The sequence below is a fragment of the Gordionus sp. m RMFG-2023 genome, chromosome 4 (genome assembly GCF_954871325.1).
Source record: "Gordionus sp. m RMFG-2023 chromosome 4, tfGorSpeb1-WG-v2, whole genome shotgun sequence".
Taxonomy (NCBI): domain Eukaryota; kingdom Metazoa; phylum Nematomorpha; class Gordioida; order Chordodea; family Parachordodidae; genus Gordionus; species Gordionus sp. m RMFG-2023.
In genome coordinates this window covers 30,879,807-30,940,825 of record NC_088778.1, presented here as the reverse complement: position 1 = coordinate 30,940,825, position 61,019 = coordinate 30,879,807, and the positions used below count along the sequence as shown (strand labels likewise).

The 61,019-nt window shown below is 27.5% G+C and overlaps 2 protein-coding genes across 2 annotated transcripts; both read right to left on the bottom strand.

The window, feature by feature from the left end:
- Positions 1 to 18,001: 18,001 nt before the first annotated feature.
- On the bottom strand, positions 18,002 to 23,087 carry LOC135928188 (DNA-directed RNA polymerases I, II, and III subunit RPABC1-like). The gene is made up of 8 exons (XM_065464570.1): positions 22,960 to 23,087; positions 22,819 to 22,907; positions 22,651 to 22,712; positions 20,824 to 20,963; positions 20,615 to 20,695; positions 19,674 to 19,732; positions 19,361 to 19,439; positions 18,002 to 18,245 (listed from the first exon to the last, which is right to left on the bottom strand). Exons 1-8 carry the CDS (start codon positions 23,014 to 23,016, stop codon positions 18,180 to 18,182), a joined length of 633 nt encoding a protein of 210 aa, XP_065320642.1. The 5' UTR covers positions 23,017 to 23,087; the 3' UTR covers positions 18,002 to 18,179.
- A 5,168-nt stretch (positions 23,088 to 28,255) lies between these two features.
- LOC135928823 (sodium/calcium exchanger 3-like) lies at positions 28,256 to 45,480 on the bottom strand. The gene is made up of 14 exons (XM_065465287.1): positions 44,191 to 45,480; positions 42,717 to 42,981; positions 40,779 to 40,869; positions 39,428 to 39,739; positions 38,719 to 38,931; positions 37,790 to 37,832; positions 37,321 to 37,409; positions 34,470 to 34,570; positions 33,799 to 34,010; positions 33,536 to 33,635; positions 32,918 to 33,046; positions 29,926 to 30,084; positions 29,211 to 29,312; positions 28,256 to 28,527 (listed from the first exon to the last, which is right to left on the bottom strand). Exons 1-14 carry the CDS (start codon positions 45,478 to 45,480, stop codon positions 28,256 to 28,258), a joined length of 3,378 nt encoding a protein of 1,125 aa, XP_065321359.1.
- Between the last annotated feature and the right edge of the window lie 15,539 nt (positions 45,481 to 61,019).

Genomic DNA, 61,019 nt, shown 5'->3' with positions numbered 1-61,019 from the left:
ACAAGATGGAGATAGAATGTTTGATAGTCTTAGTAGTTTATTAAAATTTAAAGGCAAACTTCCTTAATTATGTCAAAAATTAGAATTTCCCAAAATTAAGAGATATTGAAATTCAATATTTAGAAGAATATAGCAATATAATGTCCCCATTGACTATAGCGATTGACAAAATACAAAGTGAAATCAACTGCTATTATGAATCAGGCTCCAATATTAAATGTCGTTAAAAAAAATTACAAATTTAATTCAAACTGTGCAAATCATTAGCTATTGCCGTAGAAAATTCTTTAAATAAAAGATTTAAAAATATATATGATTTTGATAATAACTTTAAAAGCGCATTTTTGTCAACTATTTCTCATCCCTATTTTAAAAATCGTTGGATTGATGGTGAAAAAGAAAAAAAATACCTTCAGGATTTGTTAATACATAAAACTTTAAAATTATTTTTAAAAATAATATTGAAATTAATACGTCAACAATATCTTCACTTGATGAAGATGATGATTACTTTTGTTTTAAAAGTACCATATCCAATTCTAATAATTCAATATTGATATTAAATTAGAGGTCCTAAATTATATGAAGATGACAGGCGCAGTATAAATATGTTAAATAGTTATAAATATATAAAAGAAATATTTATTAAATATAACACAATATTACCCTCCTCTGCCCCCGTTGAACGATTATTTAGCTTTGCTAATATGTTTAATAGACCAAATCGTCAAAGATTGAACCATAAATTATTTGAAAAAGTAATAATATTAAAAAATAATGTTGATTTATGATGCTGATTTATTATTATTTACTAATTATATAATTATTAAAAAAAATATCGCATTATATTATATAATATATTTGTTATTTTCTACAATTTATTTTAAATTTATTTTAAATTTATTTTATAAATTTATATATAGATAAGAATATAAAGCTTTATACATTTTGATTTTGACTATTTAAAGTTTTTTAAAAAACTATCCTGTATCTTAGATACTTTTTTTTAAAAAGATACAAGTATCTTGTATCTTATACCTTATTGAAATTTTTCTAAAGTATCTTGTATCTTAAATACAAAATTTTATAAAATATCTGTATCCGAATACAATTTTCTGAAAATTTGCCCAACCCTGGAAATAAGTATAGCATTTAATATATGGTATCACCTCAGTTGGGTGCCCGAAAACTTGGCGCAAATTGAGTGCAGCATTGCGACGCAGTTCTAAAAGCTGTGATTTATTTAAAATGCATGAGTTTATTAAATATAAAAACAAATGAGTAGCACATAACATTTAGAAAATTAAAAGTGTTGATGGTTGGGCCTTAGAACGTTGGTCCTATTAAATTATTGCATGTTAATACTTTATTTTGTAAAATTCTTTCCATGATTTCCTAATTTATAAACTCCCTCTTATTATCAATTAATTTGATGGCAAATGTCATACTAATGATGTCAATATAGCGCTTCATCCTTTACATTGCAATCGTAATCCCGGTCGGAAAACCCGGCACTCGAGGTGCAATCAAATCATATCTCTTGCACTTAGATCAGCTGGTTTTCTTACGTCATTGGAGCTTCATGATGGAGTTACACAAATTCCATGGTCTCAAGGAAAGTTACTAAGGGATTTTTCTTGTTTAAACACAAAGTCCCCTTCCAATTTTAACCAGGATAATCTGAACAGAGCTCAAAATTTTAAGATCAAATACCGAGGTGATTCTTCTAATTACATATTCGTATGCTCCACTTAAACAACACATGGTGATTTGACTAAAAAGTTTATCAAAGACATTGGCCGCCCAATCAGGAAAAATTTTGGAGAACCTCTCGAAGGCTATTACTTAAGGTAGAGGATAGCAATAGCTATTCATAAGGCTAATAATGTTTGTTTCATCAACTCGATCTCTCCCGATGATTAGAGGAAGAGGATTTTGAATAATTGTGATGGTTTCGCTTTTATTTATTTTATATTTTACATTATTTATATTATTTCTGCTCAATACTGTTTTAATGTTATTATGATTTTTTTTTTCTAATTCGTAATCGTTTACTAACCATTTAATTCATTATTATAATCAAAAAGATTTTGTATATTATATAAAATTTATACTAGACATATGATTATTATTTTTAATTTTAGAAATTTTTTATTTTTTTTAAAAAATAATTTATTTTTGATCATATGATAGATATTAACAATGAAAATTGTTATTCCATTAATTTAATTTATTTTAATTAATAAACTATATATATGCTTTTGGGTGGTCACAATTATCATTCCTAATGACTTCCTTCTAAATATTATATTTTTAATCTTTGCCCACTAAATATACTCTTATCTATTATATAAATGATGCGTGCACAAATTTATAAATTTTAAGAAAAATTTTGTTTAAAATTTATTTATATTATTTTTTGAAAACAGGATAAATTTTTTGTAAATCAAACGGACGAATAATGGTTCAGAACACATTTTTTTTTCTTTAAAATTTAATTGTTTAAAATTAGGTGAGGTCATTCATGGTGTAGTTATGTACCAAAGTTTTAAACTTCTATAAAAAGAAAGAAAGAAAAAAAGAAAGAAAGAAAGAAAGAAAGAAAGAAAGAAAGAAAGAAAGAAAGAAAGAAAGAAAGAAAGAAAGAAAGAAAGAAAGAAAGAAAGAAAGAAAGAAAGAAAGAAAGAAAGAAAGAAAGAAAGAAAGAAAGAAAGAAAGAAAGAAAGAAAGAAAGAAAGAAAGAAAGAAAGAAAGAAGAAAGAAATAGTTAATCATTTATTTTGCATCGTGATTTATCTATGAAATGTATTTTTAAATGATCTTCAAAAGTATGATTAATAAACTCAATTTTATAAGAGTTATCAATGTTGCTAAAATGCCCGATTCGGGTCGATTTTAGATTATAACCTGGATAACATTATTTAAGCCTTAAGATTATAGTTGGCAGAAATGCTTGGACATCTATTTGTCAAAGTTCGATGCTAACATAATATTATCGGGCCGTATCGACCCAAAATTGGCCTTATAATAACACTAATCATAAGAGGTAGTTTTTTTAAAAAAATTGAAAAATCGCAATTTTTTAAAATTATTTTATGTTATAATAAATATTATAAAACTAAAATAAATATTAATATTTAGTATTAGGATATATCTCTAACCATTTAGAGTTAGGGGTAGGGGTAGGTACTTAGTTAGTCTACATCACCCTTCTTAAGAAAAGAATGAGCTTAGGATAGAAAATACTATGAGGTTGGAAAATAGGGATTTAAGGGTTACTACTTATATATTTTATCTTGAGAGATAAACCAATTATTTATGGGTGCCAGCCCTGCTTTCATTATTGTTTACCAAAATGGATAGTTTTGTCGTTACATTTCCAAAAAATTAATCAAATTTAAAAATAATACTATACTATTTACTCGCTCTTTTATATTTTTCAATCATAACACAACCCTAAAATTTTGGCATAAAAATACTATTTCTAACTAAATATTGTTCTATTTTTAAACTTGATATCTATACTAAATTACAAAAAAATTTAAGAAAAAATATATTAAAGGAAGATATCATATTACACAAATAGATTTCAATGCGATATATTCCAATTATTCCACAATTTTGGAAAGGTGTATAAAATTTTAGCTAAAGGTATAAAAAGGCTTAGAAATGATAATTATTTTTACAATAAACTTTTATTTTAATCATTAAATTTCCTTTATATAATGCCTTCAAGTATATTGGTAATATAATTCATGATTATGTTTGAGGGTAAAAATGTTATTTTTTTAATCTAGGGAATTCTTATTTTATTGACTTTTGTGACCAGCTATGGACTAGGATTCAATGGTAATATTCTCTCTTTTTTTTTGTTTTAAATTTACAAAATTTATATTCACTCAAATATTTTATAATTTTAGTTTTATTTTTTATATGAAAAACTTAAAGGAGATCAGATTAAAATAACCTTTTAGTTATCAATTTATCCTTTTTTCCCCGTAATTTTTGAATTTGATTCATTAGGCTGGGCTGGGGTTTTATAGAATTTTTTTTTTTAAAAAAAGGAGGATAACAGATTAGAATTAACGCCCTAATCAAAAAATTATACATCTCTTTTTTTTAGTTTATGAAAAAGCATAAATAATTAATGTATTAATACTTATTCGAAGGAATAATAATTCAATATTATTATAATAAAAGTACTATTTGAATTTATTTGACCAATTTACCATTAAAAGTTTATGACCGATATCGAAAAAAATATAGGTGCTCCCACTTTAGGTCGTAAACTTTTACAAGCATGCTTATTATCGGGTGGATCGAGTACTGTATTTTTACCTATAGGAATATCCGTAGCTGCACCACAATTATTCTCGGGAAGTAAAATAAAAATAATCAAAATATTTTATATCATGTTTTATAAAAAAAAAAATTTTTTAAATGTTCACATGATCCAGATAAATGTCAACGGGAAAAGGAAATTCAATGGGGAGGGGGGCGGGAGGAGTAATAATATTGTCCAATAAAAAACGGGGATATTTTTTTTTGATCTTTTGAAATCTGCGTTGATTTGATTTAATAATATTATTATATATCATAAATTTTAATTAATATTTTATAATAATAAATGCATAAAATAAAAAATCGCTGAAGAAATTGATACGGGCATCGAATTTTTGGTGGTCAGCAAGCCTTCTACGATATTTGTGTGTAATTTTGAATTGTTATTTTATTTATCGACGTCATATGTGATAGGTAAAAAATTTACTCATTATAATAATATACAGTGTAAATATATTTCGAAGGTGCATTCGTTAATAACATAGTGGTAGCTCGTACCGACAATCCAGAAATGGAATACAATATGAATGGAATAAGGGTGGCTATACGTCGAGAATTTCCTGACATTGGACATTATGGATTGTTTAAATTTTATGTTAGAAATTCAGGGACATCGGAAGTTCTTAAAGTAGCATTTCAGGTTCATTATTTGCCTATTAAAACATGTATATCGCAATCAATTTTTTTTTTAAAAAAAATAACAAAAGGAATAGACTTTATATTTTTTTTTTGGTGATAAATGTAGCTACTATGTAAAATAAAAATAAAATTATTTGTGAATTTTAACCTTAAATTTTTCTTGAAAAATTCAATTATTTATTAGTTCTTAAATTTATAAATATAAAATATTGTTATTTTATAAATATTTATTCAGTTTCTTGTTTTTTTTATAATACTTTTTTGTCATTAATTAATTCCTTTATATCATATTCAATGCAAATTTATATTATTAAGCGTTAGGTTTAAATGCTCTAATCCTGATGAGCTTTTCCCCTAAAATTTAATTTTTAATTCCCGCTAAATCATTACCCAAAACATTATAACCAAGTTGTGTGTCTTTCTATACTATTATTATTTTTAAAAAAATATATTTATAAATACTTGAAAATATTTTAAACCCCCATAAAACCTTTTAATTTTTTTTCTTCTAAAATTGTCAAAACCGGAATCTTCTTAAATATGAGTAACTGAACTTTCATCGAGCCGTAAAGTTTATAGATTTCTCCCTAAACCATAACTGACCAGCAAACCTTATAAATAAAGGTTCTGAGTTATAAATATTTACTTAGAGTGACGTATTGGGTTGGGACCATATTTTGTTTTAAGGAATACATATTTCTATCATATTCTTTGCTATCTTTTTCATCTTATTTTTTTCAATTTTTTTATCAAGGTTATTGCTTTTGCAGGGCTGTGAACTCTCCTTCTGATTCGGGTTTAAGGGTTCCCGATCCAGAAAAATTTAGACTCATAAAATTTAGTAAAAAATTAGAAACATCAGTTTTTTTCTAAACTTAATTTTTTATTTATAGAATATAAGCGAATTATCATGATATCTTCCAAAATCGAGAATGTTAAAATTAAAATATAGATTTTTTTTATGCCTAATTTTGACAGTGCATTGCAACTTATTAAGTTATATTACCTAGATTACGTTTTTTTTCTCTTTGGTCTTACTTTTAATTAATAATCCAACAAACAAAAATAAATTTCCTAAAATATATTTTATTATATTGTACAGTATCTATAATTAAAATAAAAAGTTACAAAATATGCTGGTAAAAATTTAAAATTTTTACATAAAATGGAGTACTCTAAAATATAATAAAAAGGATTCAACGCTTACATATTTTATTGGAGTAGACATCTAAGGAAGGGGGAGCGGGTTGGGGGGGGGGCATCTGAAAATGTAAGCGGATAAATGTGGGGGGGGGGGGGGGGTGTTAGGAGGGAAATTATATTTTTAGATGAAAGGGTAAAATATATTGCTGTAAAAATTTATTTGAGACTTTAATTATAGATAAAAATAAAATATATTATAAAAATTGCTAAATAAACATCGAATAAATCTATATATTACATGTGATACAATCACAGTCATTGAGTAATTTTACAAAATAATACATTTCTCTACAATTTCTTGCCATATTTTCAAATATAATTTAAAATGAGGTAGGCATGAAGTTTGTAAGTGAGTATTCATGATCTAGGATATAATTTGTAAAATATATAAAAGAATTACAAATATAATTAAAAACTCGTAGTATATATGTTATCGCCGCTGAATGCTTTTAAAGAGGGGTTTAATGCCAAAATGTTTTTGTCATCTCGACACTGCTCTTCCCTAGAAATCTGGTCTTACCTTTAGTATTAAATAATAAATTTGTTACTTAAAATGGCCTTATACATCTAAGGCGAGATTAAAATAAATCAAAGTCCAATTAAAATTTTCTTATAATTCAAGTTTAAAAAGAATATTTAGACAAAACGTTTATATAAATTTATTTATGTTACAACGATAATAAATTTAAGTAAAGTTCTCAATTTCTTATTATTTTCATATTCATAGACCATAACTGGTTGTTCTACATGTTCCATTCTAGCTACAATTTCTTTTGTAGGCGAACCGATACCAAATGGTGGCAACCCCGTTACAGATAGTACTACTTCTACCTCAGAGACAACTCCTGTTACTATTGCTAATGCAACCTCAGCGACAAATAATGTTACTTCTACTGCCACCATAACTCCAACGATAAGAAATACTACTGCCACCACCTATTTTACGATAAGTATTAAAACACCGAGTAGAACTATAACCACAACAACTACTAGAACCCCAAGAACCACTAGAACCTTTAGGCGAACACCGGATACTGAAACTAAAAGTACTAGACGAACACCTAAAACTAACAGAACCCCAAGAACTCCTAAAAAATGCAGAAAATCGAAGCCAAAAACTAGAAAAAAATACAAAACTACTAGAACTCACAAAACACCTAAGACTACAAGATTCCCTAAAAATACAAAAAAATCTAATACTAGAACCCCCAAAACTACTAGAACCCCCAAAACTACTAGAACCCCCAAAACTACTAGAACCCCCAAAACTACTAGAACCCCCAAAACTACTAGAACCCCCAAAACTACTAGAACCCCCAAAACCACTAGAGCCTTGAAAACTACTAGAAAACGAAAATACCAGTCCCTTCACAACTACTACCAACGACTGAGAATACCAAAAATTACTGGACAACTATATTTAAACAAAACTGTAATATGAAAGGAAATTTAATAATATTTTATATATAATTTTTAATTGTATTATTATTAGCTTAATAGTTTCGCTTATCTTATAATTAGTTATGCATTTTTAATTGCTTATTGAAGTGTTTTATTAAATAATTAAAATAGGTAAAGTAAGTAAAAGTATATTTAATACAAAATATCACGTATATATATATCATGAATTCAATCCTTTTTTCAAGAGTTGTATTCTCATGTTCTGCCTTTTCCACTTCTTCGGTCAACGTAACGGGTATTTCCTTCTCTTGTGTATGTGCATCCCTCAATTGATCTGCATGCTTGTTTTTAACAATCCCCTCTGATTCCACATCGTACAATATTGCGCTTTTTCGTTGTAACACTTTTCCTTCATGCCACCCTGCTCTCCTTTCGTTTGCTATCCAAACTTTTTGCTGCTCTACAAACTCCCGAGGTTCAACACTTCTATCTTTGTAGTACTTTTGTTTCCATAGAGCGTTTTCCGTCCTTTCTCTCGTTGATAATTTCCACTGATCCAATGTCGTCCTAAGCGACCTTCCAAACATCATCTCGGCAGGAGATTTACCAGTAGTTGCATTGGGAGTATTACGGTGAGTAATTAAAAAATTTGCTAAATTTAACTGGTCCGGAGTCCCACATCTCCTTCCAGCATAGAAACGCGTCTTTATCGTCCGTATATATCGTTCAGCCAAACCATTCGATTTGGGGCTATAAGGGGCCGATCTAAAATGTTTTATATTGTTTTTAAAAAGAAACGTTTTGAATTCAGATCCAGTAAACTGAGTACCGTTATCTGAGACAATGTAGCGAGGTAACCCAAATCTAGCGAAATAATTACGCAGATTATTTATTACACTCGCCGAATTAATATGTGTTAAAATTGCAAATTCAGCCCATTTGGTAAAAGCGTCTACGCAAATTAACCAATATTTTCCAGATACGGGGCCTGTCAAATCAATGTGTAATCGTTCCCCAAGGTCGGGTAGGAATGTTCCAATTGTATAATGGCACTTCTTTAGCTCCCGGCCTTTCTTCTTGACAACTCTTAGAACATTTAACAAAGTCTTCAACATCAGTATCGAGATTTGTCCAAAACACGTAATATCTACACAATGATTTCATCCCCACTATCCCAGGATGTCCTCGATGAATCACATATAAAACCTCCTTTTTTTAAATATCTGGAATAATAATTCTATCATTATAAAATAATAATCCTTCTTCGAACGAATATTATCTTTAATCGAAATATATTTTTACAATCTCCGAATAATTATTTATATTATCAATATACCAATGATTTTTTATTTTAATAATCTCTTTTAATTGCTCGTTTCACTTACGACTTTACTGCGTGTGAAAGATAAATCCTCTATTAAATTAATTTTTAATCCTCTGATTTCTTCTTCGAATTTTTTTGTAACTTCATTGGTTTTTGATTTCTCTACCCCCAAACGGGACAGAGCATCGGCACATTTATTTTGATTACCTGGTCTATATATTATCTCATAATCATAATTTAATAGTTTCGTCGCCCACCGTATTAAACGGTTATTTTTTATTTTGTTAAGATCTCTTTTATCACCTAAAATATATTGTAATGGTTTATGATCAGTAACCAAGATAAAATGTCTTCCAAAAATATATTGATGAAACTTCTCGATAGCTAACATGATCGCCGAAGCCTCCCGATCAATTGTGGCATAATTCTTTTCAGCCGCCGAAAGTGTCCTCGATGCGTAAGCAATCGGTTTCTCCTGGCCAGTAAGAAATCGGTGTGCAATAACAGCTCCTAGACCATCTTCGGAAGCGTCACAAGAAATCACGACAGGGATATCGGCTGAATAAGGAATTATTGTATCTTCTTTTGACAATATATTATTAACTTTAGTAAATATTTTATTTTCTTTAGCTGACCAATATCAACCAACATTTTTACTCGTTAGTCTGTGTAAAGGTGCACAAATAGAATGCAAATTTTTAATAAATGTCTCATGATAATTCACTATTCCAAGAAATGAACGTAGTTCTTTAACATTGGAAGGTGTTTTAAAATTTTTTATAGCGCTAATCTTATCTTCTGTAGGGAGAATTCCGAAACTGTCAATAAAATGACCTAAATAAGTGACTGACTTTTCTCCGATTTTAATTTTATCGGTCGTCGTGGTCAGTCCAGCCTTCTCAAATCTTCTTAATACTTCTTCCAAATTAACTATATGATCGGAATTATTCTCACCTGCAATAATTATGTCGTCTAAAAATACACTAACCATAGGAATTCCCTTTAATAGGTTTTTCATAAAGTGTTGGAATATTATCGGAGCGCTAGTCAAACCAAATGGAATTCTTTGGTATCGGTAATAACCGACATGTGTCGAAATTACTAAAAGGTCCCTACATTCTGGACTAACTCCGAATTGTAAAAATGCATCTCTTAAATCTATTGTTGAAAATATTTTACCACCCGCGATCTTATTTGTTAGGTCGACGAAAGTTGGTAGTAAATCGTTATCGATCGCTAGATATTTGTTGATTGTTAAACGAAAATCTCCGCATATCCGTACGGCACCGGATTTCTTTAAGATATTAACCGATGGCGTAGCCCAAGTGATTGGAGTTATTGTTGGATCCACCTTCTCGATAACGCCTTCGTCTAAAAGTCTGTCCAACTCAGCTTCAATGGTTCGACGCAACGGAAAAGGAACTCTTCTTGCTGGTAATGCAATCGGTAACGTGTTCGGTTCTATTCTGATGACTGCCTTTTGCAGTTTGATTTCACCTAATTTTTTTTTAAAAACTTGAGGGAATTTTGAAACAATCGTATTTAAAGAGGGAATATTCATATTTATTTTATTAATACGAACTTCTTCCGGTAGTTTTATATCAAATTCTCTAATGAAAGGCATCCCAAAAATAATGGAATTCTCCCCTTTAACTACCCAAATAATTAAAAATCTCGAAATATTTTTTACTTTGACTTCTACGGTACATTTACCTAGTACTTCGATTTGGATGATTATATCCCACTAATTTATAAGCCGGTGATAGTTGTGGTCTGCCAATACGATTCCAGGTGACCTCATCAATCACACTACGCGGCGCCGGTATCAAACTCCATAGCTAGCTGCAACCCATTTATCTTCGCATCGATGGTTGCTTTATTTGAAAATGACAGGCGAGGTGTCCGTGTCAAAATCATTTGTATGGCATGGGTTCTACAATCTTTCGCTATGTGGTTTGCCTTACCGCAACGAAAGCATATCACTTTCTTTTGAATAGCGTTAGGTTTGATACTAGGTCTATAATTATTATTAGGAATATAATTGTTACTAAAGTGTTTATTATTATTGAATCTATTGACGTTTGTATAATTATTATTTCTAAAATAATTATTTTTTCGAACCATGTGTTGGCTTATTTTTAATTATTTTATTAACTTCAGTCTGGGTTTCATTTTCCAACGAAGACAGCGCGATCGCTAAACGCACGGTCTCTTCAAAAGTAATATTGCCTTCGATATACTTTGACCGAAGTTCTTTGTCCAACTCAGGTAAGCCTACTCCTAAGATAAATATATCTCTAAAAGTTCATCAAAAGGCAGTTTAAAATTACAAAGAGAACAGACAGTTTTAACCCTAATTGAAAAGTCAATAATCGTCTCATTACTCTTTTTAGCGTAAAAAAAATTTTCCTATTTACGAAAATGCTCGAACTATCCTTGAACACCAAATTTAAGCTTTTTATTAAAGTATCATAATTTATCATCTCTAAATTTATTGGAAAGTGAAAGTTCTTAATTTTGATAAGATTGTCTGTTCCGATATAGGCTAAAAGCAGGTCTTTTTTTGTATTCAAATCTATAATATTTCTTACTTTATAAATTAACTCCAAGTTAAATAAGTAGTCCTGAATATTTACTTTTTCTTTGACGAATTCTGGAATATGGAATTTAATAGGAACTACTTTTATTGAGTCTTTAACTTTAATAGGGACTACTTCCATTGAATCTTCAACTTTAATAGGAGCTACTTCCATTGAGTCTTTTACTTTAAATTTAATAAATCAAATAAATCTTCTCTAAAAATATCGTCGCCAATGAAGTGTTTTATTAAATAAGTAAAATAAGTAAAGTAAGTAAAAGTATATTTAATACAAAATATCACGTATATATATATCATGAATTCAATCCTTCAGGTTATATAATTTACAAACGAAAAGTTAATATTATATTCAATTTAAATTCAATTTATATTACACTTATATATATATTAATTTAATAGCATAACCGTTTTTTCTTTCATTATCAATAATATAATTTTTATAAATATATTTATATATGTAATACTAAATATAAAAATAAAATCATAAATTCAATACTAATTAATGAATAAAATTTAAATATAAATTGTAAGTATATATATTTATTAAATTAATATATTTAAATAGGTAAAGGAAATGAATTTCAAAAAGATATGTAGTTATATTTCAAGTTGAATGTTTTATTTTAGACAGGGGCGTCGCTAGCCTTCACAATCTCAATGGGCTGAATTAAAAATATTATATTATGAATATAAAATAAACTGGCATATAAAAAATCACATGATGCAATAATATAATTCTTAGCAACTTACATTGACAAAAGGTTATCAAACTAGTATAATTCTCTGTAACCATTTTAGACAATGTTTTATAGAATGGACTAATAAGGAAAAATTTATAGGCCTACACCAAATCAACAATTTTTGTAGGGGAGAGTATACGACCAATCCAAATCATAAAACTATATGGTGGTTAGAGCTTCTTCTTAGATGACATTATGGAAGCTAGAAAAGTAATCAAGAAAATGATTGTGAGATTTCTAAAAGATTATCTTCCATTTTAAATGATATATAAACGACTACACAGTTGTCCATTATCTAAAATATGCAATTATATGCTCCTAGCCTTTAAAGTAATAATCTTAAATTACATAGCAACACAAATAATAGATGCTGGTTAATTTGCAGTAATAGCCATGACACTTAAGATGTAAACTAATATCAGAATTTATTATGTTGGATAAATTGATAAAATAAAAACACTAAAAATCTTTGGAAACATTTTCTAACTATAGAATAAGGACCAGAATGATATGATGAAAAAATTAAGATTTCATATATTGTCGCAACACCTGTATATTATATCTTAAAATAATAGTAGTTTTTAATAATATCAAAAATATACTTGTATTAAAAATTTAACTCATAACTGTTTTTCGAAAAAGAAAAAAATAGAAACACGTAAAAAAAGAGAAGAAAAGATATCAATTTTTTACATCTATTGCAGGATGAATAGTAAAATGTTTAATTTTAATTATTTATAACTAAATAGAAGGCGTTAAATACATGAATGCAATTTGTTATTATATTTATTATCAAAACCATTTATTAGTAAAATTTATTATAATATTAACTGTAATATATTATAATTGTCAAATACCTCTATAAAAGTGGCATTATATCTAATATTTTATAAACAACTGTATTTAGTAGAGGATTATAAACTATATGTCTACTTACTTTTTATAAAGAAATCTCTTATACTTATTTGGACTTGAAAATATTTTTAAGGTATGATAATAAAATTTTAAAATAAATTTACAGTTGATTAGTCATTTTGAACTCGGCTAATTACAATATTAAATTTGTTAATTTTCAAATAATATATGATTATATTTATTTAATTAGGGTTAAATAATAATTTAAATAATAAAAGTCAATTAAACTTCAACTGTTAAAGCTAAATTAAATTTAGTGAGTTATTGATATTATATTTATAAAACAGAATTTGATTACAAGCTGACATAGTGAAAATATAATTTATATGTATTAATCTAATCTAATAATTAAAATAATATTCATTTAATAAAAATTTAAATAGTGTTATTAATTTCTAAATAATAAAATTATATCTATATATTACTTAATGGAATTATAAAAGAAATCATTCAGTGAGCAATCAAAATAATTTATTTTTAGTTCAAGGAGATATTAAGGAGGCATTTAAAAAAAAAATTTTGCTTCAGGGGGCTATTCAAATTTTTCAGGGGGCTCGGGCATCTGCGCCCCCTAGCGACGCCACTGGTTTTAGATGTAAAATATGATTTGAGTCATATACCAGGATTATTAGTTTATGATCTATAGATTAAAAGGCATTCATGTTTTGTATTATAAATGAAAGTTGAAAATAAGGATTTGATGAAAATTCTGAATATTTATTTTAAGTTTCTTGATTGAGTTGAAAAATCCGATTAACGGGAAACCTATAATCACGCCAAATAACAAAATTTTTACATTTAGAATGTATCGATAATAAATATTAGCAAATTATTTTCACAGTCCTGGTTGGTCTTATCTTAACTTATTTCTTTTGTTTAGGTCAGTCTATTCAGAAAATGAACGAGGGCAGCCTATTTTGGTTTATTTTAACTTATATACTAGCTGGTATACATAATAAACATAGAAATCTGCTTTTTTTCAAGTGAACCCTAGATGTTCTTAAATTTTGTTTTGAATCTAAATAGACAAATAGAGTGAAAATTGGGATATATGGCATATTTTTTAAAGAATCAAAATGTTGTTTTGTTTAAAAATAAGTTATAATATAAGGTATCATCTCAGTTTCCCGCCAAAAACTTGGCGCACGACAATTGAGCGCAGCAGCAGCGGCGCGGTTTTAATTAAGCTGTTTTATTTAAAAATCATGATTTTTTTCACATATAAAAACAAATGAGTAGCACATGACTTCGCAGAACGTTGGTCCTATTAAATTATTGCATGTTTGTACTTTATTTTGATTATTCTTTACGAGAATTCTTGATTTACTAATTCTGTATTATTAACAATAAATTTGATACAGTATGATAAATATTACAATAATTTATATTCATATAATTTACGGAATTCATATAAAATTTATATAAGCTTTCGGTTATACTGTAACAAAAATTAAGAATTAAAATAAGTAACAAAAAAATTATGAAATGCTTAAATTATAATTTTGAATATAAATAAGAACTCCACAAGAAAAATTTAGGCTAATTTCAAAATTCAAATTTTAGCAATTGAATCATAAATTATGCCCAGCCAACATATATTCATAATAAAAATGTATATAGATACATTTGATTAGTTTAACCACTCTGATAAAATCAATTGAAAAGATATCAACCACAACCCCCTAATGACTTTGTTCTAAATATTTTATTTTCTATCTTAGCAAGCCATATTTTTTTTTATTTAGGTTGTGTCCAACACTAGTTTTAAAAATTTTAAGGAAGACTAACAATAAAATTATAATAAGTTTAATTTTAAAAGAAACTCTTTTGACGTTTTGGGAAATGATTAAAAATATTACGGAAACTTTGAAACACCAAAATACTTTTGTAATTTATTTAACCGTTACCCTTCATAATTTCTTGCACATGTAACCGAATCTTACTATTATATCCTAGATTACAAATTTTTATAATAGTCATAATTATTTATTCTTGAAAAATATAGCATTTCTAAATTAATTTTTAGTTACAATTAAAATGGCGCCCTCGAATAACTTAAGATATCTAAAAAGCTACATAAATTTTAATCTAATAGTGGATAATCTGATTCGCATTTATATATTTACTTAATTTAGATTAACCAAAAAAAAGGAGAAATATGAGTGTTAGAGTTTTGTAAATGCTCTATTTTTAAACGGTTTATAGTTCTTAGACGGAAACTATTTCCTCAGTCACAGAATTTGTTTTTCTTCTTCTAAAGACATAGCTTAAATTTCCAGAAAAAATAGAAATAAAATTGATGAGCCCCTCAACACTTAGCGAATTTCGTCTGTCGCGAACGTAAGATTAATTTAACCCTAGGCCTTACCCAAATCACAAAATCGTTATTATATATATAATTTAAATATGTACGCTTACATTATTTTACAAAAGTAACATATATAATCATACTCCGATCTGAGCCAAAACTACTCATTATATTAAAAAATTAATCAAAATATCAAAGGACACGTTCTAAAATAGATATTTAGTAATTTATTCATAAATGATATATAGAAAAAATTATATGAGGTGGAGTTAATCAATACAATTGTTATAAATTGTTGGCTCCCCCCTATGGTTTTTTTCAATACCAAAAAAAAATTAAATAAAGTTTAATTTTTCCCTTTGGCCCTTCTTTTATTGTGTCGCAAATACATAAAAATTAAATTAAGTTTTTCTTTTGACCTTCTTTTGTCTTATTGTAAATACATAAAAATAAAATAAAGTTTTCTTTTGTTTTGATTTAAATACTTTTAAGGTAAACATATGGTTTTTGTGTTTTCTTTTCACTTAGGGGTTTTACTTATGGAGTCTTCTTCTTATCTTATTTAGCACGTTGGTCATAGACTTTCCCAAAATGAGCGAACGTGAATTTTATGAAGGCCCATCCTTCATAAAATTATGCCGATTTTTTTTCTCAAGGATGCCAACAAACCTTGTTGCAGTTGTAGTTTAACTAAATGAGTGGAACTTACTCTTTCCGATATTGTAATAGTAATTTAAATTATTATTATAAAGAAATATAAATCTTATCTGTTTTTTAGTCTTGAATAACCATATTCATGATAAAGAGTGAGTTAAGAATATTTGAATCCATAGACATCAAAATTCCATTTCATTTGTTAAGTCATATTCTTCCAAAAAATGAACCGGAAAATCTTCGCCATTTGGGATGGATAGATGATTTCTAAATAAAATAATTATTCTAAATGTTGCCAAAATGGCGAGTCTAGCTGATCTGCTATTTTAATGAATGAACAAATAGAAAGGGTGTTCGGCAAATAAGTTAGATATTTTGGTCCGGGAGATCGCCCTGCATCCAGTGGTATAATTAGAGTTTTGGAAAGTATAGGGGGTAGGTTTTATCCCTAATTATGTAAGATAAAACTAACACACACAACTCTGTTTTGCAAAAACGTTCTTTTTTTCACTTTGCGCCAATTTTATTTAATAATTGCGCGTTTTATTTTCCCTATATAAGGGACAAATTTTTATATAATAGATATAGTTATTTTTTTGTTTTGGTTTTAAAATTAAATAAAATTATTGAAATCTTAAATTGTAGTTGCTTTTATTAACCTAAAATGACCGAGATGTGCTACCAACCATTTTACCCATAGAGGAAGTTCCTACGCTTCAACTATGAAAATAAAAAAAAACAATTACGTTTATTATTAATTACATAAAAAATATCACAATATTTACATTTAATAAATGGTAATTTATTGCAAGTATTGAGTCTGCAATTAGACCTGGTCTTTTGATCTACTATTATCTGTAAATGATGAATCTTTTCTTTCCTACAACGCAGGTTAGAATTGCAACTACTGCTCTCCTTTTAGGATTTACTCTAGTCAACACTCTCTGAACTTGAAGATTCATCTAATATTATCATGAATTAAATATTCCGTCAATATTTAAACTGATATATCATTTTTAAGATGGTCTAAATATTTTTCCATGTTTTTGTTCTACTTTAAATTGAGTAATTTTAAATTACTCTATCTAAATTATCAACTCCAGCCATATTTCAAGATACAATATGATGGACCATAATATAAATTTTGTTTTGATCCTCGCCGACAAAATCAATTGATTTCGATCGATAAATATTAGAGGTCACGTATATTGGGCTATTATCAAACCTTTCGTAATGCAGCTGTCACTGCCTGACATTGCATCAATTGAACCGCGTCCCTGCTTGCTCAGAGATAGGCTAGTTTAGAATACTGTTTTCTTAAGTAGATTTATCTTTAACAGGCCAGGTCCTGGCGTTTTATTAGGCATTTTATTAATTGTGAACTATAAAAATATCTATCGAAATATATAAGTATTCAATGGAAGCGTATCACATAATATTAAAACTATTCTACTTCCAACATCGATTTTATCAGGAGTTTGGTATATAATAGATTCAGCAGAACTCAATAAAATCTAAATTAATTGCTTCCGCTTGTCGCATTTAAAGTTTCGAATATTGCTTAGTTTGATAAATTAGTTCGCTAAAATATTCTAATGACAAGCTTTGGAATATACTTAAAATTATCGCTCTCTGACATATCCGTGTATCTAGAAATAAAATATATTCTATTAATCTTATAATAAAATTGTACCGAAAATTTATCTCTTGCTTAAAAAATTTACTTACCTCGCAAATATTAAATATAACATAAAATGTATACGTAAAGACCTGAAGTATCATATTGAATACTTTAAAGAAAACGATTTAAATATTTTTTTATTATTTATTTATATATATATTTATTTTAAAGATTTTGACTCGCATATAATTTTGCGAAATATTGGTATAATAAATTTTTATTAAAAACGCGCTTTTTGGTGAGTGTTTATAAAATCCGATATATATAAAAATTCACATATTTTTATGATACATTGGTATTTATTTTAATATACAATTTTTAAATTATTAAAGTATCATAGGTGATACACCAGGAGTGAATATGATATTGAAGGTTTAGCAGACTAATCTATAAGTCACGTATTTTCCGGCAGTTTCACTGGGTCTAATAATTCTAACCACCTGTTTAAATTTAAATAAAATAATTATATTTATATATATTATGTATTGTCAGTCACACCTGCAAAACTTCATAAATTAGTTGCTGTTTTTTTTAAAATGACCAACCCGTTATTTTCGCCAAATATTAAACAAACCTGGGGTTTTACTCAGTGATAGATGAATAGTTTGGAAATCTATTAACGAAATCTCGAAGTTTACGTTTTTTTTAAATTGTTCAAGGAGATAATTTAAAAAAATAAAAACTTTTATACATTTAATGCGCATATGCCTCCTAATTTTTTTTCTTTAAAAAATATATTTTCTTATTCTTGAAATATAGAGATGGCCATATATATTCCAATTTAATAAAAACATGTTTCTTTCTTCGAAGAACTTGGTTCCATCCGTAAATTTATTGATGAACTACAGGAGAATTCTATATCAGACAAATCACAATAACAGATTTTTAAAAACGGCTAACTCAATATTTTAGCAAATAAAAATATATTCCTGCAAGTCATTAGATTTTGATCACGGCAAGATCTCGAGGCTTAGGTAACATTTTTTATGGGTAAAATATCGATTATGCTATTTTTAAAAATCGAGTCAAAGTTTAACAACACTACTTCACAATAGCCATATACAAATTGTCACTTTTGGATGATAAACATTTTATAGTATATTGTATCGCCCATATATATTTATATATATATATATAAATTAATTAATTATCAATAAGATTCACATTTTTAGGTTATATGACAGAGGGCCTCTAAATAAACATATTTCTGCAAAAAAAAGTTTCACTTACGAAGTTTTATCGTGTGACCGACAATATATAGAATCATGCAAGTGAATATTAAATTTTATTTAAAATTGATTAGTGTTTGTCAAAAATTTCGATTTCAAGATACTAGCCAAAAAGTATTTTCTCTGCTTCGATATTTGGCACACAAATCACAAAAAAAGGTTTGCATTTCTTTTTAAACCAAATCTCGGGGTTATGGTAATTAGTTTTATGCTTAAAATCCTAATTTAACCATTTTTTTAAAAAAAAATCAGCAAAATCGAGGTTTTCAGCAACTAGATTTTAATATCTATAGCAAATTTTATAAGTTAATATGAGTAAATTTTACCTGTCCTCTTTTAAGTCCCAAATACCTGGCTATTGGATCCCCTTGTTGAATTCTTGGCAGTTGATTCTCTTTCAATTTGCTAATTTGCATGGTTTAAAGATTATTTTTGATCATAAAAAAAATTATTATAAGTGAACCGACTATAAAATTAGTTAAATTGATAAATAAGGTTCTGAAAAAGTGCTTTAATATAATACCCACAAATCAACTATGGAGGGCAAATTTTTTATAGAAACTTCTAGAAAAAAATCTTAATCATCTCGGAAATCATGAGTCCAAATCATTTATATATTGAATTATTAATTTATTTTACTATCTAATCAAAAGTTCTTCCTTTTCTTGGGGAGTCATCACTATGTGTTCTGGGACAAGCTAATGGAAAACAAAAATTAATTTATAAAAAATTGTATTTAAATTTTAAAAAAATAAAATTACATTTTCAAGATTCCAAAATTAATATATATATATAATAATAATATTTATCTGATTCCCTCATTTAATCTTATCTAGCCAATTGGAAAGCCAAAGGTGAGAAACTATTGATTATTATTATTTGAGATCAGTGTTTAGAAAAAAATTTGATCAACAATCTTTTTTCTTTAGGCTGTGTCCTAAATATATTGAAAAAAAACCTCAAAATTTATAAATTTTTGCAGATTAATAAAATTACCAAACATGTCCAAAATCTTCCATTAATTTTTTTTTTAAAGTTTTGTAAAAATTATAAAAAAGAAAGCCATAACTAAATAATAAATATGAAAATAATGCCACCATAACAACTTTAAAGATATATGTTAATATGCAATCATAAATCTTCAATATTACAAAGTTGTTTGCCTTATATTTTGAATTAATATTTTATAATCATTTTAACTTTGCCATATGATTACCTAAAATTTAAAGGGTAATTGGCACATGTACTTGCAGCCTTGCCCAGAATATTTTTAAATTTTGCTATTTTAATTCCATTTGGCTATATTTTGTAATTGTTTCAAAGGGAAATTGAAAATAAGAGCATTTAATGTTATGCACTGCATTACATGATTTTTCAACAGATTAATTAAAAAATTTTATCAGCCTAGACTAGCTTAAGTTTGGCAAAACAAATACTTTTAAAGAAAGGTGTCTGGTTTTTATAAGGATCCCTCAAATTTCCTAGATATATTTGGAGAACTCACTAGCAAGATTTATGAGAAAATTTCCATCCCCAGTTATGGTTTAAAAAAAATATATTTAAATAAATGGTAGACTAACTTCATGTTCTGTTATGTTTATCAATAATTCTGATTCTGAAAAAGTTTGTAGTATGTATTTAGGTGCCATATCTCCCAGAGCCTTAGATTTAATTTAAAATAAATAAAGTTTATTTATTGTTTAATATAATAACTAATGTTAATTTCAACTTTATTAAATCTTAAATTGAAATATTTTCTTTTAAGGATATTTTTATTTATAAGTATCACCTGTTTGGCTATTGGGGTCATTCCACTTCTTATTACTATTATGGCTTTGCAAATATTTTCCTCCTGCATTTTTTGACAATAAGCTTTAATTATTTTTATACCAATTTTCTCATCTTCTGGAAAGAACACAAACATTTGGTCTATTTCAAAATGTATAGAATTATGTCATTTAATTGTTTCATATTTTTTTTTTCATCACAACAAAAAATTCTATATTACAGAAAACTTAAATGATTATTATTTTGACCTGAATAATTATCAGAGTTGTTAAAAGATACTTTTTAAATGGATCTAGATACAGATACAGATACATAGTCTCAAAAGTTATCTAGATACAGATACAGCGTCTAAAAAGTTATCAAGATACAGATACAATTTTTAAATGTATCTGTATACAGATACATTTTTTTTATGCTCTTATAGGTTTGCATAAACCTAAATTAATATTATATTGTGAAAATTCATGAAATGAGCTAAAATTTATTGACGCGATATAACATTTATCAGAATATAACCAAAATTATAATTTTAATATAATATATGAAAATATATGATTAAATAATTATTAGATTTCAGTAATAAAATATTTTCAAAATTTTGATCATTTAGGCATCCTCGTTTATCTGTGAAGACATTTTTAGCAACACTAAATAGTCTTTCCACAGGGGCGCTTGAAGGAATTGTAGTGTTATATTTAATAAATAACAATTTTATATCAGTTCTTTAAAAATGCTAAAATCTCTACATTTATTTTTGAAAAAGTTATTTAAAATTTGTTGATTATCAAAATTTAAATCATTATTAGAAATTATATCTGCTGTAGGCTACTGAAAAAAATCTGAAATTAAATTATTTGTTTTTTTTGGCAGGTTATTTGCTTGCAGTCAGTTGATGACTTTGATAATTCACCAGCTAATCTTTGTATCAATTGTTTTCTTTTATAATGGCTGCATGCCATCTATAATAAAAGCAATAATTAAATCATCTAAAGTGCCTTGAGTTAAAGTCAAAGGTCTTTTAGCAAAAATATTATTGGAGGATGAGCCTTGACAATATTTTCTTTAGTATTTTATTTTCCTTCCCCTTTTTTATTTTTGTTAAGGTTGGATATTTTCTCTTAAAATTTTAATTAGAATTTTAAATATATAATATCTATACCCTTATTGCTTCATGATATTGCACGTTGAAGTCATACTGACGGATATTTTTGTATTTTTAGGTAGACACGGCAACTTTTACCATCAGAGAATTAATTGTTTTCTTTGTTTTGAGATATTATTTTAAAATATGCTCAATTTGGCCATGGTAAAGCAATAGAACTTGTTGCTTCCTCTTCTTCATCGATATAGATCTAAATAAATATATAAACTTAAAAATTTAGTTATAAAATAAAATTTACCATTTCCATATTGTAATATTAAAATTTGTATAGTTTATTGATAAACTCGGACATAATATTTAAATTAATGAATATTTATATATAAGTTTTAATATTTTATGTATATATAATGCTTTATTATAGTATTAATAAATATTAATATATAATATATATATTTATTTATTTCATAAGCTCATATGAAATAAAATAAATTTTACAGTCAAATATTTTTATTTACAATAAAAAAAGGGGTATATAAAATGTATCTTAAAAAGTATCTAAAAACAGATACAGATACCTCTAAAAAAATATCTATAACAGATACAGATACCTTTCTAAAAAATCTATCTTGATACAGATACAGATACTACATTTTTATATCTAGATACTTGTATCTAGATACTATAACAACTCTGATAATTATACAAAACTTATAATAGCAAATTAACCTGTAGGGTCATCATTATGGGCAACCAAAACTATTAAGTCACTCCTTGCTGGTCTTCTTTCACTAAAAAAATAAAGTATAATATATTTCTGAACTACAAATTTACAAGAAATATTGATTAATTGAATACCTTCTTCTATTATAATGAATGTATATCAAAAATACAAACCTAGGTTTATCTCCAAATTGAACTTTAAATTGCTCCAAAGTTTGATCTAATTCCTCTTGTGTGACCAGGTACCCACGATCATGGCACATCTAATATATTTAAATTATTTCTAAATTAATGTATTATATTATTATATATTACTTGCATTATGGTTTTTCGAATCCTCCAAAATTTGTAGGTTTCAGCTTCATCATCCATTTGAATTTACTAGGATTTCTATGATTAAAAACTTGTGATATGACAAGACACTATAATAATTGAAAGCTGCCTGATTATAGAATAATGACATTAGGGAATGTCAAATTGTAAACAATAAATTTTAAAATTCGCTTTTGTTCGTCATTTTATTTAGAACATCTTTGCCAGAGTTTTAAATACAGCATTCAAAATAAAGCAATTTCATCTACAACATTAGAAATTAAGAACCTATTTTAATGCTGGGCATGCTCATCCTTCTGATAACAACAGACATGCCCTACTAAAATCTAATCTATGGTATATAAAAGAGGGGCAGACGAAACTTTTCCAAATATTTGCCAGTTTTTAAATTTAATAATACATAATGCTTTCATAGGAATCAGTTAAAAGAACCAAAAATTACTCTAAGCGTCAACCCTCAATTCCTGTTTATTTATAATATTTGAATATAACTAAGTGATAAATTTTTAGGGGAAAAAATACATTTTAATAAAATTGAGTGGGGAGGGAGCGGGTAATTTAGTTCACTTGGTTTTTTTTCAATTTTTTCTAATATCTCAGGAAATTTTTTGATAAAAAATATTTCATAATCAAATATCTTGTTGAAAAGAATTTATTTCAATATACATAATCTTGATGTTTATACATCCATATCTGTATTACAATCAATTTTTCGATTGTATATGTTATGTCATAACTACGTCAGTCATCGCCATATCATGTCATCGCCACACATCATGTCATCGCCACACATCATGTCATCGCCACACATCATGTCATCGCCACACATCATGTCATCGTTACGCATTTATTTATATTTAAATAATATAAAAATAATAATATTATTTAAATAAATACAAGATAATAAATATAATAATTTTTACATGGGATCTGTTATAATATCATCCACTTCTAAATATAATTTAACCATCTTAGATATTAAATTTTAGAATTAATACTATAATAAATTATATAGTGAAAGCTAAATTTAGTTTTAAAGATAACATTAAGATAAGAAATTGAAATTTTCATCCTCCTGCATAGTAATGTAAAATGGCTCTATTTTAACCGATTTTTAAAAACGGTTAACTTAATATTTTAGCAAGAAAAATATTGCCCAAGCCTTAAGATTTCCCTAATACATGTCCAAACTTTTATACCATCTGTGAACAAAATTCTCAGGCTGCGTTTTATTTTTTGGATAAAATATTAAGTTCAAACCGTTTAACAACATTATTCCCAAAATTTTATTCTTAATTAAAAGTATTAAAATAATTATATACTTACTAAATGTATCTATTTTTTTATCGAAATACTTATCCGTTTATTTTATTAATCAAGGTGATGTTGTAGTAAGGGAGACTGTCATATTAAATATATATGAATGAATATATTATTTTAATATAAGTAATAATATAAATTTTATATTATTTAAAATGTTACTTATGTGTTAATATATAATTTAATGAAGACAATTTTGCCTATAATTTACTGTTTTTGGTTTTTTTAAATGTCGAAATTAAGCCTAGTTCCTATTGAATTATATAAAATTAAGCAACTAATTCATAGAGATGTAATGGATAATAATATTTGACACATGACGATGAATATATAAAGTTTTATTGCATAATTATTTTACTATATATTTCTCTCATATATATAATAAATATAATATGTATTGTGTAATTAATATTTATAAAATTGGGTTCTATAATAAATATCTCACTTTGCCTATAAGTTTTTTATTTTTAAAATTTTATTATGAATTGCAGACCTCTGAACATTTTCCATATCACTAAATATTTTAATGATAAATTTTGACCGTTCACAATAATTAGAGTATATAAAGAAAACCCAAATAGCTGTTTCGATGTTCGTGTGTTTAATTCTAATTAGCCTAATGATGATTTTATTTTCATATTGATTAGAAATTTAAATAATAAATAAATTTAATTAAAATATTAGTAATCTTTAAAAATCGACTTGCAAAAAAGCATTTGTATTTAAATACTTTTTTCGAGATATTTTTTAGGTGTTTTGTATTTATATTAATTCATATGTTTAAAATATATTTGTATTTACATTCTGATAAATATAAATATCAAAATATTAAAACAATGTTTAATTTATATTAGGTCATTAGAAGATTTATAAGTTAAATTTTACTTCGTTTATATACATAAGTCCCTTAGATAATTGTTATTAAAAATTTTAATAGAAGATGGATGGTTGATTATCATTAAAATCATTTTTGGATATATACCGATACCACTTTTTAGAGGTTGATTTGATCCGATATTCCCTATATTAAATTTATACCGGCCGATTACCGATCCGATATCATATATAATTTTGTATTCTGTAAAGATACCAATGGTTTTTTAATATACTTTTTATTAGTATAACATCTATAATTTAACTATACCATAACTTATGTCATTTAAATATATTATAATGATCAGTTATAGTTTATATTCAATTCGATTGCAATTCTAAAAGTATATAAAATATTTTTATTGTTATAATAATAATAACATTAATCTATATACATATTAAGTAATAAACAATTATATTATGATGAAATAAATATTTAAAATAATATTTAACATTAATATAGCGAAGATTTCTTTTTAGAAATACCAATATTTCCAATTTATCAGAGGTCAGTTTGCGGCGATAGTAACTGTCAATATCGCCAGCTTCACTAAAAACAGATTCTGAAGAGATTATTGCACACTTTTATAAACAGAATTCTCAAAAAAATAACAATATGAATGTTTATTAATTAAATATTATTATTAAAAAAATATACATAAAAATGGATTCCGATTTTATTTATAAAAATAAATGATTTCAGATAATTTTTTTTAATTTTGTTAAAGAAGCCATTTTTATATCGGATCAAATTTTATAATATTGACCGATAACCGATATTTTAAAATGGGTGAAATATCGACCTGATCCGATAAAAAATATCGGCACATCCCAAATATATTTTATATTTAATTATTTTAGCAAGTTCTAGTAAATATTTAAGCTACAAATATATAATATTAGATAATTTTAAAAGGCTCTTAATAAAATAATTATAATAAGGTAGAATTTAACTTTATTAGTTACTTTTATTTATTTATGATATAAATAAAATTACATTACAGTATTTATTTACAAAATTTAATTAATTTAAAATGCATTAAAGAAAATTGCTATAATTAACAATTAAATAATATAATGTTGTACATTATTTTCATATTTTTTATATATAATTAATGATTTTGCAAGAAATATATAAAAATAATTTTAAAAGAGATTTAAATGATATATATATATATATATGATATTAAAAATGCAAGAATTAATAAATCAAATTAGAAAATATATCTAATTTAAAAAAATACGTAAATATCACAAACAAGTAATGATAAATACTTATCAAAGATAATGAATAAAATAAAACTAGTATAATTTTTTTAGAGATGTCATTTAGCCATATACTCCGAATATAATCTCTATTTAAAACAACAGAAAATAACCTGCAAATTCTAATTAACCATTTGATTTAATTTTTTTTCTTATTTGCACATTTTCAACTACCATTAAATATACTACTCTCCCTTCCCTGTTTATGCTATTAATGGGCAAAAATTAATATTAAAATCTCTGGTTATTATAAACAAAAATTTGTGAATACGAATGATTTTATTAAATTTCTTTTTACATAAAACCTAGTCATCAATAAATATTTTATTAATTATTGCAAATATTCATTCTTATATGTGTATGCTATGTTCTTCACAAATAAATAATAAAAGCTGTATTTTATAAACTATTCTAATTTAATTGGTGATGATAATTTAAAAGTATCTTGTATTTAAGATACTCTAATTTAGTAAAAGATACAAGTATCTTTTATCTTGTATCTTTTTGATATTTTGAAAAAGATACTAGTATCTGTATCTAAGATTCATTTTTTTATAAAGAATCTGTATCTGTATCTAGATTCTTTTTCCAGAGGACCTGCCCAACTCTGTATATATATATATAACTTAACTTTTTAATAAATTCAATTTAAACTATTTGAATATTTAATAACACACATTCAAATGTAGTGAGAATCTTTTTATTATTATGTATATTTTTTTAAATTTATTATTATTCAAATTTTATTGTATATATTTATATAGTATGAATTTGATATTTAGAAGAGAAATAAATATATTTTGGTAATTTTCTTATTTTTAAAAAATAAAATTTATTACCAACTCCCTGCTTACTTCAACATATTCAAATACCTTTTTTGAAGTGTAATTAAATTTATATTCGATCGCACATATTTTAAAATTTACAGGACCCTGGATAAAATAAATTCAATTAAAATATAAATTTATTGATGGAAATGTTTTGGTAAATAAAATAAAATAAAATGTATTTAGAACTATACAAAACAAGAGTAAACAGATATAAAGACCTTCTTTCTTTTTTAAGCTGAAACAGATAACACAAAATTAATCTTGTTCCAGATTACTAATTAAATTATTAAGTACATACTCCGCTCAGTATTGTTCTTAATTTTTTAAAATTTGTATGTGAAGAACAAATAATTTTTTTTTTACAAATGAGAGATATAACTCTAGTATATAAGATTACTATTAAAGACTTATCGTAAGATTTTATATTGTCCATATACCGAATTATTAATATAAACTTAATGAGCTTGGCTTGTGTATCCCACTTGTGAAATAGAATCACTCTTATACATATTTATTACAAAATATACAATATTGCTAATTATTAAGAATTAGGGTTACTTTGGAAAGACTAATATATTTAAAAATTATCTATTATTAATATTTCACAATATTAAAAACTCTGTTTATAGTTTAGTAAATACAAGTTTTTATATCTATATGGCTGTTAAATTATTTGAATGGGTGGACGGGGGAATTAAAAAAAAAATTAAAAGAACAAGTGGGCTGGCTTTTGAGTTAAAAATTTGACATTGCAGACCTCTACCATAGGTTCATTTAAAATATGAAATTTAAGCCAGTAGCGCGTTTAAGAGTTATAAAATTTCAAAACAATATTTTTAGAGCCCGGTAAATGAATATTATTCTTAGTTTATTACAATTTTGTTATAAAATATTTGCAATAAAGTATCTATTAGTATTAAAGAAATGTCACATGTACAAAATTCCGTCTTATTCTCTTTTCTCCTCATTCCAGGTGAAATATTTTTTTTTCAAAATCCTTTTATGTGGCAATAACTCTCTAAACTGGCCAAAACAAGATAAATCAGCCAGAACGTGAAGAAAATGCAACCCGTAATAACTTTACACATCATAGGGCCACCAAGTTCACCTTTCGTTATAGAACGCTTGACCATTAAGACTGCGATAGCTACCACTGCTAACACACAATATATAGTGACGGAAAAGGCCAAAGAACCGGGATCTACCATAAAAAGTGTTCCTTTGGCAGAATGGTATATAGCGGCCAAGGCCCATGCTAATCCTATGTTTTTTTATAAAAAAATATTTATAAAAATTTTTTAAAATTTTATAATAATATATTTATACATATTTACAAGTAAGCCATAATGATAGTGCTATCAATGACATATATAATACCTAGACTGACGATTTATTTATTAAAATCCATTTTTAGGCGTTGCTAAAAGCAAATCAGCTGGACCCGCCATTTTGGCAACACATATAGTAATCATTCTCATGTTAAAAACTACTATTAAATTGATAACTTGCTTCCTTATTATCTCGATGATCCGGTGATTCTTTAATAAAGTTTGCATCAGATATAGGAATAAATGAAGCTCTCGTTTAAAATTTTAATAATGATTAGTGTAACCAAGATGGCGTCTTCAGCTGATTTGCATTGATGCACACTTTTAATGAATGAATCGTCAGTCTAGGTATTATATATGTCATTGAGTGCTATAGAACACCTGGTAAAAAATTGTTTATCTTTAATAAGTAAAGCCTTGACTAAAATAAATGGTGATATTAAAATTATGCCATCCTTTTATAAAATTTGACAGACTTAATCTTAATTATTTAAAATAATATTTAGTTTCAATTTTTGACATATATCAACTCATTTTGAAAATTTTTCTCGTATGGAATAGATGTATTGAAGCAAGAGGGTCATAAGTAATAAATAATAGTTTCTGTTATACCTACCTATTCCTAAGAAAACGTTAACAGCATTGCTCCCTGTTACATTTCCAATACTGGCGTCAGCGTATTCATCTTGCAGGGCAGCTAACTTGCTAGCGAAAGTATCTTTCATATATTTATTGAAATACTAAATTTTATTGTATATATATATATATCTTATCTTTTAAATAGAAACTAAACCAAATTATTTGAAAAACATATCGAACTTAGTTTTAATTTTAAATATTCACGAATCCTATTTTAAAAGTGGAAAATTTCTCATATTAGTCTAAGTCAAAAAAATAACAGAAATATGATCGAATACGCCTAATTTTGAAAAAATAATCGTCCCCCCTCCTGTACCATTTTTTATAATAGATTCTAGAAGAATAAATGTTAAGATATAATGGGAAAAAAATGGTTAATTCAAAATTTTTAAACTGTTTGAAATTTTTTGAAGAATTGTATTGCCCCAAAATTTCAATCAAAAAAAATCATTGCAAAATCTTTAAAATCTAAGATTTTTTATAATCATAAAAAAAAAAATTTATGCATAAAAATCATAAGAGATATTTACTTATAAAAGATTTTTTTTACAAAAAAAATGATTTGAAATTTTGGATCAAAAATTATGTTTGATCATTCTCAAAAATTTAAAAAATTGTCAAATCTAAATGTTTAAAGATTTTATTTTTTTTGAGCAAATGTTAAAACTCTGATTTGAAATATTATTTTCTACCCGGTACACTAGTGCCTAAAGCGACGAACGATATAGCCGTAACAGTATCTTTGAGTCCTATGGTGCATCCAAATGCTGAAGCTATATCGCCAATTACCGCCGTCAATATGCCTATCCATATGATGGCGAATATAAAACACAACCAGCCACCCCAAAAATCTAAATAGAATATTAATATGTATTATGCATATAAGCCACGTATATAATTGTTAAACTCACACTCTTCTCTTCTCTTCTCTTCTCTTCTCTTCTTCTTCTCTTCTCTTCTCTTCTCTTCTCTCTTCTTCTTCTCTCTCTTCTTCTCTTCTCTCTCTCTTCTTCTTCTCTTCTCTTCTCTTCTCTCTCTTCTTCTTCTTCTCTTCTCTTTTCTTCTCTTCTCTTCTTATAAATCAGGCCCATTTCCTCATTAAGCATTTTATTTAGGAGCATATAAGCCAAGCAACTTTAAAATAACTTATCCAGAGTTGTTAAAAGATCGACTGGATTCGATCACAAATTTGTCAATTTTACGAGATTTATGATTCTGACTTAAATTGAGGATCGAGATCGAGATCATTTTGTTTATAATTTGATCCCGATCTTTTAAATAATTAAATTTTTACCTAAAAAGCAATAAATAAAATAAAAATTTTGAAAATTAAATTAAAATATTATTTTTTAAAAAAATATCTATCTTCATATTTTATCAACTTCCATTCCACCATTTCCTAAATTTTACGAGATTTAGAGCTCTTACAAGTTATTTAATATAAATTTATAATAATATATTAATATTTATTTTAATAGGAAAACGTAAATGTTTATTATAGATTTGGAAGATTCTATTGGGAAGATATTTAATAGCTCCCAACAAGACAAGATGGAATTCTTTTTACCAATCCATGAAATTAATAGATAAGATGCTTTCTGAAAAGTTTTCAGAAGTAGAACAAGTATGTGATCAAATTGAATTTGCAATTTTTAGGCAAGAGGAATGTTTTTTTGTTAAAGAGTATGCAACAGTAATACAATGATATTCTCTAAATAAATTTAAATTTTATAGGTTATGGAACCTTTGGCGATCTCGTTAAAAATCTTGGAACGGGAGGATAATATGGAGCAGGGATATCTAACTCCCGTTCTATCGATATTGATAGATAAATTAACGAAACTTAGCTGCCTGCGGTATTGTCAGCCCCTTGTAGATAGTGTTCTTAGAGGTATTGATAAAAGATAATATTTTTTTATGCAATTATTTTATATTAACAGATATCTGCAAAATATATTAAAAAATTGCAAAGATCTGGCAAATTTAGTAAAATATTTTTAACAGGCCAGTTCTACTAAACCTCTGATATCTAGTAAATATTAATGGGCCTTTGAAGACATTAAAAATTTATTAGATTATTTGAATTTTAAGCTAATATTTTGATTTAATATTCTTTGTAAATAAATTACAATTTTAATTTCTTTGTATATTAAGTATTAAGTTTACATTTAATCAATATTTATGATATGACCCAAATATAAAAAAATACCATACAGATGATGTGCCAGACTTAACTGTAAAATTTAAAAGGGTTAAGTTTTGCAGATACTTGATTTGATTTATATGAATAAAATGAACACTTATTTAATAATAAATTAATTATCATTTCATAATATAGATTTCCTTCACTGTATGAAGACAGTAACATTTTGGCAGCCATGATTCATCCTAAATTTAAACTTAATTGGCCTTATATTAATCTGCCACAAAATATGATGGTAAAAAAAAGATTAGTTGCCCATTTGGAAAATATGCAGAAACAACCATATGCGGATACTTCAAATGAATGTATGGATGACATTGATGCTTTTTTTGGGAAAATACTGTACAAAATGCTTGTTCCGTTAAAAAATTTTTATATTCAAATGATGATTCCATGAATATTTTTAATACTTATATTAATTTAAAAAAAATATGTATTGAATATAATACACCTTTGCCATCAAGCACTCCTGTGGAGCGCTTGTTTAGTAAAGCTAAACATGTTCTAAATGAAAGACGCGGATGTTTAAATGATGATAATTTAGAAAAAAATTTATTATTAAAAGCTAATTTTAATTATAAATAAATATATTATAATTGTTATATATTCAATTACAATAAATTTCTACCATATTATTTATTTTTATATTAGTTAATTTTGCATCCGTTATATTGTATTATTATTCAATTACAATAAATTTATAACATATATCAGTTAATTTTGCATCGGTCAGAAATTTCCTACAGAAATTTAAATAGAAAAAAAGGTCGATCCTGGATTTCGATCCTCTTTTTTTGAAAAGATCGTGATAGGGATTCGATCGTTTTAAAAAGATCGGTTAACAAGCCTGAACTTATCCTTTTTTTAAAAAATGAATCTTCTATGGTTTGTCCTGGGTTTGACTCATTTTTGATATTTAATGCATTCTTGGGATAAACACCTTTTGAACTTTTTTTTTATCTCGTTTTATGGGTTTTTTTTTGTAAATTTTGATTTCGTTTTTTCTTAATTTTTATTTTTATGTTTAGTCATAATAAATAAAATATACTGCTAAACAGCCGGCTGTTTGGATAAGTCAAAACAGAACACACCCATATAGCTTATTATTAAAATTAGAGCTGTTAAATCGGCTCATTCTGAGCTGATTTCTAAAAACGGCTAACTCAATACATCATTCAGAAAAATATTACCTAAGCCTGAAGATTTTGCTCATAGAAGGAACAAAGATCTAGATATTATATTATCAAAATCTTGAAGCTTAGGTAATATTTTTCTGGCTAAAATATTGAGTTAGCCGTTGTGTAAAATCGACTCAAAACGAGCCGTTTAACAACACTATTTAAACTCTAAAAAAAAGGGGAATCATTACTGTTTAAAAGTGTTCACAATATGATGAATTTTTTAAAGGAACTTATTATACTATCTATTTATAATTAAACTTGCAATATTATAAAAAAATATATTAAATATCAAAATTATACCAGTAGGAGGTACGAAAGCAAATAAAACTTTCCAAAACAGGGTAATGTAATGCAAACAATAATCCCAGTAAGAGGGAGCCGTTCTCTTTCCTGTACCTTCTTTTTCCTCCCCATTTTCTGTTACTTCGGCTATTTAAGACACATTTTTTTTAATTTTGAAATGATTTCATATAATTTATTTTCTTATTCTACTATACTTTTTCATTATACTATTCTTTAATCATATTTAACCCTTCCCCATCCCTCATTCCACTATCGAATGCAGTATACATTATATTTTTTAGCTAAAAATTATGTTATTTATAAAACTATTCTTTAAGGTTAGGTATATAATGAACGAGACACGATAAAAATCGCCATTGATTCAACAGCTTATAGATTGCTATAAAAAAAATGATCTTCATAAAATTCATATATCTTTAATTCCAATCGTAATAATAATTTAAGAATTTATCGATATAAGGAAACAACTTAAATAGCAATTTCCTCGCGTTCATTATAAATTCCTTTTAATACTCAATCCTATGGTAGCAAAAAAAAACAGCATGATAACAGACGGCTCAAGGACTCCATTTTGAAAAGATTAAATTATTTTTAAAAAAGTCATATTATGTAAACGTTTGCTAATAGTGATAGCCTCTAGAAATTGATCTTTCCAAGTCGATGTTCCAACCATAAATGAGATGTTGATATTCTTCAAAAGTCTATCAACTGAGAGCTGTTTATTATTTTTAAAAAAAAATCATATACGTATAATTAATTGATTCATTCAAAAAGTAATTTGACACTTTAATCACTTCCGGTTTCGATTCCGAATGCAAAAAGTGGATCGGTTTCTAAACCGGTTTCCGTTAAATTTGACCAGATTCTGGTTTCCTAACTCTGGGTGCTAATAAATCTATAATTTTTGCATAATCGTGATTTAAATTATCCATCACTTTAAAATCCTTGCTTTCGGTGATGTTTATAATACACGAGGATGGATCTCCAAGAACGGGGGATCCTGGCTGGGAAGAGTCAGCTTTATCGTTAAACATAGAAGGTGTGGGACTTTTAGATATGATACTATTTGGATCATTAATTGCGTTTTCATCTTTAAGTTTTTTTTTACCAATATAATAAGGCGTGCATTAAAATCTCTCGTGCTAAATGCGATGATTAAACTTCATTATATGATGGTAAAAAAAAAATAAAACCATCGCTATTTCCCTAAAATATTAAATACAGCTAAAAAAATTTAAAATTTCAAAATTAGTATAACCGTTAGACTAGTGTTTTAAAGGGGCTCGTTTTGAGGCGATTTTTAAAAAACGGCTAATTCAATATTTCATCCAGAAAAATATCACGCAAGCCTGAAGATTTTGATCATGGAAGGAATAAAGGTCTAGACATGTATTGTCGACTCCAGGCTTTGGGCTAAAATATTGAGTTAGCCGTTTTAAAAAATCGGCTCAAATCGAGCTGTTTAACGACACTACGTTAGACATTAATATTATTATTAATATTAAATTTGAGGAAGGAAGGGTAGTTATGTATATATATTTTTTTATACCTAAATCCCTTTTTGCCCATATTGGTTGTCCCAGCTTTAATTCAAAGGATACACTTTTTTCGTATTGTTCGGTGTCGTTTATACGAATGAATATGTAACTCCTTAAAATATAATTTTATATTTTTTTTAAAAAAAAATTTACGTTTTATTCTTCCTCTTTCTTTTTTTTTTTTTACTTTACTTTACTTTACTTTATTATTTCTTTTTCTTATTTCCTTTATTATCAACTATTTATTTTAACTTTTTTTTGTTCATTTTAAAATATCTTGGAATTCAAAATTGTTTTTTTCTGGACATTTTTGACAATTCTATTTTATATTATAAAATAGTGATCTGCATCGGGCCTAATTTTTCAAGTCCGGCCCGAACCTGAAATATTTTTTGAAAAGATTTACCGGCCCGGCCCGAATTTATTTAAATATGGAGTTTAATTTTTATAATAACTCAAAATAAACTATATATTTGATATGGGATCTAGTTTCTATAAATAAAATCAAATATTTTTATTTTAATAAAAAATTCAAAATTTAAGATATATTTAAAAAAAAAATTTAAGGCCCTATCCGACCCAACCCGAATTTTCTTAAAGGGTTTGGGCCGGGTGGACCTACTTTTGTATATCTTTATTATATACTATGTCTAATACCTATAATAGTACAAACCTGTCCTTAAAGGGAAAACTTAATCAAAATTTTATGTAAACTAATGACAAAAGCGCCTTATAGCTAGTTTATGGATTAAATATGTGCTTTGATTGATCAAACGTAAACGTTGATTTATGTAATGGTTCCACACATATCATAAACAGCCATATTCAGATTTTACGCTTAATCTCCGCTAATAAGCTAGCGGAAGTCTTTCCAAATTTATCAATCGATTATAAGAAATTTTGTTAATAAGTCCCGATTACCATACCTTTAAGGATTTGCCATTATAAAAAAATAATAACCTTGTAATTTTCTTGACATAACTCGCACTATTTAAATTCACGCCTGAATTTCGTAAGGTTGCGTTCTAACCAAAAATTTTTTATAAAATTAAGGGGGTAACTTAGTTGATAAAGTTTTTAAAAATTTCGCATTTTATGTTTTGGTCATATATTTATTTTAAAAACTTTGTCTATTATTCTTAGAACAAACTGATTTTGAAACCTGAGACCACCAAAAAATATCTATACCTAACTAAGCAGCCCAAAAAATCAGTCACTTAAGATAAATATAACTTATTTAAAGTTAATAATTGGTTACACCGCCGCTACTAAGATTTTTTTTTTGGGGGGGGGAGACTTTTGGAGTGGGTTTTTTCAGCTCACCTTTTCACTGGATGTTTTAAAAACCTTTTGTCGATTTACATCCTAAAAAAATATTAAAAATATTGCTATTAATTGGTATAATTCACTTCCTTTTATTTAAGGGGAGAGAGGAGTGGAGAAAATGTATGAGAATGTCTTTTTATTAGCTTGAAACGGTTAATGGTATTTACGATACGAAAAATGGATAATTGGCTAAAGGGGGGATTCTGCCTTCTCATCAATATGGTTATACGATAATGTTTGGTTAAAAAAGGTGTTCTCAAAGTCATTTAAAAAAATATATGTCTTATTTATTGTAAATATTTGTGTTGATAAATAATAATAATATAATAATAATAACATAACATGTTCGTTTATATCGATAATAATTTCTCATTGAAATAACTTTTTATCATTCATTATATCGTTTTAATCGCTTTATGTGTTATAAAAATTAGCTGCTTAGGGGCCTAATATTGAATAAATGACTTTATAGATATTTTAAATCATTACAATTAACCATGATTATAATTAATTATCAAATGAAATTATTATAAGTATATTTAAAAGAATTGATAATATTAGACACATTTAAAAAGTAATGTTAAAAATGTATACTATAAAATGGCGACTATGTAATGGTTTAAGAAAATAAATTAAATTTCGTGAAAATATAACTTTAAAACTAAATATGAGCTAAGATATACGTTTGAAACAAAGAAAAATGACTGATAACGTGCACAAAATTGAACGTTTCAAAGCAGCTTTTTAAAAACGCAAATAAGTGCATTTTAATATCCATTCGTTTAAAATTGGACAGCATTTATTTTTGTTTTAAATTTAGACGTTTTCATATTAAAACAAAAAAAATTAGCGGTTTAATTTAAACATAGCTGCGTTAACATTTTTTTTTATTTGCATTTTTAAACTCTGCGTTGAAAAGTTCAATTTGTGCGCATTATGAATTACGAATAAATAAATATATTTTTTAAAATATGGGAAAGTTTATCCGAGGGAGGAATAAGAGGCGATTCGTGAAAAAAAAATAGAGGGAACTAATCTTCAGGGGAATATTTTGGCGAAGGTAAAATCTCACACTAGGAACGCCTATCCTCTGTATCCGAGGTTTTTTCTGGCTAGTTTTATTAGTTCTCAAATTTTGTGATTTATTTAAACTATAATTATAAACCGTTATATAATTAAATTTAAAATGGGTTTAAATATTTAACGACTATACTATAATTTTTTTTTAAAAAATATTGGGGTTTGCATACTATCTTATTACCCAACACCAAATACGGTCTAAACCGATGTCAATCAGGGTTAGCTCGAAACCAATACCAACTCGATTTTACCCGAGCCCGATATCAAGCAAAAAATTTAGCAATAAAGGGATTTATTTTATTTATACATAATAATTTTATGAAATTCTTAAAAGTAAAATTGAAAGAAAAATAATTCTTTCTTTTTTTTTAAAAAAAAAACATTTATGAAATTTAATCCTCCATTTTGAGTATGGTTAGTTTGTATCGGTTAAAAGTTAAAGTATCGGCCAAATACCGATAATAATCAATATCGAATATCATCAGGATACCGTTAGTATAATCCGGATTTTTGGAGAATAAGTTGGCGGAAGGATATGGGTGCATCTGTGAAAAATAGGGAAAATGAAATGCGATCGAAAATGTGTGTTATATTTTTTTTTAAAAAACAGAATATTACGAGTCTGAGTAGCTTGGTTAAATCTGCAATACGTTCTGTTTTTAGAGGAATTTCCGTTTTTTAACAATTTCCATATGCCACTTAAGCTTTGCGAACCCCCACACCTCTGGAAATTTGTTCGTTCTCGCAAATCATTTTATGTCGATAAAAATATCTCCCCTACACCCCACGCCCACCATCTTCTCACAAATAATTTATAAATAATATCAAAAACAATAATTTGATCGAAAAGTAAATAATGTCTATAAATTTTAAAAAAAACAAACATTTTTATTAAACATAGCCAATATAAATTATAACGAAAAACCCAACCGAATGCTTCCATCCCCCTGGCTACGGATATACCAGGTCTATAATTTATTAATTTGCACATAGCACGATAAAATTATTATAAAGAAGCCAATGATATAATACCTAGATTGACGATGGATTCATAATAATGCATATGAAAGCGTCATTGAATGCAAATCAGCTGGACCCATTCTCATGTTAAAAACTACTATTAAATTGATACCCTGCCTTATGATCTCGATGATCAGGCAATTCTTTAATAAATTTTGCGTAAATTGGCCTCTCGTTTAAAATTTTTAATAATAATATGGGTAATATAAAATGACTTCCCCATCTGTTTTTCATTGGTGAACACTTTTAACGAATGCATCGTCAGTCTAGGTATTATTATAATAGGTCATAGCATAAAAGGGATTTTTTTTTCTTCAATGGAACATTATTTAGAAGTTTTTAACAATATGCAAATATAGATATTGGAAGTGTATTATTATTTAATTTGTCACAATTATAAATTTTTTTAAACTCTTTTAAAAAAAGAAATCAGTTGGAAGTTAAAAAAATAAAAATGTGGATAAATTTTATGATATAAAATACAATGAATAAATAAACAAATATATAATACACAAAATATATACTCGAAATTAGGGAAAGAAAGAAAGAAAGAAAGAAAGAAAGAAAGAAAGAAAGAAAGAAAGAAAGAAAGAAAAAAAAAAAAACTCGATTAGGGTTGATTTAAAAATAAATTGCTCTGTTAAGAATAACAGCCAACATAATATTAATGTGAGATTTTGGATCATAAGATGACTGAAAATTTTGGAGATCTATTTGCCAAATCCCGAGGCTTACATAATATTTTTTTTTGGGCCAAAATTTTAATCGAACCGTTTTTTAAAAATCGGCTCAGATAGGACTTTTTAACAACGACATTACTCAAAATTGAATTACTCGTTTTGGTCGTCTTCGAAGAAGAGATAACCTTTAGTCCTTTCAAAATCTTTAGGATCTCCAGAGCCATGTTCCTCCTCTTCTACTATAATGTTGCCATTTTTAGTCGAATTTTGGGAGATTCGCGATATTTTATCACCGTCTTCTAAGACCTCAGTTATCTGTATTGATGGTAGCAGTGGCTGCGAAAGATTTTGTTGAGATTTGTTATCACTAATAGATATTATGAATAAAACAATTTATATATATTTTCAAATGTATCTAGATACATTTGCGCTAAGGGGTATCTGATAATACACACTCTTAAAAAAACATATGATTTTTGATTATAAGTTTTTATCCTAAAAATTTATCTTGTGTAAGTTTAATATCAAAAATATTCTCGTTATTTATAATCCAAATTAACCAAACAGATCTGTAAAACAAGAATGATAAGAATTAAAATATTAATAAATCCAATATTAAATTTTTTTTTTTAAAAAAATCAGTTTGATAAATTTTATAATCAAAATTCAGCGCGATTTCATCGTTTACCTCAAATATCACATTAAAAAAAATTGCAAATAAGTTTTGCTATTAACTTATAGATTAATTATTTTTTTTTAATATCGCAATTATTTTAACTTGAATCACACTATAAATCGCAAAAACGCACAATTTGTTAATTCACAATAATTATGTCCCGCCTTTTGATATCCTATTTATTTACTTAAAAGGCTCTTCTCTTCCTTCTTCCTCCGAAGTCGAAGCACCCGCTTCCCCTTTTGCTGTTCCATCTACGGTTCTATAAGGCAAGTAGACTTTGCCACGCGAACCAATTTTTCTGACCACTCTCACACTTAGGGCCCCGCAATCTTCGTTAACTTTATACAAATCATTCTCTATGCTGAACACTCCTCCGTGATTATCGTCTAATATCATCACAGTCGCCGTTCTAGGATTATCCAGCTTTAAAATCGTAGGCGAAATCGTCAACGAGGGATTCGAAGAAGGCGAGTCTATGATGGCGTAAGTTTTTTGCCTTTTGTAGAGTTTGGAATACCATTTAGCGCCATTGGAGGGACCAACCCCTACATCTGCTATTCGTTTGTTTTTCGCACATTGTTTATAAATAAATAAGAAGATAGATTTAAAAAGTTGATTCTCATTGAGCAAAAAAAAAGTGTATGTAAGGGGTTTTCGTCATCAAATTGAACAAATCGAACTTATATTAATTATAAAACTATAGGTAAGATTTTGCTAAGGAATTCGACGCAATTAGGGCGGGGGAGGTGTTCTCCATAAATTCAATAGGTAATCTTTGTGAGCCACTTATTGCAAACTTTTGACAATGTGTATTAAAAAAATATTAGATTTGGTGGTTTCACTTTTTTTTTTGTTTATAAAAATATTTTTAAAATGTTGAAATAAGAATCATTTTTTACCAATTTTTCTTTCACGCCTCAACACTAACTTGGTAACACAAAACTATTCCCGTAAATTTAAATTTTTACTCTAGTATATATCATATTAATTTTATTAGCAACTTGCAATTATTACAAAATTTGAACGAACTAAAAAAAAAATGTTTTTAATCTCCTAAAATCACAAAAAAGAAAGAAAGAAAGAAAGAAAGAAAGAAAGAAAGAAAGAAAGAAAGAAAGAAAGAAAGAAAGAAAGAAAGAAAGAAAGAAAGAAAGAAAGAAAGAAAGAAAGAAAGAAAGAAAGAAAGAAAGAAAGAAAGAAAGAAAGAAAGAAAGAAAGAAAGAAATTTTTAAAAATTAATAAAATATATATAATCAAGTTGGAAAATAATATAATGAAGCATTTAAAATTTGTATTATCTTCAACAAATTTAAAATTAGTTAAGCAAAACTTTGAAGAATCTTATTTTAAAAATGGATGACCTTGAGAGCTATTTATTGGGGAAAAAATATAAAAGTTTCCTCATATCGTATATCAGGATTGTAAAAAGTATATACACTATGATGATTTTGATATTATTAAATTAATGAACTAAATAACTTTTAGTTTCTAGATTTTCTGCTGGACTAGAAGGGCTATGAGGGTCATCGGAAAACCTCAAATGTTTTAAATCAACGTAAAAATATTTATCTTCTTCATAAATTTCATCGTTGATAATGGGTACAGAAAAGATTGCCTCTACCATTCCTATAAAATAAAAACATATATTTTAATAATTTAAGGAAAAAATTATAATTATACTTAAATAAATTACAGATTCAGATTATGATAATGCTATTATTTATTAAAACGTAATATTAAGGCTACGTCTTCACGAGAAATTATAAAAATTATGCAAGTAGACAATTTTTCTTATTGTTTCTACTTTATTAAGATATTAGATTATGTCAGCAAATAAGTTCCAACTAAGATTATTCTGATATGATCGACTATTCGATCATATTCGAATAAGTTAAATTAGTCTAATATTTGAATTATGCGTTTCGATTTTATTCGTTTTATATAAATCGGATAGTTCTTTATTCGTAATCGAGTCAAATGGATAATTTACTAATTGGTATTCGTTACTATTCGACCTTATTCTAGGAATAAGGTCTATTCCAAAGACATATATAATATGTATTTAAATATATTTGACGGATCAGACAGATTTGATTACAAATTCAGTATACTATGTATATGGAGATGTAGGTAAAATATAATTTTCATAATATATAATATATAATTTGTTATTTCATTTAAAATCAGAAATTTATTACCTTCATGTAGCATTGTTAAAACGGCTCGATTTTAGCCCATTTTTTAAAAATGGCTAACTCAATATTGTATCTAGATAAATATTGCGCGCGCTTGAAGATTTTGTTCATAGATAACGCAAAGGGTTGGACATCTCTCAGCAAAAATTCTCAAGGTTTAGACAATATTTTTCTGGCTAAAATATTGAGTTAGCCGTTTTTAAAAATTATCTTCTAGTTCTTATTCATCTTATTTATCAATGTGACTTATCAAATAAAAAACAAGAATTCGAATCGAATACAAATGGTAAATTTTATTATTAGTGCTAATAAGACGAATCAAATACGAATCATGCACTATTGGAATTCTATTCGTGTTTGAATTGGTCCGCTATGGAATGTGTTAATAGAATCGATATAACATTTAAAATGTATTCTCTAACGATACATTCATAGGAATGAAGGTACAATAATTGTATCTGGGTAGGAAATCTGACTTTCTCATTTATATATATATAATATATATTTTCTATTTTTTCAAATTTTATGGATAGCCTTAAATTCTCTTAAAAATGAATTTTAGATGAATACGATTAAAGTTAAGAGTTTAGTTATTATATCGAAATATTTTATGGTTTATAAATTTGCGCAATTTTATCAAGTTTACTAAATTATATTTTACAAATTTTTCATATCAACAAATAAAAATCCCATCATGCTAAAATTTCGAATTCATAAAATAAAATGACATGAAGAGATTTTTGAGGCAAAATGAATGACGTTTTTTGTTAATGTATATAAATCGCCAAGACAGTTGCTTACATTCAGTAGCGTCACGAAGGCGGGGTGCGCGGGAGTTTGAGCCCCATAAAAGATTTAACGAGCCCTTAAAAAATTTTTTTTAGAGACCCCCGAGATTGTAAAGAGCTATTGACGCACTTGCGTACATATTTGACGAAAAACAAAATACGCGTATACGCCATTTTTTTTAATTGCTAGCTAACGCATGGTTATATAATTTATTTCATTAAAAAAAAAGCCATACATAATTTTTTAATGACATTTATGATACTTAATTAATCTGAAAATATTTGCATTTGTGTGAATTAATTAATAATAAATATAAATGATCCCTTTAAAACAAAAAAAATTATAATAATATTTAATGCAAATTTAAATTTACAGGATATTATAAAAGCTTATTCCAGTATTATATTCTCTAACACTCATTTTTAGGTAAAAATGTTTAAGCCCCGATAAAGCAAAAATTAGCGTTGTTACAAAAATTAGGAAAGAAACCTTTTTCAAAAATCAATGTGCCTTTAGTGAATTCGTAATCTTCTCCAGTTTTAGCGGTTCCATCCCTGGTATTGTAATCCACTTTAATAATGGAATTAAGCTCTCCACCTGATCTGACCACTCGAATTTGACTCTCCCCCACATTTTCCATGACCGTGTAATGGCCCGGTTCAAAATAAACCCTAGTTACATTTTGATCTGATAGTTTATCTTTTCCACTATCTTCTCCTGCCCCACCGTCTTCCTGAACGATAGGTGGTTTAATCTTTTTTTTTAAGAGATAATATAAATAATTACTAAACCACGTTCAAATTTTTTAAAATAGACTATATCATATTATAAAATATTCCCTTTTCGTGCATTTATCCTATAGTATTTTATTAATTAAAGTATCGTCACTGGGGATCATCAATTAATTTTTGTTCTTTGCTTCCATTATAAATCTAAAAATGATCTTGATAGGAATCTGTCGAAATTTTGGGTCAAATCGAAAAAAAATATTGAAGAATTTCGTTAAAAAAATTCGCAAAAAATTTTGATTTATTCACCTTAGGTTGACAATTCATAATCAATGGCTGGGATTTTGCTAGCGTTATTTTTTTGTTTTTTTGTAAATTTTACAAAATTTCAACAAAACAAAAAAAATAGCTAACTGCCAACAAAAAATGATAAGTATAAAATAAGAATTTCTACCTCAAAATAAACAGCAATTTTTTTAGCGAAGGTTCATCAATATTTGTTTTCGAGGGGGGGGGGTGAAGATTTGACCCACTCATTTCAACAGGTTCCTATGTAAGATAAGACCCGATACACAATACTCGCCCTAGAAATTAAATTAATTTTGATAACTAATATCTATAAAAATATGGTCAGATGTCGATGCTGCCAAATTTTATTTTATCATTTATTACCAAAAAAAACGTGATTTTTTTTCTTCTTAAGATCAAACTTATTTGCATTTTTACTGAGCAAATTTTTTTACCTCTTATTTGAGCAGATCAATTTTGTATTTATTATACTGATATCCAATTATTTTAACCCTCTAAATTTTAATTTTATACTGATAAAAATGGAAGAAAAAATACATAGTACTTTAACCAATGACATATAATAATATATTTGAAAGTGAATGAAAATCAGCTGGACCCGCCATTTTATGTAACCCGTATAGAAATTATTCGTATGTTAAAAAACTTCTATTAAATTGATAAACTTGCTTCCTTATTATCTCGATGATCAGGCAATTCTTTAATAAAGTTAGCGTCGGACATAGGAATAAATTGGCCTCTCGTTTAAAATTTTTAATAATAATATGGGTAATCAAAATGGCGTCACCAGCTGTTTTCATTTGATGTACACTTTTAATGAATGCATCGTCAGTCTAAGTATTATTATATGTCATTGACTTCAACAATAAAAAACCTGAATAAAAAAAAAATACCGAAGATCTTTAATTCACCGAAAGGAATGATACCTTTAAATCGGGACCTTTCTTATCGCTAAACAAATGGATGGACCGCTTGTTGAACTTCGACTTACTCATAACGTTATCCTGATTACTGAGTAATTTTCTAGTGGCTTGTATCCTATAATAAGCTCTGCTCTTAGGGCTGCGATTCAGGAAGTTGTAAGATGCCATTCGTTCTAGAGTTTGTAAATCGGCGTCCGGATTTATTTTTCTAGCCCTGCTTAGGGCTTTCATGTAGTCTTGCCTAGTTTTTTCAAATTCCACATAATCCCTATAAGCATTTTCGTCGAATAAATTTGAGACGGAATTACCAATCAAAGCAATGTCTGGAGACAGTGGTATATCTTCAGAAACCCTTTTGAGGAATGACAAAGCCCTGAAATTGGGGAGTGTCGATTTCCTCTTGGAAGACGCTAAATAGGATATAGATGGTCGCTGATTAATTTTTTCGGTTCCCAGCCCTAAACGGTCAGTTGTTTCGTAAACGGGGATAATTTTAGAGGTCCCATCCATGTACACGGATATCTTACGTTTGCCCCCAATATCATATTTGGGGGGCATTAACATTTGACTTTCGCCATTGATGACAGAGGGTTTACCCTTATCTGCTGGGGCTAGACTTTCCATTTCAAGCGCCTCTTCATCGGGAATGTAAACCACAGATTTTTTATATTTAGCATCATATCGTTTAGGAACCATATACCAGCGTTTGTACAATTCCACGTCAACCATGTAAGCCGTCAGAACGGTCAAAGGGAAAAAAAAGAAAGTTATCAGGGCTTCCGTGACACTTACCACTCCCGGACTAATCACTGCTAGAATTAGATAGAGCCATATGTAAGCGAATATACTCCAACTGGCTGTTATGAAGAAGACCCTCAAGTAGTGTATCTTTCGAAGTTGCGAAGAGGGAACAACTAAGATACAAATTCCTACTATGACAAACATGTTAAAAGCAGCACTGCCGATTATGGTTCCAGGCCCGAGTTCCCCAGCCTCAAAATTTTTGCCAATCACTTCAATTATGGATAGTAAAATCTCTGGGGCGGAAGTGCCTAGAGCCATGAGGGTCAAATTTGATACGGTTTCATTCCATATTCTCACGGTGATAATAGTTATTTCTTGCGTGGAAGGAACGCCAAAGGCTTCCAGATTTCTCACGGACCTTTTAATAGCCACCTCTTTTTCTTTAGACGTTATAACTTCGATGGCCGACATGAAACGATCGGACACAATGGAGACCCCTATAAACAAATAGATAAGACTAAGTAAATATACGAGTCCCCTCCCGATCATGGCCGTTTTGATTTGCCTCTTTAAATTCCACTTGTTTCTATTTATGTTTATAACATTTTTAAATGAGGTTTTGTTGTGATAAACTGAAGTAGATCCTATATCATTCAATTCCATCAACTCTCTCTGCATTTCGGAAATTTCGGGCTTCCACATAGGTATTATTATGCCATCCCTACAGGGGTTACCAGAAGGATCGCATTTGGAATATGATTTTGGTTGCTTATTGGGTAAGAATTCATTTTTTGAGATATCCCTAGAATTTTGCGCCAAACAAAATCCACTGAATACCAGAATAGTTAAGCATGTGTAAAGAATTGAATTTACAAGATGGTAGTAACAAACTGTTGAAATTGATATAATCATCATCATTCTTTACCCATAAATATTCAATTACAAATAATTCGATAACAGCTTAATGTTGAAAGACATTATAAAGAAATCAGAACATCCTTTATTACTATGTAAAAAAATTTTGTTTTAATTACATAAGATAAGTAAAATTATAACTGTAAAAGATAAATAAATAATATTTTGTAAATTATTGAATTAAAATTGACATTGATTTTTAGATATGAATGAAATGCAAAGGTAAATATTAAAAAAACGTAAAATTAACTTATTTGCCAAAAAAATTTTGAATTTCAATATTTTATTTTTTAATCTATTTAAATTAAATTACCTAAATTACAAATGTTTAGGTTTATACTTGTTTAATGTTAAACGGCCTCGATTTGAGCTTTTAAAAATGGCCTAACTCAATATTTTATCGATAAAAATTAGCTGTTTTTAAAAAATCGGCCCAAAACGAGCCATTTGACAACACTAGTTACGTTGCAAAATGTTATGAACCTACAAATATGAATCGAATAGGTAATTCATTCGTACTCCTATGATTATGATTTGTTTAATATTTTATTTAATTAGAAATATCTAATATTTTTTTAAAGGGTAAAAATTAATTATTAAACCTTAAAAAGGTAGAAATACATTTTAAAAAATGAAATGTTCAGCGAACAAATCTCAAATATTTACGAATATATATTTGAACAATTTCGAGTGTTCTTTACAAAAAAAAATCAAATAAAGCGATTGAATAACGAAAAGGATATTATTTGAAAGATAAAAATTTTTTTCCTTATTTTCGGATTAGATTCAAATTTTTCTAATTGAGAATAGTTTTAATAGAATTGAAATAAAATCTAAGCATTCATTTTTAAAAATAAAGATGTTATAATATATGATAGATCTGTTTTAAGCAAATTAATAATTTGGAATTAATTAATAAATTTAAGGAAAATGGGTTTATAAAATAGGGGCAAAAAAATAAATATTTATAAAAAATGTTAATTAAATGACATTGTATTTTTTTTTTTAAAAAAAACAATGTTTTAATTAATTTTATTAAAAGGTTACTAAAATAAAATGATTATATATCTATTTTTTATTTTTAAATCCCAGTTATATTAACAAAATCTTGTTCTTGTCGTGTAGTTCTGTTTTAAAGATCGATGGGAAAAGTGTCTCTTTTTGGGAAAATTATTTGGATTTTCATATCAACTAGGAAGAACGGAGTCGGCTGGAAAGAAAGGAAAAGGAAGCAGCCTTTGCCCAGAGTTTGGAAGTAAGGGAGAGGTTAGCATCCGGTTAGATAACGAAGTGAGGTTTGGAGTCTGAGAAAGGGAGGATAAAATGTTTTATTAAATTTAAATATAGAGTAAAACGTTGTTTTTACGGTTTTATGCTTATAAATTATTTTATCAATATTTAAATTATAACCCCCATGGTTCAAATTTGAAGAGCTGGAAAAAAAAATATATAACCTTTCCCTCAACTTCGCCAGTGAATAAAAATCTAGTAACTTGTGGCCATCTTTCTTATAAAAGTATTTGTTTATAATTATATTTAAGAAATTAAAAAAACGGAATGTTCCCCAAAGACGCCTTGATTTGTATGGGATAGAGATTTATCTTCTCTGCTTCTAAGTGAAAAAGCGCCCAATATTACTTTACTAACATTGCTCAATCCTTGTTATATTCATTTTACCATAAATAATTCTGGTATCACATTTTAGAAAGATGTCACAGGTCTCTTTGTTTCCGCTATATTACTGCTAAATTATAATGAAAGCTTAAAGCGGATCATATTAAAATACGATAAAAAGTAAATTTTTTCATTTTTATGATAGTAATTTTGTATATGTCGTATGGGGATTCGGAATCTCTCAATTTGAAATCATTTACCGAGGGCGATTTAAAAAATTTTAAAAGATTTGAACCGGAAACGTATTTTGGCATGGGTTGAGTACCCAAACTGTAAATTTCTAACAATTTTGCAATAAACCCTCAGAACTACTCCTAAATTTATATCAATTTTTATATGGGTTTTTCATATAAATTAAAAAAAATACCAAAATATCTATGGCTGAAATTTATAGGGTAAATAACTCTCCACGTGCTAAAATACATTTCCGGTTAAATCAGATCCTCGGTAAACGATTTCAAATTGAGAGATTCCGAATCCCCATACCACATATATATATATCTAATTTATATTATTTTTTTCATCATTAATTTGATTGGATCTCAAATATATAAATAAATATAATAATCCACTAACCTAAAAATATCAAAGATAATAAATTATTATTGCTTTAGTGCTTCTTATATTTTTAATTTCTATCTTGAATCACAATGTACCAATTTTAGAAATTTTCCTATTTTGCTAATAAAACTTATATATTTATACTCATCTCCCTAAACATTTTTTTTTTATCAGAATATTAACAATATAAAATAATCATTCTTCGCAATCGATAAAATTTAAAATAAAAACTATATTAAATTCAAAGTTATGCTACTAAACAAAGTATGAATTGAAGGGAGGGAAGGGGAGTTTGGGGGGTTTAAAATTATTTATCTGTATTTTTATGGAAAAAAAAAGAATTATTTGGTATCCATTGTTATTTTTATTCGGATTTTATAAACGAAAGTCTTTCTAAGAACATGAAATGTGTTTAGAAGCTAGTAGTCTTATGGTGGATATGGCTACTTTGGTAAAAATGATTCGTTGATGCTACTTTAACTGCCTTGACCTTGTCCAAATGGTTTATTTCAAAAAAAAAGAAATTGTTCTAAAAGAAACAGATTTCGAATTTACCCGGGAAGATCAATTGATATGAGAAATTTGGGAAGGAGAATTGTTCTTAAAACATTTAATGAACTTCTATAACTATCTTATTTTTATTATGCTAAAAAAAATATGACTAATCAATCTTTTATATAATATTTGGGATAAGGATTCTCTGGTAACTCATTTACTAAGAGGCAATTATTAAATTTCAAAAATTATATTTGACTGGAAAACTAGACAATTTTGGCCATAAACCTTTGTGTATTTATTTTAATTTTGGAAAAATCTGTATTAAAAAAAAATTGATATAAATAAAAGATACTTCATAAGTATCTATAAGGCAAAATTTTCTGAACAGTCGTTGGAATATATTTGCGGTTAAATCATTTTCAAATTTAAACGAACCCTACGATGCCATACCCCGATACGACGAATGCACTGATTAAATATTAATTTTATAGATATACTGAAGAAATAATTACTGAGAATTTCGGCAAAAATATTGGAGGTTTTAAAGTATCCACCACCATAGTTTTTTTTATGCTTAATTTTTTTTTATAATCCTCAATATATTCGTTTTTTTTTTGAAATTTTCAAGAGCCTTGATTTGATATCGTTCCAACTGATATTTATATATTCATCTACATTACAACACAAATGATTTGGAAAAAAACTCACTTTATTTTCATATAATTTTATACCATTTGATAACTTTATGTGATTCTTTTTTATAATTTCTCATCACATCAATTTCTTTATTGAGAATAAGATACCATGCCAACAACCCCGTATACACGGACGCGGGGTTACGATAATATGTCATCATTCCACGAAGCATGCCTACTGTTTAATATTCGCATACACGCCATTAACCACATTAACGCTAAAGAAGTTTTAGCCGTGGGAATAGGAGCCATCATGGCTTTACACAAGGATAATGAGCATCCGATGATATTTACGGACTCAACAGTAGCTTATTATTCTTACAAAAAGGGAGGATCCAGATCCCCCTCAATTGAAATTTTCTTAACCCAATTTCTCCTCAAAATTGGCCTTCAGAATTTCTCAGCCATTTCACAGAACATAGATCCCCACAGATAAAAACCCTAGCGATGAGCCATCTAGGATATGGATGGCCCATCGCGAAAACCTCGAACTCTTCTCAGGGCCTATTCTTCAAGCACCTTCCATCCTACAGGAGAAAAGGGAATCACTATTTGGTCAAGAAACGATCCCATCAATTAGCCAAATTCGATCGAACTCTACGCCTTCATTAATATCAGGGTTATTTATTTCTCCAAGTACAACCCCCAGCAACACATCAACAATTACGTATCACTGGGACGATATCAGCACCACATCAGCTGACTAACATCAGATCTAAGGTTATCGAATCAAAACAAACAACAGAATCAACAATAAAGTTATTTATTACTATAAATATCATATATTACTAATAGTTTGTCATTATTATCGATTTTCTTGTATACTATTCTGTGTTTTGTTTTTGTCGTAAATAAAGCCTTAGGAATACCAAAGCCATAAAGGCCAAGATATTAGGCTATATATATTCTCCTAGGGGAGAATATGATAAGGATATAGTTTATGATAAAATTTTAAAAATCTTGACAAAAGAAATTCGACTGGTAAATTTCGCAACCTTTGGGTATAACATAGTTATTTGGTATAATTTTCAAAAATGTTTTTTTGATCAAATTTTCACCTAAAAAAAATCTTTCATCATGGAAATCACAATTAATATTATATAAAAATGATTGATCTTCTTGAAATTTTCAATTTTGTGATCTTCAAATATTTTTTGGTTCAAAATTTTGGACAAAAAAATTATAAAAAAATTGAACAATAAATTCAAACATGTGTTTTCAATTTTTAAAACTTTGAAACTACCAAATGTAACGCTGCATTTAAAGTCATCGCAATATGCAAGCGACTTGTTGGGTTAAGAGCATAATTATGAAATCGTAACAACTGTTTATGTATATTTCAAAAGTTATCATAGATGTGACGTCCTGTAATTTTTCTAGCGTTTAATTTTGCACCGCTTGGGAATCTCGCTTACTATTAATGCAGCGTAAGATATATCCTACACCAAATATAATATATAACTTAATAAATCGCTGCCATTATTTTGGTTTCTTGAAGAGATTGTTTATAATTAATAAGGGTATCTACAATGACTAGTACTATTAAAAGTTACTTTTTAAAGGTTAAATACAGTTACACTAAATTGTAACTAATGGTTAATTTTTTGAAGAAAAAAAAATGTAAATTCTACTTTAACGACATTGACAATGACGATCACAAAGTAAATTCCAAAAAAATAATGTTTTGGCAATAGCTAACATCTTTAAATAGAATCAAATGAAATTCAGAAATCATGGTCGCAAGAAGGTAAAGCTATCATAAAAAAATATATAGTCTAACAATATCAAGCGAAAAAAAAATACTCTTTTTCTTTCCTGAAGTTTCTAAAATTAGTTCTCCCTCGGATATTTATTTTATTTTGCCTTCTCATAGGTCACCTATTCTTCTCCAACCTGATTTTCCGCCATTTCAGGTAATATGATGCACCTAATTTTCTCATCAAATGCATTCCTTACAAAAATAATATTTGACTTGGCCGTATCTTAGCGGCCACTTTGTCTAACAAATCCCCTTCATTTTGTTAACTTCTCTTCTTTTCTTCTCTTATGGCGCCAGCCTTTAAAACTAAAATATGATATTTTTTTTAGCAGAATGATACAATTTTATATTTTCTTTAAAAAAAAACCATACATTATATATTTCAAAAACAAATATCTTATTTCCATTAATTTGGATACTCACGTTACAAGGATAATTCGACAGTTTCAAATTATATATTATAGAGTATATGTGACTGCGTACATTTAAAATATTTCTAGTTTCAATAGTTTTTAATTTAGTCGAATGTCTGTGGCAGATTTTCAATCTTACATAAATGTAAAAAAATTTTTAAATATAATTTTTCAACAAATATAATTAAAATTACAAGTTATGCATAAATGGAACATATTTTTCCCTATCCTACATTGAGTGGTACAAATTCGGGAATAAGAATACGTAGCGTTTCTTTTAAATAGATGACGAGAGGCGGAGCGTGTTCAATGATATCTAAAAAACTTCCCGTATCCGTGTCATAACAAAATCCGATCGGAGTGGATTTGGATTTGTGGACAAGCCTTTTAAATCGGTAATATGTCAGCCAGCTACCTTTTTTCTTACTACAATAGAAAAAAAAAATTAAAAATATACAAATAATTCAGAATTTCTGCTAATTAACTTCAAAATATATCCATCTTGACCCATGGGATTAATTTCTTCCTTTTCGACGACATTCGCGTTACCTATATCGTCTAATTATTATTTTGTTGCATGTTTTAAATTAGATAAAGATAATTCTATCAAAGTTCGTGAGAGTCCATTTTTTTTCTTAGAAAACATGGTAACTTTTATTCATTGACATTATAATAATAATAATTAATACCTTACATAAGTTTCGTTCATTAAAATTTATTTTGAAGCGTCGTTGAATATAAATCAGCTGATGATACGCCTTTCTTTGGTTTCCCATGCAATTTTTTTATTATAAAAGTTTTCATACGGAAAAACAAAATGACGTGACCCCAGCTGATTTGCATTGATGCGCATTTAAATAAATGAAGATCCCTCTTAATTAAAATACAAAAAAATACACAATATTTTTGAAATAAAAAAGAGTCGCCATGTTTTCGAAAGAGGAGACATCATAGTGTTTCCAAATTAAGCGTTTGCGTTATGCGGTGGATTTTTTTTTATTTAAACGAGGAATAACCGACATTACTTTCAAATTGAAGCATTTTTTTTAAAAAAAAAAGTTTTATATTTTAAATGGTTAAAATTATTTTTATTATTTTTTTTATAATTAAAATGTCAGCTTTACCAAATAATTAATTATTACGTCTAATTTGGGTTCTTGATAACTTAGGTAACTTCCTAATTTGACCAAAATTTTAAGTCAAAATCATATTCCTATTAACTACTATACATATTTAAATTGGGAAAATATTTTTGTCCAAACGGTGCCTAAATTTGACAGGTTTCAATGTATGTTTAATATTATTATATTATTAATATCGTCTGCTTTGCACGATCCAATTTTTAAATACATCATTTAAAAAGGACAAAAAACGCAGGACGCGAACGCTTCAACTTGCAAGCACCATAATACTCATAAACTACAAATTCGGGTAACTCCTTAATTTGATCAAATTTTGAATTCCAATCAAATCCATATTAACTACCACGTATTTTAGAAAATGCCTCGACAAATAGGACAACTGAAACCAGTTTCAATTATTTGAGATTTTGCCATTTTATATTGCCACTCGAAACAAATCTTAAAAAAACGTACGCAACAGTTTATGGCGAATATTGAAAAAATTTTAAATAAATAAATGAATCGCAAACCTAGCCTCGTTTTAGTCGACGCGAAATATCATGATGTCACTCAGGTGTATACAGTTACGCTATCGTTTAATGATAAATTCTTCATCGCTTGAGTGACATGGCGGAATTTCGGTTTGATGCAAACGAGGCCTTATTTGCGATTTTACAAAATGATATTTGACGCGACAATAAAATCGCGGCAATTTGAACACGGTTCAACGCAGCGTCAAATTCTCGCGATTTTAACTCGCTATTTAACCTGTTGAAGAAATTGTCGCACTTGCCTTTTTATCATATAAAATTTTGTCTAATTTGTTCCTCAACCAATTTAACAAACGTTGACATCTATTTCGCATAATTTCTTAAATAGATGAAAGTTATTTAAAAGTGATTAATAAAATTAATAACCTTTATTTCCGGGATCATCGCTTCTACTAGAACTTTCGATATTCTTTGTAGAAACTCGGCAAGGAGACATTTAGGTTCAGAAGAGAAAAAAAATTGTTTTTATGAAGAAAATAACAATTACGCATTCTAGAAATAAAGAAGCATTCTATTTTTAAACGATTATTTTAAATAAAATATTTTCTATTTTATACAATTTAATTTTGGGCGATTCAGAATTAGTAATATGACTCATCTCCAGAGATGCCAGATTCATTCAAACAAAAAGGCGGGAGAATTTTAACCACAATTCAAAAAAAATAATATGAATATGTTAGCGTCAATGTGTTATTTTTTCAACTTTAAAATCATTTTTTGAGTACGTTTTATTAAATTTAAAAATCGGATTTTTCCGGAAATGCATTCCAGCATGTTTGGAATACCTATGTTACGAATTTTAAATAATTTTGCCGTTAACCTATGAGTCATTTATAATTTGTATAAAAAAAAATGTATGGAAAAACTAGTACAAATTATATTAATTCATGGCGAAATTGTCTGTTATTTATAGGGTAGGTGTTCTCAAACATGATAGAATGATACATTTCCTATAAATTCAAATTACTAAATTTAAGAAAACGGGCTCAAAAAATGATTTAAAGTTGTAAAAATATCACACTGCCGGAAAAACACATTGACGCTAACAAATATATCTAATACTCAGTAAAAATAAAGGGAGATTGTATAATATATATTTTTTTAAATATAATTAATAGATATCATTTAAAAAATCAATACATATTTTTCGGAAGATTTTTGTTACATATACTTCCAAACTCTACCTGACTTAACCACCCAAGTCTGTTCACCATTATTTTAGTCTTAATATGAACTATTTTTAATCTTCCTAGCAATCATCCTCAGCATTCTCATCTCCATAATTTGTAGACTTCTCTCGTCTGATCCGAACTATATAGAATAATTGGTAACTGTAAATTTTGTGTGGGATTCTTTTGTTAAAGAGCAAAGATCTTCACTTTAGCCATCCTTGATTAATTTTACTCTTTATCTCTTTCTCTAATGTGCCGTTTGTTTGTATAGTGGAGCCTATTTCACTCCGTCTGTCCTCTGTTAACTTTTAGTCCGTGCCTTTTTAGGATATTTATCCAAATAGGAGGCATGTGATTATTTCTTTTTCCTTTATTATCAATTTCCCATCTTTATTTTTTGATTACTTTCGTGGCTACATTTATATCCTTAGAATTCTTATCTCGCTGTTTGGCTAATCTGTAGCCTTTGTTTTATGTAGTTCTATGTACATGTCATCGTATGCCATTGCTCTTTGTAGTTGCGAAAGATTAGCATGTAATCTACTGGGTTTTCCTTGTACTACCTTCACATGTTATTATAATGACTGTCCTTTTTCTTATAGTAAGTGTTGACTAAGGCAAGGTCGTAAGGCTTGCGCAAATTTCAGTACATGCTCTCCTTCATCACTTCTTTCTCCATATCCAAAACCACCACGATGCCTTTTGTAGCTGTCTCTTGCTTTTCCCACATGCGCATTTTAGTCTCCACCTATTATGACTAGGTCATCCTTAGGGATTTCCATTATAGCTTTATCAAGGATAGCTCCTTTTTCTTCTTTTTTGCAACCCGTTTGAGGAGCACATACTAAAAGAATGTACAGTAGATTGACCAATGCACAGTTTTATTTTAATTAGTCTATCAGAGATCCAGAGATCCTGTTAACTTTTACCACTGAGGAGGTTAGATCTTGACTGAGGATGACACCCTTCCTATTACTAACAATTCGATTATAGTATTTATTACTCATCTCCAATCATTAGAGTCTTCTGACCTCTCCATTTCGTCTCTTGCATGCATGCTATATCAACTTTTCTCTTGTTCAACATTGATGCCAATTCTATAGTTTTACCTTTAAGTGTCCCAATATTCAAGCTCCCTAACCTTGTTTTCTTTGCTTTGACCTTTATTTTACTTTTCAGAGGATGAGGTCTGCACCCTGGCGCGTCGCTTGGAGGGAACGCCCTCCTAGCTTTCATATTCATATTTTTGTTCGTATCCTTCTTTTTTTTATTAGACAAGTATCTTGGCACCCCGTTGTCAAAGTCTGTCGGTGACCGGGGTGTCATCTCTAAGCCTAGAAATTCATCAAATGTCTTTGCACATAAGTCATCGAAGAAAAACCTGAAAATTTTTACGGCTCCTTACCAGGATAGGATTGAACCTGGGACCTTCTGTTTCCAAGCATAAATCATAACCCACTAGTCCACCCCGGCTATATAAAATCTTTTGAGGTATAGAATTAAATGTATGTTTAATCCTATATTCCTCTTCTAAAACTTATAAAGATAACCGATTACGATCTTTCCGCCTAAATATTTCCATTAAACTAAATATGCGCTCTGAATCAGCGTTTGAATGCGGTGAAAGCGAGAATATAATATTGCATATTTCTATAAAAAAAAATTCGATATTATTATTTTATTCTATAAGTGTATTTTAAAGCAATGAATTCCTTAAACAATTCGCTTAATTCAATATTATACCTTATATATTAAAATTGATTATTATTAATTCAACTTCCACGAATTTGAATTCATCTTTTTTTTCTTCTAAATAAGAAATGATTGTTATAATGAATTTATTATCTTCATTTTAAAATGATGAGATTTCATCATGATCATCACATTTTACAAGATTTTGCCTTATAACTAACTAGTGCTGTTAAACGGCTCGTTTTGAGCCGATTTTTAAAAACGGCTAACTCAATATTTCATCTAGAATAATATTACTCAAGCCTGAGAGATTTTGTTTGTAGAAGGAACAAAGGTTTGGATATCTATTAGCAAAATCTCCAGGCTTAGGCAATATTTTTCTGGCTAAAAATATTGAGTTATCCGTTTTTAAAAACAACCGAACCATAAAAGTTATTAATAACTTGGGCTTTTTAAGTTGTAACTAATTTATTCATTAATGAAAAACATCTCCATTGCAATAGAATTTCCGGATTTCAACTTTTTAACCACGTTATTTAAGGTCGTCCTTATATTAATAACTAGGCGTAAATAAGCCTGGGTGAATACATTTACAAAAAAATAATTAATATTGAATTGGGATTTTTTTTTGCTATTAAAAAAATATAAGATTTAACAGCTAAATAATTTTTGTAAAGTCTTTGGTGAGCTGGTTTTAATGATAGCCAGGAACAATTCTTAGAAAATTCGGACCATTCAATATCTTGAAAATCCATAATTTATTTTAAAATAGATAGCCGTTTGTGGATTTGTTGAATTCGGTATAGCATATTCGTAGCAATTATTTCTAAGTATATTGTTAATGAAGCCTGCCCCCTTTCTTCCCGCATTGTGAATTGTAGGGCACAGGTAACCAGTGGGGATAATATCTCATTCAGAACTAATAATTCCGTTTTTACACTTTGCCCTTTTCCGAAATTCACATGCGTTATCGGCACTGTTACAAATGATAGTGGATGGAAGCTTACAATTCCCAATGCTTTTCCCAAGAATAGACGCAATATTCTTAGATTTCTCCGAATCCGATCAAAATATTTTTTAGAAGTTTACTTTTGAAACACTTCTTTCTTTATTAAAATAGTGCAGAATTATTGGGAATGTTTAAAATATTTCCATCATCCGTTATTAGAGAAAATGGATGATTTTCCTTCATATCCTCTAAGATGTGTTTCTTAGTTTCGGAACCTACAATATTTAATACCATTTTTGAGGTTTGTTCTTCTATATTTTATGCTTTTGGCTATTTTTGAATCAGGAAAGAGTATATAGACAATATAAGTTTGTAGCTCAATCTGTAGTTAAATAATTAAGCTAATGTTTTATCGTGGGATAAATGAATGTCGTTTTGGCTATCGCTGTATTATCATCACATAAATTATTGTTTTTGAAGTATGGTTGGATATTATTTGATGATTCCTTATTTTCAAAATGGAAATATGTTTTTGCCGTGCTGAATTTTTTTTTACATGATGGACTCTTCCTTTAGCTTGATTTCAAAAAAATTATATGAAATACTTACTTCACATTTACATAAAAATATATCACTCGCATTATCTCTCCATCCTTCCTTACCTTCCTTCCTTCCTTCCTTCCTTCCTTCCTTCCTTCCTTCCTTCCTTCCTTCCTTCTTTTCTTTCTTTCATATGATTCATCATGACAATTTATTTTAAAATTGAAAGATATTAATTCCTTTCTCAAAAATGGATTAAAGAAAATAAACAAAAACAAGATGCCTTTTAAAATATATATATGATTGAATTAAATTAAAAATTGATAGCGTAAGTTTCTGGTGAAGCTATTTTTAATTATTTCATATTTTAAAAAATTAAAAGAATAAATGAGGGAGAATTTTTTTTAGGAAAATCGGGAGAAAGCATAAATCAATATGTAGCCAGTTTTGCCGTAAAGTAAAAAAATCGGGACCCTACTCATATCCTATTTATTTTACTACGATTTCGGATTATAGAAGGCGTGATGCGAAAAAATTGCTAGCGATTTAACAGCCTATCTTTATAATAATTGAATTATTGATATACTAAAGCAAAATCGATCTCATAAGTTCACTCTCACGGTCAGCTGTTATAGCCAGAGATCATCCCATGCTCAAAACATGTATACATAATATATTTAATTTTAGTCACGAGAAGTTACAACAAAATATTGCATATACAGCTGATTCGATACACAGTCATAAATTGCATAAGAAACGATTATTCTAGTTTTAAGCTCCGCGCCCCGACTTGAGTTTTCGGTCAGAATTTTGATTATTTTTAATTTTGGGTTGAATCAGATCAAGAATATTTTTCCAGATGGGAGTCGGATTTAAAAATATTTTTGTTACAATTTTAAAATTTAATCAAGGTTATCAATAAATCACGGTTTAGTTGTATATCCCAAATTGGGATTCGTAAATTTAAAAAAATTGCGGTTATGCATTTTGAGACCGCAGATTAAACATGAACCGATTTATGAATTTCCCATCTAACCCCGGACCCCTTAGAAAAAATCCATTCCGAATCAAGTTCCCTTTATCAACATTTTCACCAAATATTTAAGATTCTTGAACCCTAATACGGGTACACAACATTGCTTAAATAAATAAAATAAATATTAGGGTAAATTTTGTTTTTCCATACTTTATTTTTCAGGAGAAAAAAAGGATAGAAAAGAAAAGAAAAGAAAAGAAAAGAAAAGAAAAGAAAAGAAAAGAAAAGAAAAGAAAAGAAAAGAAAAGAAAAGAAAAGAAAAGAAAAGAAAAGAAAAGAAAAGAAAGAAAGAAGGAAGGAAGGAAGGAAGGAAGGAAGGAAGGAAGGAAGGAAGGAAGGAAGGAAGGAAGGAAGGAAGGAAGGAAGGAAGGAAGGAAGGAAGGAAGGAAGGAAGGAAAGGAAAGGAAAGGAAGGAAAGGAAAGGAAAGGAAAGGAAAGGAAAGGAAAGGAAAGGAAAGGAAAGGAAAGGAAAGGAAAGGAAAGGAAAGGAAAGGAAAGGAAAGGAAAGGAAAAGGAAAGGAAAGGAAAGGAAAGGAAAGGAAAGGAAAGGAAAGGAAAGGAAAGGAAAGGAAAGGAAAGGAAAGGAAAGGAAAGGAAAGGAAAGGAAAGGAAAGGAAAGGAAAGGAAAGGAAAGGAAAGGAAAGGAAAGGAAAGGAAAGGAAAGGAAAGGAAAGGAAAGGAAAGGAAAGGAAAGGAAAGGAAAGGAAAGGAAAGGAAAGGAAAGGAAAGGAAAGGAAAGAAAGGAAAGGAAAGGAAAGGAAGAAGGAAAGGAAAGAGAGAAGGAAAGGAAAGGAAAGGAAGAAGGAAAGGAAAGGAAAGGAAAGGAAAGGAAAGGAAAGGAAAGGAAAGGAAAGGAAAGAAGAAAGGAAAGGAAAGGAAAGGAAAGGAAAGGAAAGGAAAGGAAAGGAAAGAAAGAAAGAAAGAAAGAAAGAAAGAAAGAAAGAAAGAAAGAAAGAAAGAAAGAAAGAAAGAAAGAAAGAAAGAAAGAAAGAAAGAAAGAAAGAAAGAAAGAAAGAAAGAAAGAAAGAAAGAAAGAAAGAAAGAAAGAAAGAAAGAAAGAAAGAAAGAAAGAAAGAAAGAAAGAAAGAAAGAAAGAAAGAAAGAAAGAAAGAAAGAAAGAAAGAAAGAAAGAAAGAAAGAAAGAAAGAGAAAGAATAGAAGTTCTGTCACATTTTTTGAAAAAAATAAAAACATAAAAGCCAATTACATTAGTTTTAATGGAATTATTCATTAGAACGATTCCATTAATTTTGTTTTCCCTCTTTGTTTTATATTTTATAAAAAAAACTAGAAATAATTTAATTATAAATAAAAACTAAATATAAAAAAAGTATTAAAAAATTAATAAGACACTTGCGGTTTTCGATATGCATTAAAGCTAATGTAATTGAATTCGTTTTTTGAATTGTTTTGGCTTAAAAAAAGTAATATTTTCTATTATTATTGTGCTTGATACAAATATTTTGGTAATTTACTATATTTTTAAGCCACTAAAAAAAATCACTATTACTTTGGCCTCAGAATTTTTCTTAAAAAGATAGCAGCTCAAATTTGGAAGTAGAACACCTCAATGTTAAAGGATTTTCTCCGGTAGGCGCCTAAAAATTGAGCCGAATTACCCGACATTTAACCCTTACCCAACCTTAGTTGATACTGGAAAAGAAAAATATCATATAATTAACAATAATTACCATTTATAAAATATTATGTATTAGTATATTTATATAACCTTTAAAAAATCACGTGTAAGAATTAAAGGATTATATTTAATAAATTAATTATTTAGTTTCTTTATAATATATCTTATTTTCAAACAAATATAGCAATGCTTACTAACCCTGACCGCTAAACAATATAATAAAGGTTAAGTATTAATCTTAATACATATACAATATAATCAAGCTATATATAATGTTGTAAACTCCCAAATAAATATTCTCTAGTTTTTTTATATTTATTTAAATATGACTTTAGAATAGTATATTAATTGAATAGAATTACCTTATAAAATAGAGTTTTAATTGCTTTTCAAGATAAGAAATCTTCAATCAAAATTAAGATTTATTAGAAAAATAATTATAAAATCTTTTTAAGTATATGCCTGAAATCGCTAATTTTTTTTAAATCGGGTCTTCAAAAAAGATATCTTACACAAAATTTTGGGCAAAAATGTATCATCAATAAATCTTTTAAAATTTTCTAAATAATTGTAAGGTTATGATAGAGAATTGGGTAGTCGTAAAACATCTTGTATAATATAAATTAATAAACCAATAGTTGTTTAAAGGTTGAAAATTTTGACCATACAATTCTACTTAAACTCGAATCAATTACACATATTAATAATTATTAGAACGATATGACAGAATAAAATAAGTAAATAAATCTCTTTTAAATAATATTTTGCACTCCCCTACATATATATAACAATTTTTTTTTTATCGGCAAAAATATATTGTAATTTAATTACAGTAATTATTCTTCTAGTATAACAATTTTTATTTTTTAATTA

Excerpts from the sequence above, each read along its gene's own strand:
- LOC135928188 (XM_065464570.1), bottom strand. The coding sequence starts at position 23,016 with ATGGATGATGAAGCTGAAACCTACAAATTTTGGAGGATTCGAAAAACC. Across the intron at positions 22,908-22,959 it reads TTCGAAAAACCATAATGCAA|ATGTGCCATGATCGTGGGTA; the intron begins GTAATATATAAT and ends TAAATATATTAG. Across the intron at positions 19,733-20,614 it reads TAAACATAACAGAACATGAA|CTTGTCCCAGAACACATAGT; the intron begins GTTAGTCTACCA and ends GTTTTCCATTAG.
- LOC135928823 (XM_065465287.1), bottom strand. The coding sequence starts at position 45,480 with ATGATCGGGAGGGGACTCGTATATTTACTTAGTCTTATCTATTTGTTT. Across the intron at positions 33,047-33,535 it reads GGCTATCACTATTAGCAAAC|CCGAAGTAACAGAAAATGGG; the intron begins GTTTACATAATA and ends TGTCTTAAATAG. Across the intron at positions 29,313-29,925 it reads TTTAGGCACTAGTGTACCGG|ATACTTTCGCTAGCAAGTTA; the intron begins GTAGAAAATAAT and ends AATATATGAAAG.